This window comes from Pongo pygmaeus, chromosome 5, assembly GCF_028885625.2.
Source record: "Pongo pygmaeus isolate AG05252 chromosome 5, NHGRI_mPonPyg2-v2.0_pri, whole genome shotgun sequence".
Classification (NCBI taxonomy): domain Eukaryota; kingdom Metazoa; phylum Chordata; class Mammalia; order Primates; family Hominidae; genus Pongo; species Pongo pygmaeus.
In genome coordinates, this window is record NC_072378.2 from 1,354,749 (window position 1) to 1,422,182 (window position 67,434).

Genomic DNA, 67,434 nt, shown 5'->3' on the forward strand with positions numbered 1-67,434 from the left:
AATGCATTTTCAACTTAACGATATGTTCAACTCACAATGGGTCTATAAGGACATAACCCCATTATAAATTGAGGATCATCCATAATGAGTGGATTTTTATGGTGAGTTATTCTTCAGTAAAGCTGTTTTTTAAAAACAGGGAAAATGAATGATGAGGAAAAACTTATGAGCCATGAGCGCTGACTAATGAGTCAGCTCCTGTGAACAGCACACTGTGAGGCGTTAAGCTAGGTATGAATCACAGCAGTGATGATGAAGATGCAGGGTGTGGTGTTTACAGAAAATAAGACAAGGAACGGACTAATTTAAGGTGACCTTGACAGCTGGAGGAATTTGGGTTTGATATAAAAGACATAAAAAGCTTTCAAAAAGTTTTAATGGTTGTTAAATTCTACAAAGTTTAAAAAACTAGTGCCTCTTCTGGAAAAGGGAAAGCGATGAAGACAGAAAAAAGATCAGTGGTTGGCAGGGATCAAGAGGAGGGTGAGATGAACAGGCAGAGCACCAAGGATTTCTATGGCAGTGAGACTGCTCGGCAAGATGCTATACATCATACGTGTGTCCAAACTTACAGACGTCTAACAAGAGTGAACCCCAACATAAACTCTGAACTCTGGGTATGAACAGCGTATCGATGTAGGGTCACCCGATTGTAACAGATGTGCCACTGTCCTGGGGGATGCCTATAGTGAGGGAGGCTGTGCATGTGTGGGAACAGGCAGTGTATGGGAACTTTCTATGCCTGCCACTCAATTTTGTTGTGAACCTAAAACTGCCCTAAAAAAAAAAAAAAGGTTTATTTAAAAAATAAAATATAGGTGGAATAAATACCTAAATCTCAATGTTGTCATCCTGCTCCTGAATGGTAGTCACCAGAATTATGTGAGGTCATTGTCACGTTCTCACTTGCACAAGCAGACAGTCTTTGTGGTTATCATCTGGGATTAGTCTTCACTCTGACTTCCTCACTTAACTGCACGCAACATCAACCTAGTCCATGGGTGCACAGGGAAATCTCAAGCCTGTAGATGGTCTTGAGAACTCAAGAAGTGTCTAGGTCTACAAATAGCCCACCATTAATACATCTCCCCATATCCCTGCCCAGAATCCTTCCTTGCTCCCAGATCAGACGCTTGGTTCTCACAGATAGTGAGCTGGACTGGCCGAAGCCAGAAAAATACAGCCATTTTGGAGCCACGGTATTGAGACAGCTATCAACAAGGAAAAGTTAAATTACTCTATTTAGCTTGCTTGTTTGTTTATGAAATTACTGTGTAAAAATATGCATTCTTGAGAACAGAATTTATGTTTTGTTCTCCCAGCATTTTTATAAAATCTCCACTGCAAGCAGGTCAGCAAGACTGTGGGGAGGTTTGCATCACAGAGCCGCATGGGGTCACTCCAAGCCCATTTCTCACCTATCTTTGTGAAGGCCTACTCCAGAGACCCCTTTATTACAGGGCTGGCCTGGGACAAAGGAAGGAAGCACTTGGAAAGCCCTGTCCTTAGTGTCAGTGGCTATGCCACACCCACCAGCCAACGGGCCCATCAGGAGGGAAGACAGTGCAGCTGTCTGTCATCTGGCTGCTGGTTCGTGGTTTATCTTCCAGTGCAGGCATAGATGTTAATTGAAGTAAAAGCTAAGTTTGTTGTGAGCTAGCCAAAGCATGTTGATGAGCTGCATTCAGTGCTGGAGTTGGGTGTGTGACCTCTGGCCTGGACTTGTTGAGGAGATTGTGTGCTGTGTTCTGGGAGGGCAAGGGAGGGAGGACAAGGGGCCCAGCACTGAGAAGTGGCCAGGAACTGTGAGGTCCTCCTCATGCCGGTGTTCTGGGATGATGGCAGGCACTCAGGGGCAGCTGAATGACACGTCTGAGGAGGCCAGGCCTTGAGCACTGTCTCTCAGCCCCTGGAGAGGCGATCATGCTTTGGCAGCAATAGAATTCTTGTCCACTGAGAGTAGGACCTCAAGTGGTGACCAGAATGGCCTCCCAGGTGCTTTGGGACTCAGATCCAGTCCCCTTTGCCAAATACTTGGCATACCAATTAGGACGGTTATTATCCAAACAAAAACAGAACATAACAAGCGTGGTGAAGACGTGGGTATTGGAACCCTTGTGCAGGGCCAGTGAGAATGTAAAATGCTGCCACCACTGTGGAAAACAGTATGGCAGTTCCTGAAAAAGTTAACACTTAGAATGACCATACAACCCAGCAATTCTCCTCCAGATACATACACAGAACTCAAACAGATATTTGCACACCCATGTCCATAGCAGCATATTCAACAGATGACGGACACACAAACGTGATTGATCCCTACAATGGAATGTTACTCCGCTGTAAAAAGAAAGGGAATTCTGACACACACTACATGAATGAACCTGGATGGCAGGTGCTCAGTGAAATAAGCCAGTCACAGTTGGACAAATACTGTGTGGTTCCACTTAGGTGAGGTACCTAAAGTAGTCAAAGTCATAGAAAGTAGAATGGGTATTGCCAGGGGCTGGGGAAGCAGAGAGTGGGGAGTTAGTGTTAGATGGGTACAGAGTTTCAGTTCAGGAAGATGAAATCATTCTGGAGATGGATGGTGGTGGCGGCTGCACGACATTATGGATGTACACTTAAAAGCAGTGAAAATGGTAAACTTAATGTTATAGATATTTTACCATAATGTAAGAAATAAAAAATATAAAAATGACAACACCTTGCTCACAACCCCAAGAATGACTGAGGTGGATTTCCCACCAGCTCAGCAGCGGAAGGGCTGAGTCAGATTTGATTTGATTTGAAAGGAAGAGAGAAGAGCAGCCTTTCCTATCTGAGCTTGGGTGGTCAGGTTCACACCTGTTACAAAGCCAAGGCCCCAGTAGCCATGCCAGACCTTGCACCCTGATATGGTTTGGATTCGGGTCCCCGCCCACATTTCCTATCAAATTGTAATCCTCGGTGTTGGGGGAGGGGCCCAATGGGAGGTGATTGGATCACGCAGGTGAACTTCCCTTTTGCTGTTCTTGTGATAGTGAGTTCTCACCAGATCTGGTTGTTTAAAAGTGTGGGCTGGGTGTGGTGGCTCATGTCTGTAATCCCAGCACTTTGGGAGGCCGAGGTGGGCGGATCACCTGAGGTCAGGAGTTCAAGACCAGCCTGGCCAACATAGTGACACCCCGTCTCTACTAAAATTACAAAAATTAGCCAGGCGTGTTGGCACGCACCTGTAATCCCAGCTACTCAGGAGGCTGAGGCACGAGAATCACTTGAATCCAGAAGGCGGAGGTTGCAGTGAACCGAGATCTCACCACTGTACTCCAGCCTGGGCGACAGCCAGACTCTGTCTTGGGGAAAAAAAAAAAGCGTGTGGCACGTCCCCCTTCACTCTCTTCCTACTGCTCCAGCCATGTGGGACGTGCTGGCTCCCTGTTCACCTTCCGCCACAGTTGAAAGTTTCCTGAGCCCTCCCTAGCCATGCTTGCTGTACAGCCTACAGAAACATGAGCCAATTAAACCTCTTTCTTTATAAATTACCCAGTCTTGCGTAGTTCTTTACAGCAACGCGAGAACGGACTAACACACCCTCTTCAGCACTCCCTCGCCCCATGCCTGAGCCCCTCTCATCCTTACTCCCCAGCATTGGGGCTAGGTGGGAGGGAGGCAGGCAGGGAGAGAAGATATCTTTTTCATTCATTACATTAGAATAACTTCTTTTCCAGGCTGAAAGCTTAATGATTTGTTTTCTAGGTCACCTCAAAATCTCCCCAAGCCATTGCTGGAACTACCCAGTGAAGTCATTCTTCCTTACAAAGTAGATTCTGTTGTAGGGCTGCCATAGCAAAATGCCATGGCCTGGGTGGCTTAAACAGAATGTCATTTCCCCACAGTCCTGGGGCTGGAAGCCCAAGGTCCAGGTGTGAGCAGGGTGGTTTCCCCTGAGGCCTCTCTCCTTCGCCTGCAGATGGCTTCTTCTCCCTGTGTCCTCACAGGGCTATCCCTTTGTGTCTGTGCCCTCATCTGCTCTTCTAATAAAGACACCAGTCATACTGGGTTAGGGCCCCCCCTAATGACCTCATCTAACCTTATTTATTACCTCTTTAAAGGCGCTATCTTCCAATTCAGCCATTCGGAGGTCCTGGGGGTTGAAACTTCAAGACAGGAATTTGGAGTGAGGACACAGTTCATTCCATACACAAAGACAGGAGCAGCTTCATCCAGAACCCTGAAAGTCTGTCCCTCTACAGAAACCCAGATCTAATCGTGTCACATCCATACACAAAGACAGAAGCGGCTTCATCCAGAACCCTGAAAGTCTGTCCCTCTACAGAAACCCAGATCTAATCGTGTCACATCCATACACAAAGACAGAAGCGGCTTCATCCAGAACCCTGAAAGTCTGTCCCTCTACAGAAACCCAGATCTAATCGTGTCACATCCGACACCAGCTAGGTCCTTCTCAGTTCTTTCTCTGCTCCCCTGTTTGGGCGTTGAAGGAAGTTTGCAAAGCGTGTCTGGCCGAACGTTCTCATTGCTTGACGGACGTCATCGCAATAGAGGGACCTCTTCCAAGCTGATGGCTTATTCAAAGCAAAACTCTAGTTTTCCCAGTGAGATTTTTATGGTCGGGTGTAAGGCGGATCTTATCAAAAGGCTTTGTCAACACACAGTCTCAGGATTTACATAGGGGCCTCTTGAGAAAGCCACATGGTGTCAAGACAAGGCTGGACTGTAGCCTCTCTTTTGGTAACCAGATTGACATATAATACCCTTCCTAGTCTTGTTTTTCAACTTAAATTACATATTACCCAAGTCCCTGGCTGAATAAATAAATTGAATCAGGGGTGCGGTGTCCAACTTTGAATAACACCGCTCTGGTCTGTGAAACTCTAGATGCCTTTGTCTGGGACCTAGGACCATTGTTCTTGCTTGGCAATAATGGTTTGATTCTCACATTAAATGCATTAGTTTGATAAAGGGCCAAGAAGTGCACACTCATGAATCTGCAATGACCCCTTTCCTTACCAAGGCCCTGGCATGGCCAGTTATCTGTAGGAGATGAAAGGGGCCCAGCTTCTATTTTTGTGGTCTCCCCAAGGAGCAAACTTTTTATTTCTACTTTGATGTAGAAATAAAAAGGCATTTCTATACCAGCAATCCTTTAGCATGAGCATTTAGCATGAACATTTTGTATCTGCCCAGGAATTTCCAAACTTTGATGCCATTACAGTCTGGAAGAGTATGACTGACGCAAGTGAGCCAGGAGCACAGGCAGGAGCACCGAGCCCAGCCGCCTCCCGCACCTCCTCCATCCACCCCATCTAGAGCCCATTGCATTAGCAGCCGCCTCCTGCCCCTCTACCCACGCCATCTAGAGCCCACTGCATTAGCCCAGAGGATAAGTCATTTTGCAGCAAAGCCTCATCACTGATAGAACCAGCTCCTCAGGCACCCTCATTCCTGGAGAGGCACTTGACGGGGCAGAGCCTGAAGCAGAGTTTCCAGGAAGACAAGAAGGCCAACTTTCCTAGGAACTGCAGATGGAGGTCACGCTCATGTGTTTCTGCAAATTAAGGTGGGGCCTTGGGGAAAGAGAAGAAGAGCTCCCCAAGCTGCCTGGGCCCAGGGCGCAGGCTGAGTTAAGGGCCGTGTGCACGAGCTCCACTGGATCTCAAAAATGCGCACTCACCGTGTCCTCGTTGGGCCCGTCTTAGCCTGCCCCAGCGTGGGGCAGAAAGGGGCAGAGGGTGGTACAGTGCAGGGGAGCTGGTAAAGACTGGACAGGGAACTGAAAACCCTGCCCTCCCAGGGCCTTCCAGCCAAGTCTCAGTTTCTTTTAGGCTCCTGTCTTCCTTAGGATTAGCCTCAGCCCTCACCCACAGGCCGACCGAGGCTAATCCTCTGCCATTTCTAGCTGTGGATCCTGGGCAATATTCACTATACAGTGCTTTACTTATCTACAAAATGGGGCTCATTGCCCCTTCCTTGGGTTGTTGAATGGGTCGTATGAGTGATCAAAGAGCCCAGGACATGGGATTATTATTACTGTACTTTCTGGGACTGCAGGGTCGCCCCTCACACCATCAGCTTATCAGAGAAGAACCAAAGCCTGGCTGTCCCCAAATGGCCTACGGAGCCAGGCCAGCATGTGGGCCTCCCTGGTGGTCACACCTCACCATCCAGCACTCAGGGGCCTCTTGTCTCTTCCCACTAACAGAAAGAAATGCTGTGCGGCCACTGGCCTCTGTCTGAGCTCAGGAGACACCAAATGGGAGGGTTTTGGCAAAGGGAGAGGGAACTTGGCCCCCTTCTCACACCGGGCTCCTATCCTTTGGAATGCGGGGAGGGAGGCTGCATTCTGCATGTGGCGGCTCTGAAACTAAATGCTCCTTATTTTATGCACACCCAGCCGAAGCCAACAGGACACTCACCCACCAAAGACCAGCCTCCTCATTCTATACACGAAGGCCAGGTTTCCCAAAGTCATGCTCAGGGGACCCTAGGAAAAAAGTTTCATCTTGAATTGGCTCTAATCTCACTGAGGAGATTAATAATAAATAAATAATAATAATAAATATATTTATAATGTTTATTATATATTTATATAATATAAATAAATAAAATGAATTTATTAATTTATTAATTTTATTAATTATTAATTAATACATTAATTTTTTAGAGATGGGATCTCACTATGTTGCCCAGGCTAGAGTGCATTGGCTATTCACAGATGATCATGATGCAATCATAGTGCACCACATCCTCAAACTCCTGGACTCAAGTGATCCTCCCTCCACAACCTCCCAAGTAGCTGAGACTGCAGGTACACGCTGCTGCACCCAGCCCTGGACTATTAATTTTTATATTTTTTATATCCATAGAGTCAGGCAGCATCTGATGCATAGTAACCATGCAATAAATGTTGAATCAATAAATGTGAATGACCATACCCATACATAGACATATGCATCCATATAAATCTCAGCTTCTCATCTCATTTTCCCAAGCAATGCTGACAGCCTTGACAGCTTTTGACAAACTGATTAACAACAAAGCCTTGATTTTCCCATCCATGAAGTGGGGCTAAAATATGCCTAAATCTATGGATTGCCTTTAGAATTCAGTCTCCTTCAAAATTTCACACTAAGCGTCTCACCCCCATTAGTGCATCACGAAGTCAATTTAGTGAACTGTGACCAACATTTTTAAAAAATTAGGTAGAAAATAAAAGGACCCACCAGAAAATATGATTGGAAATATCAGAGTTGATCATGGGGAGGAAGGTAAAGTAGGTCTCTATTTTGTGAAGCTTTTGCTTTGGTTACGTATATGGGTATGTGCTGGGTTGGAAATGTCAATTGCAGTTTAAAAAAAAAAAAAAGGCTTGAAAGTCACAGCCCCCTAGTAGAGTGTCCACGGCCAGGTCTGAGGATGGGTCACGGTGCCGTGCCTCGCTTTGTGGAGCCTGGCTACACGCTGGGTTGGCAGAAGTGTTTTTCCCAGATCTGTGGAGTGGCTGCTGCTGTGTTGCAGCCCCTCTGGGATGTGTTTACTTTTTCACGGTGCAAAGCTTTCACCTAGAAAATAAGCCCTGAGTGAAAAGTCCAGACTCATGCAAGTCTGACATTTATTATTTGAAGGTAAAGAAACTACAATTAGGACTAAATTGGTCTCTTCTCAGGGGATGCATAAACACATCCCCCAGAACCTTTTTTTAAAACATTGCAGGCAGGGCTTGTAGTTCCCGTGTGAACGTCTTGGATCCAAAGGCTTATCTTTGAAGAAAAGTTGAGGCTTGGAATTATAGAATCCTGAGCCCTTGGAGTAAGAAAGGTCCTTTGGAGTCACTGACCAGCCCGGTGCACAAGTCCCCTTTGCCAGGTCACTCCCTGAGCTAGGGATTTCTGCTTCCTGCCGGTACAAAACCCTGCTTCTGTCACTTTCAATTATTGATCCTAAAAGCCAAAGAGAAAAGAACTCTGCTCCCATGTAAAGTCCCTCAATCAACTTATCCTAAAGAGTTATTGACTTTTTTTTTTTTTCTTTTTTGAGACAAGGTCTTGCTGTCACCCAGGCTGGAGCGCAGTAGTGTTGTCATGTCATGACTCACTGCAGCCTGGGACTCGAGCTTAAGCGATCCTCCCTCCTCAGCCTCCTGAGTAGCCGAGACTACAGGTGCAAGTCTCCATGCCCGGCTAATTTTTTTTTCTTTTGCAGAGACCAAGTCTCACTCTGTTGCCCAGGCTGGTCTGGAACTCCTGGGATCAAACCGTCCTCCTGCCTCAGCCCCCCAAGGTGCAGGAATTACAGGGTCACACCATGCCCACTGAGTTAAGACTTTTTGATAGCCAAGTGATTGTACAAGCCTCTGAGCTCAACCCCACTTGAATCATCTTGAGAGACTTGATCATAATTCAAGTTCTTCTTTGGCACATTTTTATCATTGGCTATGGATTTACATAAAACACAATGAGTCACAGAGTGGAGAGAGCTATTAGATTGGCAGTCCCCAACCTTTTTGGCACCAGGGACCAGTTTCGTAGAAGATGATTTTTCCACAGATGGTGGGGTGGGGGATAGTTTTGGGATAAAACCGTTCCACCACAGATGATCAGGCATTTCTTAGATTCTCATAAGGCGTGTGCAACCTATGTTCCTCACACGTGCAGTTCACAGTAGGGTTCGTGCTCCTGGGAAAATCTAATGCCACCGCTGATGTGCCTGGAGGAGAAGCTCAGGCAGGACTGGTCGATCACCTGTCGCTCACCTCCTGCTGTGTGGCCCGATTCCCAACAGGCCACGGACTGGTACCAGTCCGTGGCCTGGGGGTTAGGGACCCTTGTATGACATGAATGTAAGGAAACCAAATACCTGCAAAGAGGAACCTGACCGGTGCTACCCACATCCAGTGTCAGTCTCCCTTATGACGACCTGAACTTCCAAGGTCTAAGCAGAGAAGGGCTTCAACAAGACAGTGTGTCTCCAGGTGGACAGAGGAGCTGGTGACATGGCCCCAGACTATGTGTGTCCTCCTTCCCTGTGGGGGTCCGTGCTGACTTCTGCTGTGGAAACTTCCTCTTGTCTCCACACCCGTGTTGCTGCTCCATCAGAGCCCCCTTAAGCATGCTCAACACATTTTATCCGCGGATGCTCTGAGCACTCAGGAGCGTACTGAAATTTGCAGCAAGAGGATCACCCCTACTATGCAAGAATCAAAAAGGAAATAGACTTGAGGCATTGCTTTTGACACCATGGACTCTTAGAGTTCTCAGTCCTGCCTGGGTCCCGGCTCTCGTTCTCTCCAACATGACACCATCTGCTCAAGCCCTTCTGGAATCCTGTGCTAGAAGAGCACTTCACTTTATAGCCAAAGGTTCCATCTGGGCTTCCGGGTTTCCATCCTGGCCTGAACCACTTCTCCATTACTCACTAGCTGGATCTACCCTACAACAAACCACAGCTCCCTCTCCTACCAGCCAACAGGATCTGGATCTTATCACATGAAGTCCCCCTCGACCCACCCGCACTGTGATCCAGTAGCCTCATTGCTCCTTTTTCCACCCCACCATCACCCCCCACCCCCAACAGAAAATGAAAGAGTGCCTTCTCCAGACTTAAGGGACTCACACCCGAGTTCCTGTGCCCACTCTGATGGGCTCCATTAGGCACTCGTTATTTTTCTAAGTAGAGATAAATAAGTAAACACCACAGTGAATAGTTACATCCTCCCTTACTCAGAGACCAAACTCCCAGGCACTCAGGTGTCCCTAGAGACCTGCTCCAGTGTCCTCACCTCCCTATCCCCATCAGCCTAACAGTGGCTTGTTCATTCACCACTGCCACTTGTTCTGGGACTCTCATCTGTCCCCTGTCCTGTGCCCCACAGCTCCAGACATTCTGATGGTGGTTATGAGAATGGTTGTCATCGTTCTCACATGGGAAGCCCCCCTTCTACCTCCAAAAGCATATCAGGGCCCAGGCACATGAGCCAGCAGATCCAGAGAGAAGCAGATAGCAGAAGCTGCCCCAAATCCAGTTCTAGTCATTCAACCACAAATGCAGAGCAAAATGCATCCCTCCTTCTCAGACCCTCTCAGACACCACACCCTTGACTTCCCAGGAGATATTTGATACACTTAGACAGCATTTGAATAAGACTTTACTGGTGTACATCCATTCCTACAATCTTAGCACTGGAAACATCTCTGAGATCCTTTGATCTCTCTTATCGTTTTTACAGGGTAGAAGCTAAAGCCCAAGGGATTTGTCCAAAGCCAGTCAGCTTGTTACTGAAATGACAGGGGCTGGTATACACCGAATGCCAACATGCCCCACATGATCTCCCCAAGGTGCCACATAGGGCAGTTGGACACTAAGGTCTTTGCCTTTCTTCCTACTGAGAGGTGGGGACAATTCCCTGCACCCTTTAAAGCTGAGTGGGCTCTTGGCTCCTCTGACTAGTAGAGAATGGTGGTGGAAATGATGCTGCATTCTACTGTGAGGTCATAAATAGCCCTACATTTGCTCTTTGGAACCCTCACTCTTAGATCCCCGAGCCACCATATAAGAAGTCCAGCTACCCTGAGGCTGTGGACTGCAGCTGCACTCCAGTCTTTAAGCCCAGCTGTGTTCGGGTGTCTCACTTTCTACACCCCATCCTCAGCATCAGATATGTGAGTCTCAGACCACCCAGACTGGCCAGTCTGCCTACTGAATACCATCAAGTGATGCCAGACAATTCCACACAGAGAAGAAGAACTGCCTGGCTGAGCCCTGCCTGAAATCCTGACTCACAAAGTCATGAACTATATGTATATATATGACTGTTATTTTAAACCACTAGGTTTTGGAATAATTTGTTGTGCAGCAATGAAAAGCTAGAACACTGCCTGACCTCCTATACTAGTTTGCTAGGGCTGCCATAACAAAATATTGCAGACAGGATGGTTAAACAGAATTTTATTTCTCACCATTCTTGGGCTGGAAGTCCAAGATTTAGGTGTCTATGGGGTTGGTTTCTCCTGAGGTCTCTCTTTGGCTTGTAAGTGGTGTCTTCTCCCTGTGTCCTCACATCACCTCCCCTGTGTGTGTGTCTGTATCCTCATCTCCTCTTCTAATAATGACACCAGTCAGGTGGGATTAGGGCCCACTCTAAAGATTACATTTTTACTCCTTTGCTCCTCTAAAGATCCTATCTCCAAATAGAGTTACATTCTGAGGTACTGGGGCTTAGAACTTCAACATATAAACTTCAGGGGACATAATTCAACCCATCATACCTCCTTAAAAGGAAGACTGAACTGTCTGTAATTCACATTCCCCAATCATATGCGCTAAACTGAAATTGAAATACTATACAGGGACAAGAATGAAAGTTACGATTATGTGAACTCCTCCCTTGTGTACAATGGAAATACTAGTGCCCACCTCCCGTGATCATGAGAATAGGAAAAGCCCCAGGGGTGTGATGACAACCGGCCAAGGAGGCTGGAGTCCTAGGTCACGCCTGCGCGTGTTACCCCAGGGCCTCTTCTTCAGGGTGCTGGGGGGAGGGCCAAACCTGCCACAGTTTTTCAGGCACCAACACAGATGGCTCCCATGGTCAGGCTGTTAGGTTAGGCACGAGTCCCACCTGCTGGAAAAAAGGGACAAACAGGACACTCAGTGTTCCATTAAGGATGTTGCATTTCACTCAGCTCTGCAAGCTCCTGTCATGAATGATGTGTGTGAGGCTGGGCCAGCCGGGCAGGGCCAGTGTAGGCAGCAGATGGGCACACTGACTTTCCCTTCTGCAGAGCCCAGAGCCAGGCCCCAGCCCCCCCAGCCTGACAGCAAAGTGCGCTTGGCAAGCAGAGCCCGTGTCTGGTTTATGTAGAGCAAGGAAACCACTGGCAAGCGGCTCTCTTGGCCAGCGCTGTGAGACACAGCCCAGGCCCAGATTGCAGGGGTGTCTGGTACAAGCCAGGGGGCTCCGCAGCATCCCGCAGGGAGAGTGCCTGTCCTTGGAGTAGAAGCTCAGTTCACAGCAACAGAGCTGAATCCTTTATCTGGGAAAGCTCTTTTTCCTCTGTCAGGCCACCTCACAGCATCCTCCCTACCACGTGGTTGTTTTCAACATCCGAGCTTCCCCAGGTGTCCCCTTTGTGTCTGCACTTCAAGCTCTCCTGTGCCTGTGTTGTGCTACCAAATTCTTCAAAAAGGGAACTTGCAGGCTCTCCCCTCAGCTCCATCTGCCAGGCCCTGGCCTCAGATCCTGCTGGTCTGAGTTGGGCGTCTGTGGGATTGTGCCTTACTCACTGTTCCTGCCTCTGAAACCTTCTTATTTGAGATGGGCTGCTCTTCCTGAGGCCTGCAGGCCTGCAGCAATTTGTTAGGCACAGGGCAAGCATCCTTGGGTGTGACTGGGGGAGTCTGGGTCATAATGTGTGCTTTATCACTGGAGAGAGTCAGAGACCCAGGTCAATGGACAAGTGCACCTAAACCCCTCAAAACTACTTTCTTTAATGCGTGAGGTTATTTTCCTCCACCATAGACTCTATCTCGGAAGCAGAAAGCCATCCACGAACAAAGACCCGGGACCAAGCTGACTCATATTACTAGCGGGAAACAGCCCCGCCAGCAGCTCACACCTGCATCCTACTCTCCCATTGTCTCACTGGACCCTTGCAGTTACCTGGGACTTCAGCAGAGCAGAGCCTCATCTTACAGAGGTCAAGTGTCCCGCTGCTGCAGGGCCTTCAACCTGGGTGGGACGTGGCCAGGGTGAGGAGAGGGCAGGATGTGAGCACATAGCCCAGTACTCTTTCCCAGGCATCTGCCATCTGGGGCCAGGGGGTCACACGAGCCTCCCAGCCACACCACGGCAGCCATGTCTCATGCTCCCTCACCGTGCGGGTCTGCCCACTCCGGATGCTCCCTCCAGCCCAAAGTGTTCACAGCACCAACATGACTCAGCTTCAGCGGGAGGCAGGGATTCGGGGCAAACACAGGGATGTGTTCATGGCATGACCCAAGCCACCTGTCCATCACCTGTGCCCACTGTCAGTTTATCAACAGCTCCATATTCACCCATTCATTGTCTACCTACAAAACATAGCTGGCGCACTAAGTGTGCTTCTTTTGCCAGCTGGCAGAGCTACGCTTAGTCAGTGGAGGGCATTAGAGGAAGATTATAGGGGGAAGGGGCTTTCTGTCCTGGTTCCAGTGGGCCCTCTTGTCGAGGCTCCTGCAGGACATGGCAGCCAGCAATCCCCAGTGGCCAGGAACTCCCTTCCAGACCCCCACCTTGGGTTCAGGCCTTTGAAGATGTCTCTTGGTGAATACTTTTCTCCTGATACTAGAGGGGAGATTTCTAGCAAGTTCTGAAGGATGGATTTCCAGAAAGTCCTCCCACACACTACCAGAGCAGCTTCTCTGCCATTCAGGAAGCCATAACCATGGCTGATTAGATCTTTCTAACTAGGTCTGAACCTCAGGTTGGGGAATAGGAGCCCTTTCTTGGGAAATGTATCTCAGCCCATGGGGGGCTGGCCACTCCTTATATATATGCTATTTCTTTACTCTTGAGTCCACTTCTAACTAGCCAATCCTTCAGGACTCCAGTCCTCTGTTATGTTAATAGTTCTTTTTGTTGTTGTTGTTTTCTGTTTTGAGATGGAGTCTCGCTCTGTTGCCCAGGCTGGAGTGCAGTGACACGATCTCGGCTCACTGCAGCCTCCACCTCCCGGGTTCCAGTGATTCTCCTGCCTCAGCCTCCTGCTGTGTCTGGCTAATAATTCTTTATATTAAACTTTCCCTGTTCAAATTTCCCTGTTGGGCCCTGGCTGATGCACTGACTAAGTGGCTCCCTTTTTCCCTCTGAAAAGCAGTGTGGGTTTCCTAGATTCCAAGAAGGGAGACCAAGTCTTTGACGGAGGCAGAAATCATGCCACACTAGGGATAACTGGCTGGAATCGAGGGCAGCTGGAGGACATTCTAGCAGATGTGAGCCGCTGCCTTCAAGTTCCCGGGGAGCTGGCTTTGGAAACAGACTTGGCCTTGTTCTGTTGGATTCAGAAGTCAGATAGAGAGAGAGCCAGGAGTCCAAAGCTGTGTGGGAGGGGCCAGATTCCAACTCCACATACGTGAGGCCCTTCTCATCATTCTAGCTGTTGGAGCATGAAACACATGACTTCAGCCAGGCCTGAGCCTGCTCCAGCACACACGCCTCAGAAGGGAGGTACAGGCTGGACAATTGCCTTCAGAGGATGATATGGAGGGTTTGGGGTACGATGAAGAAGATTTCTAAGAATCAATTATGCTGAGAAATTTTGACAAATGAAATATAAGGCAGAGCATTACAATGATAAAACAATAAGAAAATGCTAAAGAGTAATGTTAGACTCCTCTAACCTAAGATCTTGGTCTCCATGTCATTCTAATAATGACATGTATTTGGCCAATGGATTAATAAAGTTGTTATTAAAAGTTTCTCTCCAGTTTTTACTATTTTGGTATAATGTATCTAGCTGGATAAAAGTAATGTATCAATAATCACACAGTTATGTTGATGCTCAAAATATACCGAACTGTATGAGCGAAATAACATTTTCAACTAAGGTAAACATTGTATTGCCAGAATTTATATATTGTATAGATCTACAATTTAATTTTCAATTTGATCATAAAATCTCATCTGCTGCTTTTTATCTTAGGAACCCAAGGGCTGTTTAACTTAGACATTTATGATGTACTAAAGTTATTGTAAGGCAATTTAAACAGTTAAGCATTAAGTACGCATGAATTTACAGTTCTATAAATGTCCTCTTGAACTATATAAGATACGGTACTCCTGGAAACCCAGCTGAGAAACCCAAACCAGTTTCACACTGCCAAATAATTCATTTTCAATTGGGAAGCAATGTTTTTATCTTCACAGATTTAAGCTCACGAGCTTGAGCAGGACACAGAAAGAGTCTGATTAATCAATCTGGTAACTTAGCAAATACCTAGTACTTGTCTGAGGCCAGGCACTCTGAATACAGCAATGAGAAAGACAAACACAGCTCCTGCCCTCATGGAGCGAAAACATCATTATTCATCTGATAAGTGACACACAGGCTGAAAGTTAACGGGGTAACTGGAGCTACGGCTGGGAGGAGGGAGGGTGTGTCGGGCACAGCCTCCATGGAGAAGGCACATGTCGGCTGAGCCCTAAAGGTTGGAGTGTCAGAGGCGAGGGGGATGTTTGCTGGGGATGGGGTCGTTGCAGGTGGAGGAAACCTCACGTCTCACCATGTGAGAACACAGCCCTTCAGACCTGGCAGCGAGAGGCCAGGAAGGGTGGTGGGGAGAGGAACGCAGTGCAGATGCACTTTACTCTTACGTTTATCTTTATCCTATGCATCTTTATTCCTTATCTGAGCTTCATGACCCATCAAAGTATGTGTGTGTGCATGTGTGTGCACTCGTGTGTGTGTGTGTGTTTGTTGGGTTTAGATGTAAGAAGTCTTCCTTACAATTGACACGAGTCAAAAACTGTGAAAAATATGGCTTTCTCCTGAGTGAACTGGGAAACTAGTGAAGGCTTTTGGGCCACAATGCTGACCAGGTTGCATTTTAAAAGTTCTATCCTGGGGCCAGGTGTGGTGGCTCATTCCTGGAATCCCAGCATTTTGGGATGCCCAGGCGGGTGGATCACCTGAGGTCAGGAGTTCAAGACCAGCCTGGCCAACATGGTGAAACACTGTCTCTACCAAAAAAAAGTAACAATTAGCCAGGTGTGGTGGTGGGCGCCTGTAATCTCAGCTACTCAGGAGGCTGTGGCAGGAGAATCGCTTGAACCTGAGAGGCAGAAGTTGCAGTGAGCCAAAATCGTGCCACTGAACTAAAGCCTGGGCGACAGAGCAAGACTCCTTCTCAAAAAAAAAAAAAAAAAAGTTCTACCCTGGTGGCAGAGAAGAGAAGGGACTGACGGGGAATGAGACTGGAAGCCAGGGAAGGGGCTGCAGTGGAGAGAGCTGGTGCTGTTCCACATCCGGGTCGTGCCAGTGGGGGTGAAGGAGACATGGATAAGTGTGAGAACTATTCAGGAAAGAGAAACACCAAGATCTGGCGGTGAATTAATATGTGAAGTGAGGACCAGAGTCAGTCTCCTAGGAAGCTGGCCTGACAATGGCTTGTACGGTGGGGCTGCTTTCTACAAAAGGGCATCCTGGGCAGGAAGCAGGCTTGGGAAATGTCAAGTGTGAAGTCCTGCAAGCTGTTAATCTGGAGATGTTGAGCAAGTCGTCAGATATGTGGTCTGGAGTTTGGAGAGACAGACAGGATTGGAACGAGGTTTACTCAGCAGGTAATTCCCAAGCCCATACCCTTTGCCAGATGCTGCACCTTAGGTTCTAGACCTCCATTAGTAAACGAACAGGTGCTAACACTGCCACCTGGAACCTAGAGCAGCTGCCATTTAAATGGAGCAGAGGTACAGGGATGGATACTTACCTAGGGTGTTTTCAGTATGTTGAAATGGGCTGCTACACCCATGACTGAAATAGAAGAATACTCAGCAGAAGGAGACCGAGACATGGAAAAACCAGCAGCATGTTCCGTCCTAAGAGCCAAGGAAACAAAGCATTGCCAAGAGGTGAGAGCGGGTGTCCAAGTCGATGCAAATATCAAATTGAAATGACAGATGTCGCCCACATGATGGAGGTACTAACATTTTTCTCGCCTACTTCCCAGGTATGCTCTGAGGATGAGTAAGGGAAGAAATATTAAAGCCCTATAAATTTCAGGATAGAAATTACATATAAAATATTTTCATTATCTTTATTATCATCATTGTAACAGTAATGTCAAAGGACAATGCCAGAAACCACAACCGTAAAAAGTTAAAGTGCCACCATCCATGATGACTTTTCTTTCAGAGATTAGAAACAGAATGGGGGGCTATATGAAAAAATAAAACATAGTGAAACTGTAAAAAGAGAAAACAGAAAAATAAATCAGATTCATATTTCCTGGCATTCCCAGTAAACGGTAGTTATTTATTTGTTGATGTGTTTATTTATTTACTATTCTCCGTATGAAGATGTGTAGAATGCAATTAGTGCTATTCTGATATTGAATAGTCTCACGAATCAAAGAACTCCCAATCTCTTGATGGCTAAGTCTCATGAACACAGAGAAGCTATCAGAGAGCTTCACGCCAGAGAAGTTAGCTCGCAGAGCTTTGACTCCTGAGATGCTGCGCTGTGAGACGGAATCCTACATCCCTAGGATGAAACCTAAGCAGTATAATCCCGTGAGATGAGGTGGAAATGTAAAGTGTAACAATTGTCATTGTTGTTACTAATGGTCTCTGTGATAATTGGAGGACACTCAGGACAGATGGCAGCTAACTGTAATATGGGACCCTGGATTGCATCCTGCAACAGAAAAAAGGACATTAATAGAAAACCAACTAAGGTCTGTACTTTACTTAATATTGGACTAATGTTAATTTCCTGATTTTGACCATTGTAATACGAATGTGTCAGATGCTAACATTAGGGAAAGCTGGATGAAGGGTATACTGAACAGGAATTCTCTCTGCTTTACCTCACATCCATGACATCAGTGTAAGTCTTCAAAATATTTTCATGCTTCAATTGGCTTTGGCTGTTTCTTCAAGTTTTTCTGCACCTCCACATAGCAACTCACCTCATTTGGACCTACTATACTAGAAGAAGCCTGGACTCCATGCACGAGCTTGTAACAACAAGTGAAATAGCGTCACTGGCTCCTAAAAATCATGAATCTATCTTTTTACATTTTATTCTTTTAAATTTACTGCCTATTACTCCAAGAATTATTTTTGTATGCTTGTTTTTAAAATATCTGTCAAAGTATTCTCTGCACTTAGTCACTTTCTGTGTACCAATCTGCAAATGGTCCAGTTTAGTGTATAAACCATCTCAACTGAGGAAGACTTTGTCAGTGCTCACACCGACACATATAACACCCATCTCCATGTGCTACTAATTCGCCTGGCAAAAACATGTTATTGAAACAATGCATGTGTGCAAAACATTGAAATTGCCTCTTTTTGTGGTGGTATCATAAACAATGAAATCTGACTGTATCATCAGGAAACACTTGCTCTCCTGTGTCAACTCACATTATTATTTGTAAATGTACTAAGTGTTATAAATGGAAGAGTTTGCCAAAATCAGCAAAGTCCATTAAAAAAAAAAAAAGCCTGCATATTTGGCTCTGAAAACCTTCTCTGGCCAGATCCTTAAGTCTTTTTTCCTGCTCAGGACTTGCATGAAAACCACAAGAGGACCTGTATTGAAGCCTATGGGCTGGGAATCCCAGTGGCAGCAGCACCAGATGGACCAGAAGAGACCCTCAGCAGCAGGGAAGCCCCTTTATCTAACCTCTCCTAATGCAAATGCATTTCGTCAGTGCATAATGCACTTCAACATCTCACTTAGACACAGAAAAATGAATTCCATGGAGGGAAGCATTATCTAGAATAACCTTGATTTAACAAGAATTATTTCATTGGGCAAGCATTGACCCATCCATCTGAAGAACAATTTGCTCAAAGAAACCACTGATCAAGAACTGCTCCAGTCAAAATGCTAACGAGGTAAGAAAGCAGCCTGCTGGTTTGGGACTGGGAGAGTGCAGAACGCTAAGACCATGCTGCCTGCCAAGAGGCCATGTCTCGCATTTGAATCCCAGCAGTGCTGCCGGAGGTGGCATTGATGGATCCGCATGTCCAAGCCAGAACTGAAGACACCTCTCGGGAGGATAGCAAGTGACCTGCATGCCAGAACATGTGGTTTTCTTTACAAGGCTTTCCACTTCTGCATTCTCCATTTTCTACTTAGCAGAAAGTGTGCATGCTACATGTTTTACAGGGCATACGGGGTGGCCTAATCCCGTCCAGTCACCAAAAACATGTAGTTTATTTTTCCCTGCAAGACTGTCTTGAACAGCATGGCATCCCTCCACATTCAGGCGAAGCACTGAAGAATGAAGCTGGGGGGAGCAAGGAGGCACCAGTGAAGCAAGTGTTACAAACTGCAAGATGGAATTCTGCTTAAGCAGAATGGAGAAGCCATTAAAGCCAATAATTCATGTTGGGATCCCTGAAAGGATTCATTTAGTTCTGCTAGCTATATAAAGATAGTCCCTCCAGAGCACAAATGTGTAGCATTTGTTAAAAACAGTATCAGTGAAACTAGATGGTCAGAAATGGAAAAATAGGGCACTGACTTCCTTGTACCCCCGCCCAGACACCCAGACTGGCCGCGTCAGGAAGAACAAGGCTATCTGGCCTCCTTGCCTCAGACTTGGGTGCAGAGAGCCCAGAAGGTCCCAGGTGGCACTGGGGCAGCCGCAGGGGGACATCGGCACACCCTGGAAGGTGGTCCTCACCTTGTAGTGATGGAGTGGAGCTCTTTGTCCCATTCTCAGCCACCCTCAAGATGCAGAAATGAGCAGACAGGGCAGAAACGTCACAGATAGCCAAGGGAGAGTTTCCTTCTGTCCAGACGCAGGCAGGGCACAAACAGGGAATACCTGGTGTCTCCCCCATCACTTTCCTTTTGCTCAGATTAAAGAAGAAAACTGGAAACCACCGTTATCTAGGACATAGCAGCTCTGCTAGCAGTAAGCCAGGGCCACACATGGACTGCATCAGAGTGGCCAGGAGCATGAGATTTGGGGACAGAGAAGGGCATTGGGACGGGGGCTGCATCCATGCATTTGCTTCAATTCCCTCTCCTGCCAGAATCCGAGAATCAGAGCTGGTTTTCTGTTGCTGCTGTTGTTGTTTTCTGTTTCTTTTTGTTGTTTTTTTTTTAAGTGGAGATGGGATCTTGAGCTTCCAGCACCTTCTTTTTTAGTGTAAATATCTCTGTCAGTCCCCACCAGCTAAAATTACATTGAATGGAATGGGACTCAAGGCCAGCACCCTTGTGTTAGAGGAGGGACCCCTCCATGAGTCCTGTCTCTTGAACCCCACATCCGACCCATGAGCAGGTCCCATAGCTCTACCTTCCAGATAGCACCGAAGGCAGCTAGCACTTGCCAGTTCCACCGCTGTGCCCTGGGCTGACCACCCTGCTCTTCTCTCACCTGTGTGCTATATGGGCTTTCTAATTGGTGTCCCTGGGTCCTTCCTTGCACCCTTCATCCTAATCTCCACATAGCAGCCAAAGCAATGCTGTTAAAATATGTGTCTGATCACACCAACCCACTGCTCAGAACTCTCCAAGGGTTGTGAGCCAAGCAAAGTCTTACATAGGTGGCGAGGCCCTGTGTAACTTGATCCTGTTATTTCTCTGGCCTCTCTGTCTATTCTTCCTGCTCGGGCCACCCCAGCCATTCTGTCCTTGTAACTCCTTGAATTTTCCAGACATGGTCGCCCAACAGGGCCTTTGCACCTGCTGCTCCCTCTGCCTATAATTTCTGAGGCTCATTTCTCATCTCTTCTCAGTCTTTACTCAAGCACGCACCCCACACCCCCCCATTCCCTTTTCCTGGCTTTATTTCATTTATTTATTATTTTGAGATGGAATCTTGCTCTGTCGCCCAGGCTGGAGTGCAGAGGCACGATCTCGGCTCACTGCAACCTCTGTCCTGGCTTTATTTTACTTCATAGCCCCCGTCACCATGTAACAAGCAATTGATTCCACTTATTTACCTTGCTTACTATCCGTTTCCCTCAACCAGGATTTGAGAATAACAAAGACAGGGATCTGTTTGCTTATTTTGTTCCACAACGTATTCTGAGAGCCCAGAACAGTGTCTGGTATACAGTTAGTGCTCAGCAAATCACTGTTACCTTCACTGGTGGGATGAATAAATATTGAAGGAAACGCACCAATCAGGCAGGATACAAGAGCACTGAAGAGCAGGCAAGAGATGCTGAGAACCCGCTGGTTCTGCAGGACAAGGCATTTCTTGATCTTTTGGTTAAGAGTGGGCAGAAGAGGCCGGTCGCGGTGGCTCACGCCTGTAATCCCAGCACTTTGGGAGGCCGAGGTGGAAGGATCACTTGAGGTCAGGAATTGGAGACCAGCCTGGCCAACATGGTGAAACCTTGTCTCTACTAAAAATACAATATTAGTCAGGCTTAGTGGTGTGCACCTGTAATCCCAGCTACTCAGGAGGCTGAGGCAGGAGAATCGCTTGAATCCAGGAGGCAGAGGTTACAGTGAGCCAAGATCATGCCACTGCACTCCAGCCTGGGCAAAAAGAGTGAAATTCCACTCAAAAAAAAAAAAAAAAAAGAGTAGGCAGAAGCACCCTCTAGCACAGCATTTCTCATCCAGCAGGCTGCCCATTAGAGGGTCCTGAGATCATTGCAATGGGCTGTGACCACCAATATAAAGAAAATTTTAAAAGAAATAGCCAGCCAGGGTGGCATGTGCCTGTAGTCCCAGCGGCTTGGGAGGCTCAAGGATTGCTTGAACCCAGGAGTTCTGCCCTGTAGTGCGCGGTGCCCATCGGGTGACACCCATCAGGTATCTGCACTAAGTTCAACATCAAGAGCAGCAGATCACCAGGCTGCCTAAGAAGGAATGAACCAGCCTGCTTTGAAAACAGAGCAGCTGAAACTCCTGTGCCGATCAGTGGTGGGATCACACCTGTGAATAGCCACTCCTGCCCGGGCAACACAGACTCTGTATCTTGCAAAATTAAAAACTTAAAAATTAAAAAAAAGAAAAGAAATACCTAAATTAATTAAATAAAAATAAAATTTTAAAAAATTTAAGGAAATAGAATTTTTTAAATTGGAGTAAATCATATATAGTAAGAATAAGTATTATTTCAAGAAATTTCTGTGTCCAATCCACACACACATATGTGTGTCAGATTGTTGCAATGTAAAATGTATTGCTTATCATAGTTCTCAGTCAATAAAGTTTGGAGGCTGGGTACGGTGGTTCACGCCTCTAATCCCACCACTTTAGGAGGCCTAAGCAGGAGGATTGCTTGAGGCCAGGAGTTCAAGGCCAGCCTGGGGAACATAATGAGATCCCATTTCTAAAAAATAATTTTTTAAATTAACCAGGCATGGTGGGTGTGCCTGTAGTCTCAGCTACTTGGGAGGCTGAGGCAGGAGGATTGCTTGAGCCCAGGAGGTTGAGGCTATATTGAGCCGTGCTTGCACCACTGCACTCCAGCCTGAGCAACAGAGTGAGAACCTGTCTCAAAAAAAAAAAAAAGGTCTCTATTCCCTGTGATCAAAAGACTTCAGGGGTTTGAAGTATTTTCTGGTTTGAGTCATGATTACAATGTTGTTATTGTATGCACCTAATGAAAACAACATAACTGTTATAAATGCCGATTTAAAAATTGTGTTATCAAATGCAAGGAGGAAATTTTAATTGGAAATGTATCACTCATGATGAATGTTCTCTCTCTCCCTCTTTTTTTTTTTTTTTTTTTTTTTTGAGTTGGGATCTCACACTGTCACCCAAGCTAGAATGCAGTAGCGTGATCGTGGTTCATTGTAGAACTCCTGGGCTCAAAGGATCCTCCTGCCTCAGTCTCCCAAGTGGCTGGGACTACAGGTGTATGTCACCACACTCACTCTATTTTTTGTAGAGATGGAGTCTTGCTGTGTTGCTCAGGCTGATCTCAAACTCCTGGGCTTAAGTGATCCTCCCAAAGTGCTGGGATTACAGGTGTGAGCTACTGCGTCCAGTTTGAATTTTCTCATTTTAAAATGTAACAGGATAAATATACCACTGCCAGAATGCAACATAGCTTGGAATTAATTCAATTAATTCTTTTCCTACTTTTTGTGCTTTGTAGATATAGCTTCTGGAAAACTCCATCACAAAATTAAGCTGATGGGAATGGAAAAGGTTTGTTATAGAAATGTCTGTCAGTTCTCCCAATTACTTCCTCATTTTATTCCCCAGATCATCCAGGTCTTCACAGGACTCCTCCCCCAGAATGATGCCTCCTTTGACAATAGGTGGAGATGTCAGAGATGAGATCATTACTCAGCACTGGAGGCAGTGGTGCGTGTCTGTGGTCCCAGCTACTCAGGAGGCAGAGACAGGGGGATCGCTTGAGCCCAGGAGGTTGAGGCTGCAGTGAACTTTAATCTGCACCACTGCACTCCAGCCCAGGTGACAGAACAAGACACTGTTTCTTAAAGAATAATAATGATAATAATAATAATAAATTTAAGTTTGGAAAATCTGTTATAGGTAATACCTCTGGAGTAGCTGAAATACTCCCATTTTAACAGTTTTGTAGAGAGAGGTCTTCCACGGCCTCTTTGGTGCTCCCATTGTGTGTGCTTACGTATGCTGAGTTTGTGTTCAACATTTCTCCAGGGCTCTGCTCATTTTTCTTTATTTTTTTCTTTCTGTTCCTCAAGCTGAATAATTTCTACCTATCCTGTATATCTACCTTCAAAGTTTGCTGATCCTTTTTATTTGAACAACTCAAATCTCCTGTTGAGCATTTCTAGCGATTTTTAAATTTTTGTCATTGTGCTTTTCAATTTCAAAATTCCCATTTGGCTCCTTTTTGTAATTCCTCTCTTTAGTGACGGTCTCTATGTATGAGTCATTGCTATCAAACCCTTTTAAAATTATTTACACGTGGTTTCCTTAGTCCTCTGAACACATTTACAATCCTACTTTGAGTATGCACCTGCTTGGTCCAACATCTGAGCCCCCTTAAAGGCAGTTTCTATTGCCTGTTGTTTTTCCTGGGTATCAGCTATTCTTTGTTTGTTTGTAAGCCTAATTTTTTGTTGAAAACTGGACATTAAATAGTACCTTGTAGTAACTCTGAATACTGACATCCTATTTGGTGGCTTGATTTTTTTTTTTTTTTTTTTTTTTTTTTTGTCATTTTGGTTGTTTACTTGATTAGTGACGTGGCTGGGCTGAATCTGTGAAGTCTTATTTTCCTTGCAGTGTGATGTCCCGGCTCAGCTATTTTCCCCTTGGGTATGTCTTTTACCCCAGCATCCTAGGGTTCACCCCGGGTCTGCATAAACCACTTATTGGTCAAAGACTGTGCTTAAGCTGCTTAGCCAATTAGATTTTCACCTTTAGCACTGCTTCTGTGTGTGGTTGCAGATTGCTTTCACTGCTCAGAGAGTTCATGATTTTGCCCTGCCTTTAGCCAGGGTCTGGTAGCTCAGTGTCTCTTTCCTAAAAAGGTGTAGCCTTGGGCGTGTGTACAGTCTTCCAAATGACCAGGAATCAGTATGATTTTATTTGTAGACCTGGCTTCCTAGGGGTCAGCCTTGGGTCAGAGTAACTGTTGTTTAGCCAATGTGTGGTCAGAGGCTGTGCTCAAGTCCCTGGAGCCAGAAAGGCTCAAGGCCCCTTAATAATGGGTCTTCTATTGCTGGGCCTGGAAGCTCCTTTCTACCAATGAGCTGGAGTGGGGCAATCGAGCTCCTGTATTCTTTGTCCTGGGCAAAACTCTCGCCTACAAATGGAGTCTATATGATGAGGGAAGCCCCAGTCCTCCATGCTGAGCCCACCAGGTAGCACTTCCATAACATAAGCCTGGAGAAGACAGGAGACGCACATGGCCCTCCCCCCACTGGTGTGAAGCTGGAGTTTGGACTGGGAGCTGAGGGTAGAGGGAGTCCCCCCCACACAGAGCTGATGAAAAGGGGTACAAGCCCTGGCTCAAATGCCATAGACTCTGGCTATTTTGATTGAGATTTCATAGGTTTTCTTGAATGACTCTTTTCCCTTTGCTGTTTGCCCTTAGAACACCTACTAGAGGCTTTAAATGGTTGTTGGTTTATGTTTTACCTTTTAATTAATTTTCTCCAGTTAAATGGTTGCTTTGCTGAGGAAGTCCTGCCCCCTGGGCCTTTTGTACATCCACATCAAGGTCTTACCGTGTGAAAGTGACTTTCTGTGTGGAACTCAAGCCTAATGTGCCGGGGCCAGCCTGCTACCTTTCAGCGGGCACCTGTTCAATGGGGCACCCCCAAACTCAAATCTCCTGGGCCTGACACAAAGAGGAGCCAGAGGAGAATGAGGAGGAATGGGACACAGAGCTCTTGCTCAGGGGTGGTAGGACCCAGACAATACATATTTACTGATGGAGTTCCCCACTTCAGACCTGATGTACTGCCTGTTTTCTTCCCCCAGACATGAGGACCAAGCAGATGAGTTTTGTTTATTCTGTCCTGTGCTGTATCCCCAGAGCCTGGAACAGTGCCTGGTACACAGTAGGGCACCCACTGACCAGGTGCAGTTCATGGCCACCACCTCTAGCTACCTGTGATTAGAGATAAGACAGTAATGAGGCCAGAATTCTTCAAGAATACTTTGAGCTTCCTAACACACAGCTGTGCAGCCTGTGCTGCGTTATTTACCATAGCCCCAGCTCCAGCCCAGGAGGGCTCCCACCCGACTCTGTGGCAAGTTGGACAGAGCACCACAGTTGCAGTCACATGTCAAGCCATAACACTGGCAGAGCTCCTTGAGAAAGCTGCCTCCTCCACCACAATGTACTCCTGCCTCAGTGCCTCATGTGTAAGAGAAGAGCCAGGCAGAGGAGACGCTTCTGCCTCCATCCCAGGAGATGGGCTTGAACTGCATGGGTCCACTTAGACATGGATTTTCTTCCATCTCTGCCACCCCCAAGACAGCAAAACCAACCCCTCCTCTTCCTCCTTCTCGGCCTACTCGATGTGAAGATGAAGAGGATGAACCCCTTTGTGATGATCCACTTTATGAACAGTAAATGTGTTTTTCCTTCCTTGTGATTTTCTTAATACCATTTTCTTTTCTCCAGCTTACTTTAAGAAAACAGTACATCATGCACATACAAAATATGTGTTAACAGACTGTTTATGTTATCAGTAAGGCATCTGGATGACAGCAAGCTATTCATAGGGGAATCAAAAGTTATACTCAGATTTTCAGCTGTGCAGGGATCAGTGCCTCTACCCCCACACTGTTCAAGGGTCACCTGTATATCCACTTTATTTTTTTAACATGTATTTTTATGTCAATATTTTTTGGGGAACAGGTGGTTTTTTGTTACATGGATAAATTATTTAGTGGTGATTCCTGAGATTTCGGTGCACCTGTCACCTGAGCAGTGTCCCTTACCCCCCTCCGACCCTTCCTTCCAAGATCCCAGAGCCCATTATATCATTCTTATGCCTTTGCATCCTCATAGTTTAGCTTCCACTTATAAGTGAGAACATACGATATTTTGTTTTCCATTCCTGAGTTACATCACTTAGGATAATGGCCTCCAGTTCCATCTAAGTTAGTGCAAAAGACATTGTTTCATTCCTTTTTATGGCTGAGTAGTATTCCATGGTGTATATATACCACATTTTCTTTATCCACTCATTGGCTGATGGGCAATTAGGTTGGTTCCATATCTTTGCAATTGCAAATTGTATATGTACTTTATTTTTATTATTTTTAAAATTTCATTTCTAAATTTCAGAAAACCTACTTGAATACACTTTGAAACAACAGTCCAACAAAATAGAACAGACTTCAAATGTTGAATATACAAACTATTATAGTTCAAATCTGAACACTGGTATTTTCCCTCATAAACTTCAACTAAAACAAAACAAAAAATAGTAAGAAAAGAAAGAAAGGAAGAAGGAAGGGAGGGACGGAGGAAAGAAAAGAAAAGGAAAAGAAAAGAAAGAAGGAAGGAAGGAAGGAGAGCGAGAAAAAGAAAGAAAAAAGAAAGAAAGAGAAAGAAAGAAGAAAGCAAGCAAGCAAGCAAGCTAGCTCGCTCCAGGTATTAGAGCTACCTAACAAAAATTCATGCTGATCCTGAACTTCCAAATGACAGTAGAACTGAAACTGATATGTCTGCACAAATGCCAGGGCTAAGCGAGTGACACAGACATGTTACAGCAAAAGGCCAGGGCCAACTGTTAATTTGTCTACAATTAAGAAACACAGACTTAGACTACCATATAAAATCTTACATGTAAACTCTATAACAATACTGTGCTAGGTACAAGATTTTAAAAATTTTTCATTTAATAAAAAAGCTTTACACAAACAAGCCATTAGTTTATTTCGAGAAAGAAAACTGAAAATTAGTCTAAGGCCTTTGTTTTTAAATCAGCTTAAGCTATATGATCTATATATATATTTTAATTGCACTAGACCTTTTTTTGCTATCTTTCTGAAGTTTTTGGATCCATTCTTTAATTCACATTCTAAAATACATATATTAGGACAGTGTTCACATAGCACCAGTTGAGTACTGTGCAAACACAGTAATGATTGCTGGTACACATATCAAATGCATCAAAAATTGCTATATGTAACAATGAGATCACCCATCCCAACCCCTCCCCACTGAAACTGAAAACTGTATAACCTCTTACAGAATGTTAGTGTTCAAAGTCTTAGTGTAACTTGGTATCTTAGTGAGCTGCTTGGTCCCTTTCAATCCTTTCTCTTAGCGACGGGTTCAGTTGTTTTCCTACTGGAAGAGGCAGTTTTCTGTCAGCATCTCAATATATAGTTTATTTCCCACTGAAACATGGGATAGGTAATTTATTTCCAGTAAGTTTGCTTGTTTTCTTATATGCATTAAACATGTTTTAAAGTCTTCTTTGACTTTTCTTGATGACTTCCCTTGCCAATGTTTACATCAGTACGGCCACTAACAGCCTGAAGTCCCTGGTGGGGCTGCTATTTTATTTCTCACATGCCACTAGTCCTTCTGTTTTCATAGTTACAGGAAGGGCAGTAGCTGAAGGCACACTGACAACCACTAGGTGGGTCACTGTCTTATTTCCATCAGCCAGTTTTTCTTCTACCAACTGCAGTTTCCACATCACGTTCTTGCTTTTTTGCCACTGCTTCTGATTTAACCTCTGGCCCCTTTATGACTACAGCGATAACTCGAGAAGGAGTCTGCCCAGATGCCTGCTGAGTAGGCACTGATAGTCTCATTACAGGTGTACCATGGGCTATTGAAACAAGGGTAACTGCTCTCACAGCCAATGGGGCTCCAACAATGTGAATGCTTCCTGATCCAGTCAGATTTCACTTTGCAGTTGACACTGTGCAAGCTGTGTAGCTGGGATGGAAATAATTTGGGGACATTGCATGGTGATTTTGTCTCCGTTTTCAGTAGAAGCTGGCATCACAGTAGGGATTACCTGAATGACTGCCTTTGGAGAGGAGGCTGTTGTTGGACTAGTGCTGATTATTAATGGTGTGCCTGCATTAAGTGACTAAACTGCCACAGCTGGAATTTTCTGGCCCAATGACATCATTATAACAGGTACTTGCATTGCCACACGAACTGGCCTTGGAGCTGCTGTTGCTGATACAGATGCAGTGATAGTAGGAGACCTGGGTGAAGCATCATGACCAGGGGAAGTGATACTCACAAATCTAGCCACACCCTTCTCTGCTCTGGAGCAGTTTATAGGGGATGAATTTCTTCCACCACGAACAGAGGATGCTGCTTTCAGGAGACTTTCTGCAGACAGTGACACTCGTTCTAATAATTTTTCATCCATAGCTCCTGCTAAATCTTCATTACAGGTTTCACTTTTGTTATCGTCTATGACCACTATGTTTTTAGGCATATCCTTGAACTGATATACAAGCCTCTGTCCTTCAGTCTTTGCAGGAATTCCCCTTTGGTAATACTATCTCAATGCTCATCCCATGGTTTCATAGTTCATGTCGGGTTTGTTTTTATGCTTTACCCAAAGCTTAGAGACAGCTTTTGAATCCACCAGCTTGAATATGCCTTTTTCTCTCTGAGGCCATTTAATATACCGGGGACAAGTATTTTTATCTTGAAGTAGATCTAAAAGAAACTCCCACAAATAGGTTGCGTTTCCTTTTCCTTCTCTCAGTTTCTTCTTTATACCTAACTCAGGAGACCCACTGGAAATTGGTGATTGCTGGGTCTTTGGTTTATGGCCAACTGTTTTCTTTTTCATTGGTTCACAGCTATCTAGTGATGTAGGAATAGGAGAGGTATCCATTGGTTCAGACTCTTCAGCTGACGCCTCCACTACAGTTTCTGTAATGACATCTGGCCTCATAGCAGCATGGATAAATTCTGGAGTTGATACACAGGAGGGACAAATACTTCCACAGGACTTCTCGAATCCCTCAAGCAGGTAGGAGATTCCATATGAAGCAGGGCTTCAGCAGCTTCGATTGTCTTATCTGTACAGTGTACACTACTGCTGTGAGCAGATGCTTCCACCCCCGAGATGGGCAGATCCAGCTGGTTCACGGGTCCCTCATGCAGAGACGTTGCCATGTTTATCCCGGGGCTGGAGCTGCTGCTTCACACTGACTTACACCGTGAGCAGCGGCGGCAGGGAAGGAGGTGGAACCCGCGGCCGGAGACACACGCCGTGCGGTCGGTCAACACACACTCACGCACTTGCACACGCTCCAGTGACCGGAAGGAAGCTGAGGCCGGCCCGCCTCCCGCTGCAGGGCTGAGGAATCCCACCACCTAACGGCAGGGGCAGGGGCCACAGCTGGCAACGCCTACTTTATTTTTAAAAATAATCACTGGGGCCTGGAGCAGTGGCTCACGCCAGCAATCCCAGCACTCTGGGAGGCCAAGGTGGGCAGATCACCTGAGGTCAGGAGTTCAAGGCCAGCCTGGCCAACGTGGTGAAACCCCGTCTCTACTAAAAATACAAAAATTAGCTGGGCCTGGTTGTGTATGCCTGTAATCTCAGGTACTCAGGAGGCTGAGGCAGGAGAATCGCTTCAACCGGAAGGCAGAGGTTGCAGTGAGTCAGGATCATGCCACCGCATTCTAGCCTGGGCAACAGAGTAAGACTGCCTAAAAAAAGAAAAAATCATGGGGGAATACATTTTGTGCCATATGTATTGGGTAAATTAAGGAAAGGCTCCTTATGTGATAGTTCATTTATGCCTCACCACCACCTCCTAAGATAAGGAATAGCAGACAATTTTCCAGAGGAAGAAATGAGGTTTAGAAGGAACGTAATTTTAAAGTCACATGACCAGCAGGTCCCAGACCCTGTATTGGAACCTGAGTATGTCTGGCTTATGTTCTTCCCACTGCATATGCTATATCTTCCAGGAAGAGAAAAGTATTTACAGTGTCCTAAAAGGTCGTCATAGTTGGAGAGGACCTTATGGATAATCCAGGCAGAAGTTTCTCCCTCTTTGCATTAAGCTATATAAAGTCTTAAACTGAACTAAGGCTCAATTATGTTAACTGAAAGACGTTATCCCGTCGTGTGATCCAAGATGACCCTAGCGGTGCTCGGAACTTGCTTTGCCCAGCAGCAGCTGTTCACCAGTCCCCTCCTTGGCCCCAAGCCCCCCGGTGATCGTCACATGGCCTCATACTTATCTCATGAGCTACACTTGTTACAGATTTTAATAATATAACATCCTTCTATGACGGATGTGCAAAAGCAGGCCTCAGAAACCATTGACATTTATTATCATTGTCTGTTACTATCACTAGGAAAGTTGGAAGCTGTCTTTTTTAATGCACATAAATCGGGTCTAAATGTCTGAACCCCCTTTGCTCAAAGCTCTGCTGAAGTGAAGCACATATTAAATAGGGTTTCTAAATGACCATTGACTTGGCATTTCCCCAATCAAAGATGGTTTTTTGTTATTTATTTTTAATTATGTCGCATCTATGAAGCACAATTTGCCAAAAGCAAGCCCTTCAGCGACCTCTGAGCACTGAGTTCTGACGGCACAGGAGGGAGCCCTGTAACAATCGTGTGTGTTTTCCATAATCCCAGAGGACTGCCCTTCAGCTCTGCAGAGAAGTCTCCTCTGCAGCACAACGGGCCCACCAGCCTCGAGGCACAGGAGAGACCAGAGCACATCTACACTCAGGTCTGGTGCTCTGGCCAGAAGCAGAGGCTGCCAATTGTACTGAGCCATACTTAATTAAGTAATAGTTTTATGAGGTGGACGGCAATACCCCAGGGGCCAACTCAAGGCCACAGGATTTATTGAGCTCTAACTGCAAACCGACAGTCCCCAGCATGCACACAACAGAGCGTGTATTACGAGAAAGTTAGTGTTGCGAGAGAATTCTTTCCCGGGAAAGTGAGGTGCCCATTCTTCATTTGCTGGCAGGTTCTCTGCTCCGTGAAGCACCAGCACTTCCAACAGGAGCCTGGGTGGACACACCATGCAGAATGAAAGATGGGGAGCAATGACCAGAAAGCATGCGTGGGGTTTGCCTGGTCCAGAGAGGCAGGAAGTGGTGGCTTCTAAAGAGGAAGCACCTTCACAAGCAATAACCAACAGCAGTGGGATTTCGGTGGGGGAACAACGGAGGACAAGACAGGTCAGGCAGGGGTGTGATAATTAACTATGGTTTCAAGAAGGAGAGGGCCAGAGCCAGTCACCTGTCCCCAAGTGTCACTGTAACTCCACCCCTCCATCAGCCAAATCAGTGCCAGGAAGCGGGAATGAGGGATGCAGGCAGCCGAAGGGGCCACTCACCCCTGGATCTCCGTATCTAGCTGTTTAGCTGTGGGGAATGTTATTGAACGTGGATTTTAAGACACACAAAATACTCCGCTGAAAATCCAAAGAAACACACTCGTAGACTTACAAGTCTACAGATTCTAGCCCATACAGGAGTCAGAAAGTCCATGAGAACCTGGAAGCACCTGCCTGTTTAGATTTTGTACTTCATCTTTTCTGCCGTCACCCTTGGGTAGCTCTCCCAGCAAAACCACTGGAAGAAAGACTGAACTTAAAGCAGTTGTTTCCTTGGAATACTTATAAAAATATGAAGGCTTTGTGTGTTCTTTTTAAAAATCTATATCATTACAACCTGATTCAAAACAAACACATAAAAAAACACAATGCTGATAGGTAAGAAAAAGACCTTAATGAGGGATCCTTAGAGATGTTCATGTATTGAAGCCAGTGGGTCAAGGCAGAGACCCTTTGAAGCCCTTGCAGGAACTGGTTAGTGCTGAGGATAGTGTCCATCCCTTCTAGCTTGCCCAGGGCAGTATCATTTTATCCTGCTGTCCCGGGGTCATCATTAACACCATCCCCTTTCAGATTGAAAGGCATCCTGTAATCACAGAACTAGTTCAAACCGATTCAACCCTGTCCATAACAAAATGTAATGAAATGTGAGCTATTTTTCAGTGCAACAGACCCCCAGATTGCAAGTCATATAATCTGAGTGTGCCAGATGAACTGAGCAAGCCCTATCCATGCTGGCCAGAACATAAAAGCCAACCACAGGTGGAACCAAAATATTCAGACTACAGAACAGAGAGCAAATTAAGAAGCAAATTAAGAAGCAAGAGGTGCCCTATTTTGTTGCAGTACAGACTTTACAGCCAAGGGCCCATCATTGCCCCTTTGCATGACCCAGGTGGATCCCACCTTGCAGCATCTTCCTGTCTCCCCCATAGTTACCCTCTGCCTATAAAACCTGCCCCCAGACTTTGGCTGGGGGAGATGGATATGAGTGTCCTCTCCAGTCTCTTTGCCAGTCCATTCACAATAAGGCTTTTTCTTTTCTCAAAAGCCCATGCCATAGCATTGGTGTCTATGTGTGTTGGGAAGCAAGCCCATTGCTCAATGACGATCCCAGTTTGGACAACAAATTCTGTAGTCATCTGGAGCTGGGAATCAGACCTGGAGCTCTGACAGCTTCTCATCCTCCAGGTGAAGGCTCCAGCAACGACCACCAGCGTGGTGCCCTCGACTGGCCTTGGTTCTAAAGCGGGCAGTGGTGATTAACAGTCCGAGGCACACCGGAGGTCCGAAGCCATGTCAGCTCCTGTGCTGGCCTGAGTAGCTGTGTCTGCCCCATGTGACAGGGAAGTCAACCACTCAGCCTCCCTGGCATCTGCCCCAGGCCCATCAGGATGGATGGCACTCCCCGCTTTGTGACCTGAAGGTCAAGACAGTGCTCTTTCCCAGCCCAGCTAAGGAGTCCTCTTTAACCTTTTAACAGCCATCAGCCTACTTGGTTGTCATGGAAACACAAACCAAAGATCCCTCTTTCTCATTAGGATCCCATCACATTCCGGCATCTTAGGGAGAAGCTTTGGGAATAGCCAGGCGTCATGGTGGTGAGCACCTGCAGTCCCAGCTGACTCAGGAGGCTGAGGCAAGAGGATCGCTTGAGGCCAGGAGTTCTAGGCTGCAGTGAGCAATGGTTGTGCCACTGCACTACAGGCTGGGCAACAAAAAGAGACCCTGTATCTAAAAAGTAAATAAATAACTAATTTAAATTTAAAAACAAACAAAGGAGTTTGTTGCTCTCTCGCATCACAGTCTAGATGAATGTTCTAGTTTGACAGGTGGTTCTGGGCCACGCAGTCATTCAGGGCCCCAGGCAGGCAGCATGTCTGCCATCTTTGGCCCATGACTTCCAGGGCAGCTGTGGTCATTGCCACTGTTGTCAGTAAGGAGGGAGCAGCGAGGATGGATGATGCACTCCCATTGTTTTATGGGCCCCAATATGGAAATGGCCCACATTATAGGAAGAATTTAGCTAAGTTGGCCCAAGTACTGCAGAGGGGACTGGGAGAGGTTGTACCTGGTTGGTATCCAGATCCCAGGTAGAATTTATATTTATGAATGAGGGGAAGAGTGGATGTTGGCTTACAACTAGCATTTTCCATCACAAAGGTGATACTTCCTTCCCCTCAGGCTGTTGCAACAAGTAGGTTACAGTAAATGTGCCCAGCACACACTGGTATTCAAGAAATGGGAACTCTTCCTCTTCCTATTTCTAACATGCTCTTGTCTGGTCTCAAGTCTGTAAATACCCTCCCTATGCTGGTCATTTCCAAAATTACATGACTCGCTCTAAATTCTCGCCTGAGCTCCAGCTCTAAATATCCAACTGACCTCTTGTCATACCCACTTGGATATGTAATAGACATCTCAAATTTAGTACGTACATATGTTGAAATTGATCAAATCATGCATTTTAAATATGTGTAGTTTATTGTGTGTCGATTATACCTCAATGAAATGGTTTTGAAATAATGGTATGGACAAAAAGGAGCACTTGCTTTTCCCCCTGAAAGAGACCCTTCCCCAGTTGCCATCATTTCAGCAAATGGCACCACACAGTTGCCCATTTCAAAACCTGAGGTTTCCTCCCTGGGTCCTGTCCCCTCCTTACTCCCACATTCAACCCGTGGCAGTCCTGTCTGTGCCATATCGCAGGCCACCTGCTTCTCCCCATTCATTGCCATGGCCCTGGCTGGGGCTGCCAGCATCTTGTGCTCAGTTCCTGCAACAGCCTGCCTGCTGGTACCCTGTCTCCACACTTGAAGCCTTCCAATCCCATCTCTGTGTGTGTATGTGGTGAGATATAAACAATATCAAATGTACTGTCTTAGCCATTCTTAAGAGTACAGTTCAGTGGCATTAAGCACATTCACTTGGTTGTCCAACCGTCACAATCATCCATCTCCAGGACTTTTTCACCTCCCCAGACTGAAACTCTGTCCCCATTAAACACCAGCTCGCCATTCCCTTCACTCCAGCCCCTGACAGCCACCACTCTACTTTCTTTCTCAATGAATTTGACTACTCTGGATACCTTGTGTGAGTGGGATCTCACAGCATTTGTCCTTTGGTGTCTGGCATATTTCAGTGAGCATGACGTTCGTGCATGTTGTAGTATGTGTCAGAATGTCCTTTTTTTTTTTTGAAGACTAATATTCCATTGTGTGGATGGACCACATTTTGTTTACTCATTCATCTGTCAATGGGCATGGGTTGTTTCCACCTCTTGGCTATCATGAATAACATTGCTATAAACATGGCAGGTAAGTAACTGTTCAAGCCCCTGCCTTCAGTTCTTTTGAGTATCCTGAGAAGTGGAATTGCTGGATCTTATGGTAGTTCTAGGCTTAATTTTTTGAGACACCACCATACAGTTTCCCAACCACAGCTACCCCATGTTACATTCCTACTAACACTGCACAAGAGTCCCAGTTACTCCACACCCTCACCAACACTTGTTTTTGTTTTTTTGAGATGGAGTCTCACTCTGTCGCCCAGGCTGGAGTGCAGTGTGGTGATCTCAGCTCACTGCAAGCTCCGCCTCCCGGATTCACATCATTCTCCTGCTTCCGCCTCCTGAGTAGCTGGGACTACAGGCGCCTGCCACCACACCTGGCTAATTTTTTGTATTTTTAGTAGAGACGGGGTTTCACTGTGTTAGCCAGGATGGTCTCGATATCCTGACCTCGTGATCTGCTCACCTCAGCCTCTCAAAGTGCTGGGATTACAGGCGTGAGCCACTGCGCCTGGCCTGTTTTTGTTTTTTTTTTTATGATAGCCATCCTGATGGGTATGAAATGGGATCTCATTATGGTTTTGCTGTGCATTTCCCTAATGATTGGTGATGTTGAGCATTTCTTCATATGTTTATTGGCCATCTGTATATCTTCTTTGGAGAAATATCTATTCAAGCCCCTTGATCATTTTTCAATTGTTTTGTTGCTGAGTTTTAGGTTTATCCTTTAAAACATAAATCAGATCTAGTCACCTCCCACTTCACCCCCTTATCACAGCTTTCCACTGCATTTAGAATGCAATCGGTCTCCTTCTCTGGTTACTAGCTACCTCCAAACCACCTCTCCGCACTTCCCTGCTGGCTTCCTGAGCAACCCCTAGGGCTCCTTTCTCTTCAGAGGCACCAAGCTCTTGCCCAGCTCTCCCTCCCAGCCCTGACCATCGTAGTGCAAAGAGGTCTTCCTTGACTGCCTGAGCTATCCGCCTTAGGAGAAGGCCTGGCATTATTCTCAGTGCATCATCTTATTTATCACAACCTTACAATCTTGGTTGCTCTTATCATTTTGCACTTTCACACCATCTCCCTCTTCACATACCTCCTCAATGCAGGTGTCTTGCCTGTCTCGCTCATGATACCTGATGTCTGCTCACAGCAGGCTGAAGTAAGTATGCGTTAAATGAATGAATTAATCTTCTATTACTCTCCTGTCACTATCACCACTACTTCTGCTCCTACTATTTCTACTATTTATTGAGAATCTCTATGTGCCAGGCACTGTGCTGGGCAACTTCACATACATTAATACCCTCAAAATCTCTGAAAATCCAGCACATTGTCCAAACTGGGATCGTCATTTTCAGTCTCTGAAAATCAGGTAAAATCTCCGAAAATATGGAATGAGCATGCCCATTCCACAGATATGTCTCAAGTTATTAAGAAACATGTCCAAGGTGGCAGAGTATAATAGCAGAAAAATCCCAATCTTTCCACCTGCAGAGCTCATAGCTTTTTTTGATGCAGGAGCTCAAAATTGGCTTTCTGCTGTTTCGTGCAAAAGGAAAACTGACTAGGGAGATAGCAGAGGTCACCTTTAAACTGTCCGTTGTGGAAACCTCTGGAAATAAATGCTTACACCTGTGAGGACAGCTTGCCGCTCTGCCTCCCTGTGTCCCCCTCCCTTACTCAACTCATCTGACCCTCTTCCTCCCAGCTCAAGCCCCGCCTCCTCCTCCAAGAAGCCCACCCAGCCCGTGGGTTCCCTCTCAGCCCACAGTGCTTCCTCCCTCCTTGGAGTCCCCTGAACCCCCAAGCCAGAGCTGCCTGGCTGGTCCCAGCATGGTCCCCATCTGCTGACCAAGCCACAGGGCCTAGCCTCAGCCTCCTTACCAGACTACAGACCTGAAAAGAGAAGAAACCCCTCCACATAAAGCCAAGCAAAGACCAGAAAGCAGAAGGAAGGGAGACCAGATTTGCCTGGAGGACCTCTCCAACAGACTTGCGCTCGGTTGAAACTTCCTCACTGGTCTGTGCACACCATGGAATGTTATTCTGCTTTAGGAAGGAAATCGGTCAAAAGTCCCGTGCTGATCAGTAGTGGGATCATGCCTGTGAACAGCCACTGTGCTCCAGCTGGGGCAATATAGCAAGACCCCATCTCATAAAAAAGGTAGGGAATCCTGTCACACATCTCAGCATGAGTGAACCTTGAGGATGTTATGCACAGATACAAGAAGACAGATACTATATCAGTCCACTCTGGGTTCCTGGAGTGGTCAAATCCACAGAAACAGAAAGTAGAATACAGCTTGCCAGGGGCTGGAGAAGGGAAGATGGCGAGTTGGGGTTTAATGGGCAGAGTTTCTGTTTGGGAAGAGGAGAAAGTCCTGATTCGGGTGGTGGTGATGGTTGCACAACCATGTGAATGTACTTAATGCCAGTGCACTGCACACTTAAAAATGGTTAAAAGGGTGTTTATGGTATATATTTTACCATACAAATAATATACGTGTGTGTATATATATATAAATTATATATATATTTTATATATTTATATATTATATATATTAATTATATTTTTTTATATATTTATATATTATATATATATTATATATTATTATACATATATTTAAACGTCATGAGTGGAGGAGGGCTCAGCTGGCAGAGGTGCACCGCCTTGCTTGGTTTCCACTCCTCTTGAAAGAAGAGGTGCTCGCATCTGCACTATTCTTAGCATCAGCACTGCTTTGCACCCCCCGGGGGCCAGCGCGGGATGCGGGTGGGGAAATAGTCACTACAGTCCGGAGTCTCCCCACTCCCTCCCCAGGCCCATTTCCCCAACGAAGTTTCACTCCATTGTTCCTGGGCATCTCCAGGGGTGTCTAGTTTGAACAAGAAAAGGAATGTTCTGGATGGCTGGTCCTGGGCGCTCACCGGGAATGAACGTGAACCACTCTTTCGCACACAGGCCGCTCTGAGTCCATCCACTCTTGGGCTGCCCTGAAGTGGTGTCCGTGGAGTACACGGGAAAGTCCAGCAGACAAACTTTATCAAGGTCAGGCATTATGTCGGCTGTATAAACCCATTTTCTCTAAGATACTTAATGTTAACTTAGGAAAAAAAACAACAACAACAACAGAAAAGCTGCTTAAAGCCAGCCAACGTTCCAAGTCTCACAGAAGCGTGTGGAAATCCCCACGCTCAGCAGCCCTCTCCCTGCACAGGCCCTGAGTCCGGGTCTCCCTCCTGTGTGAATACAGGGAAGCGGGAACGCGGTGAGGGGTCTGGTGCGAACCAGCCCCAGAGCAGCAGAGTGCAGGGCCTGAGCTCCAGAAACCCAGCCTGTGCCGGGACGGCCCTAATTCCAGCAACGCTAGAGGGCACCCGTGCCAAGCGCCCGCTCCCGGCAAGCCGCGTGCTCCCGGGTGGCTGAAACCGCGGGCTGAGGGGGCGCGGGGAGAGTAATGCAAACACGTGCCACGGCCTGGATGAACCTGCAGGGCAAAACGCTCAGTGAAACCTGCCAATCATCACAGCACAACTACTGCGTCACTCCACTGACCACCCACCTACCTGTCATTCTGTTCCGCGTTGCCATAGAAAAATACCATAGACTGTAGCTTATAAATGACAGAAATTCAATTCTCATTGTTCCGGATGCTGAGAAGTGTGAGATCAACGGACCGGCAGATGCGGTGCCTGGCGCAGGTCCTCTTCCTGGTTCTTGCAACCTCACATGGTGGGAGGGGCCGAGGATCCCTGGGGGTCTCTTTTATAAGTCCATCAATCCCATTCAGGAGGGCTCTGCCCTATCACCTGTTTGTATTGTCTCCCAAAGGCCCCACCTCCTAAGACTATCACTTTGGGGGTCAGGATGTCAGCATGTGACTTTGTGGAAAAGGGGGTGTGGCATGAACATTCAGTCCATGGCACTACAGTAGTCAGACTCGTGGAGACAGGAGGTAGAATGGTGGTGACAGGGGCTGCAGGAAGGGGGAATGGGGAGCTAGTGTTTCCTGGGGACAGAGTTTCAGTTTTGCAAGATGAAAAGTTCTGAATATGGATGGTGGTGACGGCTGTGCACCTTTGTGAGTATACTTAATGCCACACTGAACTGCACACTTAAAAATGTTTAAGGGCCGGGCGCGGTGGCTCACACCTGTAATCCCAACACTCTGGGAGGCCGGGGTGGGGCGGGGGTGGATCACTTGAGGTCAGGAGTTCGAGACCATCCTGGTCAACATGGTGAAACCCCGTCTCTACTAAAAATACAAAAATTAGCTGGGTGTGGTGGCATGAGCCTGTAATCCTGGCTACTGCAGAGGCTGAGGCACGAGAATCACTTGAACCCAGGAGGTGGAGGTTGCAATGAGGTGAGACTGCACCACAGCACTCCAGCCTGGGCAACATAATGAGACTCCATCTCAAAAAAAAAAAAAAAAAAAAAAAAAAGTTAAGATGGTAGATTTTATGTTATGTGTATTTTAACACAATAAAAAAATCAAAGGTAGCTAATTCCCATTCTGACCCAATTTCAGAGAAACACATGGGCAAAGACAGGGAGGGGTGACTGTCCGTGCTGCCCGGGCCCTGCTGCCTTCCAGATCTCTGGCACCAGGGCTCTTTCTAGCTCCCTCCCCAGAAGAGGACATCAGTGACTTGCACAGGCCCCTTCCTGGGCCTGCCTGAACTGCCGGGGGCAATGGTTGTGGAGAGAACCCAGTGCGTGGGCAGAGAGAGCAGGCAGCGTGCCCCCTTCCCATTCTGCTCCAGCATATCACTCTTGTTGCAACACAGGATGAGTGTTCCCACATTTCGTTTAATATTCACACGCTATAGAGTGCTTCCTCCAGCTCCTCAGTCTTCAGGACAGCCTGGACTCCAGGACTGGTGGTGAGAAGCAGCAGAAATAACAAGCATCTCTTGGGGACCGCTGGCCCCTGGTTGCTTTAGGGAGTCCTGTGCCTTCTCTGAACAGCAAGTCCCTCATTGAAAATGAGAGGGTTGGACAAGATGATCCCTGAGAAGCCTTAGAGTGCCAGCTTTCTGAGAACTGGCCTGGCACAACATGCCCCATTTAGTACACAGGAAGCCAAAACAGAGAGGAAGAGAGTCCCAGCAGGAGGAGTCAGTGAGCCAGCCCAGAGCACGCTTCTTAGAAAAGGACATGCTCAGGGACAAGGGCACCATGACCTTCCCAAAGGCACAAAGGGGACAGGGCTCTGCAACTCCTGTTTGTTCCCGGTAGAACATCTCGTGGTCCCGGGAGAATATATGAGGAGTGCATAAATATACAGCCCTGCACTGCTTCCTGGGCTCCTGTGTGATTCCAGGGCCTGTTCTCCAGCAGCTGTGAGCACCCACCCAGACCCCACTGGCCTGGGGACGGCCATTGAGCCAGTCCCACCTGCGAGCCCTTCAGCGATTCTCTGGCCCCCAGCGCCACCTGTCTTGTCTGTCCACTTTTCCTGGCAGACTGGTTAGGGGATAAAGCAGATGCGTGGGACACTTCACTTGCACCTTTCCGGTCCACCCCAGTTCAACCCACCAGGTTACCCTCCGGCAGCAGAGCCACGCCTGCCCAGGACGCACACTGCCTTCCATTAGGCAACAGTTTCATGAGGCATTTGCCGTCCTCAAGAGGCTGACGTGACAGCGCCTGATTCACAGAGCCTTACCTCTGACCCAGGTCTAGCTGGCTCCCCAGTGGGACACCCCAGGGCCTTTCCTGGCCCAGATCTGCCGCTCTGGGCTGTCCTGAGTGAGGAACACCTGAATAAGCCACAACATCAAGGAAAGGACTATGAGGATGGGAGCACCGGGAGCAAGCCCCTCCCTGAGCTTTGGAAACCCCGTGACTCCTATTTTCTGTGTCATTTTCTCCATCATGGAATGAACACTTAGAAAGTGGAAGCTCGTGAGCAGAATGATTCCGTCCTAGAGCCTGAAGGAATGCATCAGGGCTGGGCCCTCCCCTGCAGCATAGCTTCTAAACCAACGATTGATATCTTCATTTACCAACACGATAAAAAGGGAATTCGTTTTCTTAGAAGCTGTGCCTGTCACTCTGCTCAGAAACAGTCCAAGCAGCCGTTCCAAGTGCGGCCTTCAGCCCATGCCAAACTTAGATCAACTGCAGGCTTGGAGCTTTCTGAAGCGAGAATGGAAGTATGTGTGCTGCAGTGGTGTGTGTGGGTGTGCACTCGTGTTTGTAGGTAGCATTTACACACACTCACCATGGGCATGCACATGTGTCTCCCTGTGCCAGTATGCTGAGAGCTTCAGGACGTGGCCGGCACTCCACATGCAGGGGATGGAAAAGCCATCACATTTATTGTCTGTCCTTGTGCGGTATTTAAAATACAACTGCGAATGTGTGCAGATTTTTAAATGTTACTGGACCACTTGGGTTTTTTTTTTGAGACCGGGCTGACTCTGAGCCAGACTGCATCTGTCTGCGTTGAAAGGGACCATTCTTTCCCTCCTGCTCCCGCCCTGCCCTCTCCATACACACCCTCCTTGTGAAACCCGAGCGTTTCCTTTCCCGTAAGCCTTCTTCTAGAAGCCTGTGCTCAGCACAGGGGCCAAGCCCTGCGGCTCAGGCAGGCCCACGTGACTCTTGAACTGCAGACTCAAGTCCCAAGGTGGGAAACCGTTTGTCAACGGCCCCCAGATTTACAACCATGAGGCCAGGCTGGTCTTGGGGTGCAAAGCCATTGTTCAAACCATCAGTCATGCAAGGAGTTCCTAGGATTTTTTATTTTCCCCTCCAAAAAGCTCTCTTCAGCTTTGAAGAAATGCTGTTTCCTCCTCTGGTTACTTCTGCCCGATGAGAATTCTGATCTAAGGATCCAAGTAAAGGGTGGACCACAGAGCACCTTCTCTCTGCGTAATAGGACACCCCTGTTACTAAGCCTGAAAGTGCCTGAGTGTTTCCCAGTCCTCATCAGTGTAATCTCAAGCTAGAAGTTCCCCTTGGGCAATGCATCAGGTCTTCCACTTTTTTCCAACAGACACCATGGGCCATACTTCCTAAAATACATGTTTTTAAATCTTCTACTTTTTTTGAAAAACAATTTTGGATCATTAAAGAAATTTTTGAAAATAGCTTTCTATAACCCACAACACCTCTTTGTGAACCCCATGATTTTCATTTGTTGAAATTTTCCGATTCTGACCATGGGAATGTGTGTCTTACCAAATTTCAACCAGACATCCAGTGTTTCCACCTAACATGCTATTTAAAGCCACTTCCATATTCAATTCAGTCTACGCAATTCTAGTTCCAAACGCTCGGTTTCTGTTCCATTCAGAAAATGTGCTGAGATTTCTTTTGTCATTCCTTTAGTGCTGGACATTTAGGGGCAACAAGTGTAGACGGGTTGTTTTTTCCACTGAATTATTTCCTTCAGATGAATTTCCACAAGCGAGATGATTGGATCCACTGGTATAATCATTTTCAAGACTTGATGTATTTCAAATTACTTCCCAAAAAGCTTTTAACTACTTACAATGTCACCAAGAGCTAGCACAATTTTTTTTATTGTGAAATTGCCAGGAATTAAATTAGCCTTCCTTGACTTAGCAGATAAAAATTGACAATCTCAAAAGGTTCATTTTCATTTCTTTAATGACTGGTGAAGGTTTTATTGTTTTGCTTTTGTTCCCCACCGCCCCCCCAAACTCTGTGCATGTTTAAATGTATCCTGTGGCTACATCTTCATCCTTCCTCTCTCAAATCCTACTTGCAAAGCAAAGGATGCAGATGGGGGTTGTAGTGAAAGGGAGCTGGGATCATCAGAATGGCCTATAGGTTAACCTCCCCATACAAATTACAATGGAGACCTCCCTAGCTATGAGAACATGGGAGATTGAGCCAGGAGATAGGGTGGGAGTGTGCAAAGAAGTCATTGGCAGGGAGAGTGATGGTGGTAGCGTATTTCTTCCCTTTTCTGGGTGATGGTGGGTTTTCTGTGCTGACACCTGCTTCATCCTGGGCCTACTGCATTCCATGGCACTCTCACATCCCAGAGGCTTAGTTTCCCTTCCTAACCACAGGGATCCAGCGCTTAAGCTCACTCTATACAGCTGTTTTGTCTTCAAAGACTAGTACTTCTAATACACACTCTCCACTTTCTCTCCAATAGTGGTGTTGGCTTTGCAAAGTCTTTCTTCCTTGTGAAAGGGAGCTTCAGGGCCATGGGCCAAAGCCTCCAGGGGCTCTGCTTTGGGAATCTGATGGAAAGCAGGCATACATCCCATATCAGCCACTGCAGCCACCAGGGACTCTGCAGGGATGTTCCGTGTTGCCCTGGTGAAGACACTGATGCCTAGTCAATGCCTTGGGATGGCTCTTCTTGAGGCCCGCGAGGACTGATGTTGTCTTTTGAGGAAGTTAAGGGACAGCTTTGGTTGATAAGAAGGAGAAACCTGGTGAGAAATTAGGGGCAGGGCATCTGCCATGTTTCCCAGATGTTGAGGCGTCTAAGAAGTTTTCTACTGATGAGGATCTTAATTCCAACATTCAGGACTCTGTATTCTTATATTAAATAGCTCTTCCCAGAAAAGCTTCTCTACTGTCCTAGACAGATGATTTCCCTGTAAACCATCAAATGTGGTCCCTCGGACAATCACACTCCTGAGCTTCTTGGGGTTCCTATGCTGTGCTGTGTTTTTCCCTCTAGCGTGGCAGGAATTGCCCACATGACATGTGTCTTCTTGTGTCTGTCTCTCCCATTAGACTCTCAAGTCCGGGAAACAAGAGCATCTCCCACTTCTCCTATTCCCAGCTCGTGGCAAGCTGTGGGGGTGTTGAGTGAAGGAATGGCTTTGGGCATGAAACCAAGGGCTAATCTGATTAAGCCCATCAAATTTAACCTGCCTTGCACGCTTCTAATCACTTGCTTCTTGTCAACTTTTTAACCTATGTAGCTAAAAGTCACATAGCCAAAAGTACCTGCCTCAACTCCCTCTAGCTTCCTGATAGATAACACCTCTGACAGTGGGTCACTATAGTAACAGTCACTTAAAGTTGTTTTTTAGGAACTAGGGGGCGGGTCCTGTCCAGTTTATACCAGTTGAGACCACCAACCTTTCTACTAGGCCTGCATGAATGCCTGAGAGGTGACCTTTTGAGATCACAGGGCCAAAAACTGCCCCCTCGGGTCATGCTAACACCACCATTTTCTGAACATGCAGCCTATGAAGAGCCGGGAAGAGCCATGAAGAGCCATGAAGCTTGATTATGCACGTGCAGATGGCCAATTACCTCGCTTTTCTTCACCCTCAGTCACCTTTCCCCACATCTCAGATCACCTTGCTTCCTTATGCCATATATATCTCTAACCTGACTTTTGGGGAGGCTGATTTGAGACCTGTTCTCCTGCCTCCTTGCTTGGTGGCCTCATGGATCAACCCTTTCTTCTTTGCAAAGCCCATTATCACAGTGATTGGCTTACTGCATGCAGGCAGAAGGAGCCTGGTTTGCTATCAGGGAGACAGACCTAATACCCTCCTTGAGTAAGTGGATGACTGCAGAGCTGGGATGGAAATTGAGCTCCATCCCAGCACAGAGAAGGTAACAGCACCAAGATCTGTTCTAACCATCCACCCCAAACAGCTCCCCTGCCCAGAATCCCATGTGACCAAGGGCCCATGTGAACCCACGCAGAACCCATACAAATAAAACCCTTGACATCAGCTTCTTGGGAACCAGCCTGCCACCTCCTGAACCAACCAGCTACCAATTAAGCATTAGTCCCCACAGCAGGAAGCCTGGGCACCTGCTGCATTCTTGGTGGAACCTCATCAGCCCCTGCAGGGTAATCACGCCATCCCAGGCGGCCTCCTGGGATCAGCAATCAGCGACACTCTGATAATAAAATTACTGGGCCCTGATTGCAACAAATTTCCTTGAAGATCCTGGGCCAGTCTTTCTATCTGGGTATTGTGAGAGATAATCAGTTTCATCTGGTTTCGGTTCTTTTAAAACTCCCCCTTTGAAATATTCCGATCATTATCTGTAACCAGTGCCTTGTTTCAGCTTTATACAATTTGTGTTAGAGACTGCTATGGGTTCACCAAACCCCAGACAGCTTTTTAAAGAAATTTTATGCATATATAGTATAGGCATGTACATAGCTTCTATTTTTTTGCATGTGATAGCACAATATTACTTTCTTTTCACTTATTACTTATCATTCACTTTTCACTTATTACTAATATTATTACAATATTACTATCTTTTCACTTAGCACCATGTCTTGGAGTCCAGTCTATATCAGTACATTTAGAACTGTCTTGTTCTTTTTCATGGCTGTGTAGTATCCCCATGTGGATTTACCATAATCTGTTTAACCTGCCACCCACTGATGGGCATTTAAGTTGTTCTCAGACTTCTCCTATTATGAGCAATGTTGCACATTCTTGTGAAATTATATCTGCAAGATATAGTCTTAAAGTGGGACTGCTAGGTCAAAGGGCATGTGCATTTTTATTATGGGTAGGAATTGTCCAATTGTCCTGCACAGATATTGATGCCAGTTCTCACTTAAGTTGACCATGTGTGAATGTGCCTGTCTCTCCTTATGCCTATGATATTTTATCACCTGTTTAATCTTTGTTAATCTGATAAATGAAAAAAATCTCATTGAAGTTTTGAGTTGTATTTCTTTTTTTTTTTTTTTTTTGAGATGGAGTCTCACTCTGTCATCCAGGCTGGGGTGTGGTGGCACGATCTCCACTCACTGCAACCTCTGCCTCCCTGCTGTTCAAGCGATTCTCCTGCCTCACCCTCCCAAGTAGCTGGGACTACAGGTGTGTGCCACCACACCTGTCTAATTTTTTTGTGTTTTTAGTAGAGACTGGGTTTCACTGTGTTAGCCAGGACGGTCTCGATCTCCTAACTTCGTGATCCACCTGCGTGGGCCTCCCAAAGTGCTGGGATTACAGGCGTGAGCCACTGTGCCTGGCTGAGTTGTATTTCTTATATTTTGAGGTTGAGCATCTTTTGCTAGGCTTTAGAGGCATTGATTCTGCTTGTCTTTCAACTCTCACTTCACCCTCTTTGCCCATGTTTCTACTGGGTTCTTTCCTTAGTAATTTGTAAGAACTCTATACATCAAGAGCATTAGAACCCTGTGCAGTCCAAGTTGAAGCATTTCTTTCCCCTTTAACTCAGGTATTTGGGGTACTTTGCTGTTTTGTTTGTTTTCTGCCATGTGGAAGGTTTTTTCTTTTACATACAGTCATCCCTCTGTGGGTTCACATCTGCAGATTCAACCAACCACAAATGGAAAATATTTGGAAAAGAAACAATTAAAAATAACAACACAGCAATAAAAAAATACAAATAAAAAAACTATACAGTATAACCACTATTTACATAGCATTTACATTGTATTAGCTATCATAAGTAACCCAGAGATGATTTAAAGTATACAGGAAGATGTACATAAGTTATATGTACACACTATACCATTTTATATCAGGGACTTTAACTTCTGAAGATTTTGGTATCTGTGGGGGTCCTGGACCCAATTCCCCAGATACCAAGGATGAACTGTATTTATTTTTAGTCTTTTTGCATTTTTGTCATACTTTTAGCAAGTATACTAAATTTTAATATGTATTTGAATGTTCTTGAACTTCATAGACTGTTCCATTGAGCTTTCGCTCCACATCAGAAACTCAGTGTTTATTATTATAGCTTAATATGTGACGAATATCTGGCACAGATAGTCCCCTTCCCCTATTATTCCTTTTTTCTAGAACTTTCCTGCCTCTGCTTGCTTATTTATCTTCCCATAAGAGCCTTGGCATTAACTCCCTACATCCGAAAATATTATATTGAAATATTTAACCTATAGAAAATCGACCTGTTAATGATATCAAGCGTTATACAATAACATGGTATGTGGGTTTTTTTCTTGTTGTTCTGGGGGGTTTTGGTTTATTTGTTTGGTTGGTTGGTTGGTTGGTTTTGGTTTTGGTTTATTATTGTTATTGTTTGTTCTTGACTAAGTCCTAAGCTAATGACTACAGGGTATAAATTTTGATCCCAGCCAACTTGCTAAAATATGTTACTGTTTGTAATTCCCTGGAAAATCCAAGAAAACCTGCTAGAATAAAATAACTATCATAGAAGCTTCAAATGATGATAGTTTACCTTCACCTTTTAAATTTTTATATTTCTCATTTCTTCTAGTGTGTTATATTGACTGATCTCTAGAACAGTGTTACATGATATTTGTGAAAGTGTATATACTTGTCTTACTCCTTTCTTTAATATCAATGATTCAAGTGTTTCTACATTTTTAAGTATGATACTGTCTTTGGGATTAAAATATTCTTTTATATCATTCTAAGGATATATTTATTATTCTTTTAAGATATTTTATGCAGAATAAATAACACTAATGGATTAATGAAGCTAAATATGAACCAAAAAATTGTTGCTAACATTGCAAACAAAGAGTCAACCAGCTGTTAGGTATCTCCTGATAGAAAAGTGCACACAACCTAAAAAGTAATTTTACATAAAAATATCAAAGTTGGATCTCACCAAGCCTCTAGATCTAACTACCAACTTACAGAAATGCAGAGGACAGAACAGTCTATTTAATACACTACACACAGGGAGCACGCTGCAAAACACAGACTCTGGGAAACTCTACAGGACACACAGCCCAGGTCTTTCAACAAATGTGTTCCAAGTGGTGAAAACCAAAAGATGGAGGGAGATCCCTTTAGGTTAAAGGAAACTTAAAACACATCAACCAGCTGCAATGTGCGGCCTTACTAGGATACTGATTCAAATCAACATTATGTCAAAAAAGTATTCACGAGACAATTAGAACTTTGAACACTTACTGGATATTTGATGACATTAAGAAAGTATTGTTAATTATTTTTGGTGTGATAATGTCATTATGATTGTTTCATAAAATCTTCATCTTGAAGAGATATGTACTAAATAACTGATGGATGAAATGATATGCTGTCTAGGATTTGGTTCAGAAGAGTATACAGGGAAGCATGGGGAGGAGTACAGAGTAATGAGATTGGCCATAGTGTGAGCTGTTCGGTGGGTGCGTGGCAGTTTATTTACTATTCTGTCTACTTTTGTATTTCTTTGAAATTCTCCATTACACAAAGTTAAAAAAAAAAAGGATAATGCATTTTGATAAATGTCTTTTTAGAATCTGTGGAATAACGGAATTATTTTTCTCTTATATTCTATTACTATGTTGAATGTGATTAATATATTTCCTACTTTGAGCCAATCCTGACTTCCTGGAAAAAAAGCCACTGGGTCATGGTTCATTATTCTCCTAATGAGCTGCTAGGTTCTCTTTGCTGCTATTTTGATAAGGATTTTGAATTATTATTCTTAAATGAGATTAACGAAGACTTTCATTTCAAAGTAGATCCAAGGATAGATGCCTGAGGTCCTCACAACAGTAATAATTACGGCAACAAATACTGATTACTGGCCCTTGTGCTGAACACCGTATATCTTAGCTCAGCCTGCCCCTCATCTCACGGACCCCAAGTGCGCTGGGGCAGGAAGCAGAGGGCAGAGCAGCACACACCAGTGGGACACATACCTCTGCATGTGTCATTCCTGAAGTCAGATGCACAAGAGCTGCCAAATACCGTGCATGCTTTCCTAGTCTCAGTTGCACAGCCAAACACCCTCCCATTCCAGTGAGAGGTCATTGCCCAGAGAATGACCTAAATCAGGATAGAAGATGTTCCTTGACAGTCTTTTCCTGGGCCAATATCCTGCTTCATTCACCAATGATGCCATCTTAGGAAAGTTGGAAATAGTCGATTCGAATATCTTGAGACTCCTTGAACAATGAAATATACTTGGAAATTAAAGTTTCATGTCCCGGCACAGCAGTTGTCTCTCATGAAAATGGTATCAGATGTTTTACAGGTTTAACTTACATTAATACAGTCGGCCCTTCTTATCTGTGGTTCTGCATCCACAGATCCAACCAGCCACGGATCAAATTATTTTTAAAAATAAAATACAATAAAAACAATACAAGCCAGGCATGGTGACTCACCCCTGTAATCCCAGCACTTCGGTAGGTCAAAGCAGGGAGATGGCTTGAGCCTAGTTCAAGACTAGCCTGGGCAACATGATGAAACCCCATCTCTACAAAAAAAAAAAATATATATATATATACACATAATTATATATATAATAATATATATAAATATACTTATATATAATAATATATATACTTATATATAATATATATAATAAAAAATTATATATATACACACACAAACACACACACACAAATTAGCGAAGCGTGGTGGTGCATGCCTGTAGTCCCAGCTACTCGATCCTTGAGGTGGAAGGATCGCTTTAGCCTGGGAGGCAGAGGTTGCAGTGAGCTGAGATCATGCCATTGCAGTCCAGCTTGGGCGTCAGAGTGAGACCCCTTCTCAAAAAAGAAATTTTAAAAATAACAATACAACAATAAAAAATACAAATAACAACAGTACAGAATAACAACTATTCGCATGTTATTTTCACTGTATTTGGTCTTCAAAGTAGTCTAGAGATGATTTAAAGTATGCAGGAGAATGTGCTTAGGTTATATGCAAATCTAGCATTTCGGGACTTGAGCACCCTAGGATTTTGGTATCCTCTGGGATCTTGGAACCAGTTCCCCAGATACTGAGGGGTGCCTGTAATGACCATGGCGGGGGCGGGATTCAAGAGCAGCCAGGGAGGGTACCCGTTAACTTCCCCCATCTCAAGTGCAGCTTTTACTTCACAGCAGCCGACAGCCAGGCTGTCTCTGTAGACCCGTCTGACATTCCTCTGCAGCCGCTGTGGGACTTGCCCTGAACACAGCGATCCTCCGGGCCCCCACTCCCAAATCATGGCCAGTGCTTCCAAAATGCGCCTCTGCTAGCTGGATGTATCCCCATGTGCAGAAACAGCACACATACCCTAATGGTGTTTTGAAAACTGCACAATAGGTAGGCACGAGGACATTTGACATTCTCTGGCTGTGCTCGTAGACATAAACAGTTGGCTAAAGAGCACACCACGTTTTCAGAGACTTTGTTTTCAGAGAAACCTACTCCCTCTCCACCCTTAACAAACCCACAAGTGCAAACCATAAGGAAGGGGGCCTGCAGGCTTATTTCCTCTGTCTGCTTTTATTACCCAGCGTGGACTCTGCTCCCCAAAGACGCCTCAGATGGACAGTGGTGGCTACTGTTTCAGAAACAGTGACATGACGATCAAGGGCCCGAACCACCGTGATAACCACAAGAGTGCCCAAACTTTCAAGAACAGGGGAAACTGACCTATATAAAGCCACTTACACACCACTTAAAAATAGACACAGCAAGGTATTACAGATACTGCCAAATAAATAACCCCTTTTTAAAGAACAGCTTTCAGTGGTCTGGAAGAAATGAAGGTTTGCTTAAAAAAGGAAACAATTTGGCTCTCCTCTCAGTACCAACTGTGCCCTTTATAAAAATAAGAGACCTCAAAATTGTCCTAAGCCCATTCCTCGGGGTTGCTGAGGCAGGATTCCAGGCACTTGGGTGGTCAGCATCCCATAAAACTGAGGGAAGCAAACCAAGGGAAATTGTGGGAGGAAGTGCTTCATACAGACCAAGGAGGATTATTTGGGAACATTATTAGGAGTTATGTGGTGATAATAGGTTGCACTGACACCCGGCCACGGGAGCTCACGTATCCCTCTGAAGACACGCATGAGCTTTCAGTATGAAGTGAGTAGTATTTTTAGATCTATTTTACAGTAGAAGTAATGCATTTTCCCATTGCCTGCAAGGCACAGAGTAGGTCTGGTAGTTATCTGTTTTATTTGATTCATCTGCAGGTAGCTGCTAGACTGTTCATTTGGACAAAATCTATTTTGAGGGCTAATGGATCCAAATAGGCAGTGAATTAGGCTTAAAACAGCTGGTTGATCACTGCCATGCTTTGTTTTGTTTGTTAATGTATATGTTTGGTGGTCATGGCTTTGAGAAATTAATACTCTACTTAATAATAGAGCAAGAATTTTTAAACCAAAAATAATAGACCTTAGTGATGGCAGTTTACAAAATAAATGAACAGATGAAGACCAAACAAAAGGAGGGAGGGCTTGGAATGCACCCTGGCTCCCCACCTCACTCCAGCCCCTGCCCCAGGCCGCTGTCTCCCTTGTGTGCAGACCTGACCTCATTACGCCCTCAGCCTCCGGAGGGCAGAAGGTGCTGTAGTATAGATGTTGGTGCCTCAGATGCCAGATGAAGCACACAGTAAGGCTTAGCAGATGTGAATCGTGGACTCATTTCCTAAGATGAGTTTCCCTTTGTTGGTCAAACAGTTGGTTGGGTTGGTCTTCTCAGAGCCTCCGTGGCCCACATCCATCCCATACTCATCAATAATCTGGCCTGAAAGAAGTATCTCCCCAAATAAGGTGGGCTTAAAAACATCCTTTCCCAAACCTACTGGGTCAAGGGAATGTCTTTCTTTTCCTGATAGGAATGGCTAATTTCCCTGCAGCTGGTGTTGTGAGGAGCATGCCTTGGCAAGTGCTGTGCTCAGCTGTGTTGCAGCCTCAGATCCCCCTGCGGGCACTGGTTCTGCTGGGCCCCTCTGCTGGCTCTCCAGGCCCCTCACCCACAGCCAGCGGCTGAGCTTTGCTGGAATGCTTTCAAGTGCATGAACCAGATTCAGAGATGCTGAGGGGAAGAAAGATGGAGAAGGGACGCCTACATTACAACTATGATGACACGTGTGTGTAGGTATCAAGGCAGGTCTGGGGAAGTTCTATGCAGATATATTTAACTCTGTCCTTGTAATTTCAGGGTCCCTAGATAAAATGCTTGTAAGAGCGCAGGTCTCAGAGCCAGGGAGCTGGGAGGCCTGTGGTTCCTCTTCCAGAGCAGGCAGCTGGACTTGAACAAGGACAAGGCGTGCAGAATGTTTTTCCTTATGTGAGAACGAGAGAGTCCCTGGGAGCTCCCTGTGCCTCGCCTGGCTGGCTGACGTCCGACGCACCAGAAAGATCGCCAGAAAAGCGATCTGATGGGCCAACAGAGACAGCAGGCCCACTTTCAACGTTAGGGTTTCAATGTTGAAACCAGATGTCTCGAAGGCTCGCACATCCACAGAGCATCCAGCGATGTGTGTACACACACGGGGTGATCTCCCAAGGTGCTTCCCGTCCACTCACTCCGTGGCTGCCACAGAGGAAGAGGTAAGAGCACTTCCACAGCTGGCATATTGCAGTAGAAATCATGACTGGATGTCAAGGCCAGGGTCACTGGCAGCTCTCTTTACTGCTCTGTGACCCAAAAGACTCCACTGAACCCAAGTTCGGCCTGCACAGTGCTAAACTCTCCAGATGTTCCCAAGTATGAAGATTTAAACCATGTTGATACAGTGTACTTTCAATATCCAGATGTTCTGCTGTATTGAAAAGATCCTGTTGAAAATATAACTTATAACTTGTTTTCATGGTTTCAGGCACTATATACTGAGGACCTACTAAGTTCTGCAAACTCTACTAGGTGCTTTAAGCATTATTTCTAATCTTTACAACCACCTTTCTTTTTTTTTTTTTTTTTCTTTTTGAGACAGAGTGTCACTCTGTCATCCAGGCTGGAGTGCAGTGGCACGATCTCGGCTCACTGCAACCTCTGCCTCTAGGGTTCAAGTGATTCTCCTGCCTTAGCCTCCCAAGTAGCTGGGACTACAGGGGCACGCCACCACATCCAGCTAATTTTTGTATTTTTAGTAGAGACGGGGTTTCAGCCACCGTGCCCGGCCACAATCACCTTTCAAGGCAAATATGATTACCCCTTGTTTGGCTGTCCTTTTCCTTACCTCAGTCTTGCTGACAAGGAGAGCACCCACCACTTTATGGGGACAAACTGAAATCAGAAGGTCCCGTTGCCTCAGGTGGAGTCCAAGCACTGGCAAGAGCAGGAATGGGAACACAGGTCTGCCCAACTCCAACATCCACTCTGCCTTCCTTTGTCTGAACCTGTTTCTTCATCAAACCATGGCCATAATGCCATCTTTGTGAAGCTGTTGAGAAAATTAAATAATGCATGTATGCATGGACTAGGAGGCCACAAACTCAAGGCCTATTTAGCCAATTTAGCAACAATGTGCATAACTTAGCCAGTGCAGTACTTTGGAAAATGTGTCCATCAAAATCAACAGGCAGGGCTGAGGTCACCCGTGAAACACAAGTACACCACTCTCCAATGTCCCACCCTGCCGACTCACTAATTGACCTTACCTGATTGGTCCTTAAAATTACGTGTGTTAGGCCGGGTGCGGCGGCTCACACGTGTAATCCCAGCACTTTGGAAGGCCAAGGCGGGTGGATCACCTGAGGTCAGGAGTTTGAGACCAGCCTGGCCAACATGGTGAAACCCTGTCTCTACTAAAAATACAAAAATTAGCCGGGTGTGGTCGTGGGTGCCTGTAATCCCAGCTACTTGGGAGGCTGAGGCTGGAGAATTGCTTGAACCCCGGAGGTGGAGGTTGCAGTGAGCCGAGGCCATGCCACTACACTCCAGCCTGGGCAACAGAGCAAGACTCCGTCTAAAAATAAATAAATAAATAAATAAAAAATAAACGTGTATTGACAACCCTCCCCACCCTGCCCCTGGGTATGCAGAGCACAAGGACGAAGTCAACAACAGGCACTCTGTGCTCCCAGGATCCCAGGGATGTAAGAAACACAGGCTGATAAAGATGGCAAGAAGAAAACCCTTCCCTGATCCTCCATCTCCACAGGTGCTCTTTTCCCATGAACAAGCCAGGGATCACAGCTGCTCTCCCATCCCACAGAAGAAAGCCATCTCTTTTTTCATTTGTATTTGTATTGTGGTAAAATACACATCACATCAAATGTGCCCACTTAGCCATTTTAAGTGCACAGTTCAGTGGCATTACTGCACTCACATGTCACACAGCCATCACCATCATCCATCTCCAGAACCTTCTCATCTTCCCAAACTGAAACTCTGCACCCACTAAACACCGACTCCCAACTCCCTTTGTCCCAGCCCCTGGAAAGCCCTATTGTACTTTTTGTCCAAAAGAGTGATATCTTCCCCACCTTTCCCAAACACGGAGAGCCTTAGTTAATGATTAAACAGGCGCCAGGACACCCTGTCTGCACCTGTCTTATATCAATTCTACGAAGGGTGAGGGTGTTTTGAGAAGCTGAGTATTTTGGCCTGTGTTGGAATATTCTGTATTCAGATAAATGATACAGTGGAGTGATACGTTTTTGAAATAACTGTACCTCCTACATTCTTCAACTACTGTCGGAGAATGCATCACCCTGGAGGAAGATTCATGGGAGCGCAACTCCCAGGATAGAGCAGGACTGTGAACAGAAAGCCTGAAGTGTGAGCGGAGGAGGGAGCTGGGGGCAGGAGCCTCTCCTCCATCCCATGGGATCCAATCTATCTTTCATCATAGGGTGAAAAATTCGATATTTCTGGATCCCTTGTGAAATGATCAGAATCATCCAACTCCTTGAGTAGCAATTAGAAAACATATTGGGATTGCTTATAGTTGACTAGCAATATTACAGAGAAACAGAGGACCTGGGTGGGCACGGTGGCTCATGCCTGGAATCCCAGCACTTTCGGAGGCCAAGGCCACCACATCCAGCTATTTTTTTTTTTTTTCCTGTAGAGATGGAGGTCTCACTATGTTGCCCAGGCTGGTCTTGAACTCCTGGTCTTAAGCAATCCTCCCACCTCAGCCTCCCAAAGTGCTGGGCGTGGTGGTGCTCCTGTAGTTCCAGTTACTTGGGAGGCTAAAGTGGGAAGATCATTTGAGCCCAGGATGTCTAGGCTGCAGACAGCCTTGATCACACCACTACACTTCAGCCTAGGTGACAGAGCAAGGCCTTGTCTTGAAAGAAAGAAAGAAAAAGAGAGAGAGAGAGAGGTGGGGGGGAAGAGGGAGGAAGGAAGGAAGGAAGGAGAGAGAGGGAGAGAGGGAGGAAGAGGAGGGAGGGAGGGAAAGAGGGAGGAAGGGAGGGAAGGAAGGAAGAAAAGAAGGAAGGGAGGGAGAGAGACCTGGTCTTCCAAGGCCATGTGTTCTATGGAGCAGTAATTTCATGAAATGCTCGGGAGAAAACACTCAGATGATTTGGGAAGACATTGTTTGTGGAGAATCACAAAACACATTAGCACATTAAAGTCTTGTGAAAATTACTTTAAGATTTATTTGTCACTAGAATTGACTTTTCAAATTGCATCATTGACAGCTACTGACAGCCCATGAAACTAGGTATTGTCAGAACATACTCTGGAAACACCAGCCTACTTATGTAAATTAAATGATACATTTTAGAATTTAGAGCCAAGGTACTATTTTCTCTGCTGATAATTGAGTATGCTTTAAGATTTCTGAATACGTAACTGGTCTCAATAGTCATTTCATAGATAATGGATGGAAAAAAAAATAACATAACCAGAAGCTGTTAATTGCCTCATAATATCCTTTCTTCTCTTCTTCTTTAGTCACAGAACCCTGATTTTATTTGGGGGTGGCAACCTGGCCAACTAAAAACTACATCTCCCAATCTCCTTTACAGCAAAGTATTGCCAATAACTATATTCTGGCCAATGAGACAGTACTGGTGGGGCTTTGGGGAGGGTTTCTTAACTAGAGATAATTCAGTTGGGTAGTGAGCCCATTTTGCCCTTTCATAGCTCCTTCTTTCTGCTGTCTGGAATGCAGACGTGATGGTAGGAGCTCCATCAACTATTTTGGACCATGAGGTTACCCTGACAATGGAAGCTATGCACTAAGGATGTGGGATCGGAAAGGCAGAAGGGGCCTGGGTCTCTGCTGACATTGTGAAGCTGCCATACCAGTTCAAGAATGCCTACATTTAGACCTGATAACAAAATAAACACTTGTATGTTTAAGTCACTATAACTGGGGGTTTTCTTTTATATGTAATGAAGCCAAATCTTAGCCAAAAATAAGACAGTCACTACTTGAGAGAGTTTACTGATACCCCTGGCTCAGGAGATCTGGCCAGCTTTCCAATAAATTTCCATCTTCCCAGCTGTTGTTCCAAGTGAAACATGATCTATTACCTGATAACAAACAGCAAAATTTCCTCTCTGTCTAGGGATTCCTCCTCACCCAGAATCTTAGCCTGTGGCCCTTTCTCCTTTCTACAGGAGAGGAATTATGTTTTCCTTGCCAGATCCCTTACAGTGTTATACACATGGGTTTGCACCAATTTTTGCTTTCATGATATAAATTTCTCCTGTAAATCTTATTCTCATTTTCTTGCCGGCTTGCCCTTTTGGATGGAGACTCTCACCACAAGGTTGCCAAGTCACTCAGTTGTGATCTTTTCTCCAGGTTCCTACCCCTTTTTCTCCATCTGTCAGGAATCAAGTTTCAATAAGAGGAAGTTTATTTTTGATTCAGTAAATTGATGTAAGAAGGGAAGCAAAACTATTTTGATTAGAATATGTTTGATTAAATACCTTTTCCAGCTGTCTGACCCCAACTCAAGAGCTCCTTATTTAATTATTTCTATGTGCAAACAAAATGAAGCAAGGCCCACCTTAGAAACAAAATGTTTTCTCACAATGAGAATGTCATATTCTTCTTCCTCTCAGAAATAATGTCATCTAAGGAAAAGTTCATGATAAGTTTGCTTTCTTCTTTTAAGGTAACTTTTGCATATGATGTTAAGTAAAATATGAGTTGAATTTTGCAAAAATATGATTCAGTCACTTGCTTTGGTCTTTAGAATAAGGATGGATGAATAAATAAAGAGATAGATGGATTGATGGGTGTGTGGATGGGTGAATGGAAGGATGGGTAAATAGATGAATAAACTGATGGGTGAGTGGAAGAGTGGATGGATGAGTGGATAGGTAGATGGATGGGTGGGTCGGTGGATGGATGAGTGGATTGGTGGGTGGATGGATGGATGGATGGATGGATGGATGAGTAGATGGGTGAATGGATGGGTGGGTGGATGGGTGGGTAGATGAATGGGTGGATGGATGGATGGGTGAGTGGATGGATGGATGAGTGGATGGGTGGATGGATGAGTGGATGGGTGGATGGATGGGTGGGTGGATGGATGGATGGATGGATGCGTGGATGGATGGGTGGAAGGGTGAGTGGATTGATGAGAGAAGGAGAGGAAAAGAGTAAGAGAGAGAGAGATACTAATAGAGAAACTATTAGAATCATCAGATGATTGAGAGAAAATGTAGTTCATTTCCCTTTAGTTACTGATGAGGAAGCTGAAGCCCAAGGAGACCAAGTCCATGGTTCCCCCAGTGAGACCTAAAATCCAAGACTGCTGCCTCCCAGTCCAGAGGTCTAATATTGCTATTTTGTCTCAGTCCTAATGGAATTAGCCAGTTCAAACTAATTTATTCTGCAATAGGAACCAACAGCCAAATCTCCATGGCTCAAAACAACAATAGTTGACTTCCTGCCTACACTACATGTCCACAGCTGTTCTGCAGAAGGGTGCTCTGCTCACCTCAGCCAGTCAGAGACTTGGGCTGACAGAATTTCACCATCTGAGGTCATGGCCATCTCCCCAGAGAGTCTTCAAGTTCACTGCTGCGGGTAGAGAGAACATAGAAGTCTCCCAGCAGCTCTTCCATGCCTCCGCCCAAAAGTGACCTGTGTCCCTGCCACTCCCATCTCATTAGCCAAAGCAAGTCTCTGGGAGGTTGGAGAAATGTAATTCTCCATTATGTCCAAGAAGGGGAGAATAAAAATATTAGGGAGCTTGAGAAATGTCTTCCACACCAGCCCTGCCTGCAGTCACTATTTAATAACCCACAGGGCAACTTTGGGAATGGTCTATACCTCCCATGTTTTGCATTACGAGGGTAAGGAGAGACAAAAACAAGGCTCACTGCAACATCTTTCTCAAAATAACATAGAATTGACCTCTGACAGAAGCTTGGAAAAATCCCAACCCAAAGCCACAGGAAGCCCTGGACATCTCTAGTTCTGGCTCTTTGTCATCAAATCTGCAAATACTGAGGGTCAGATCTTAAGACCTTAAGCACATAATACAATGGCCATGAAGAAAACTCTATTTTTAGAGCATGCCATATCACTAAGCTAGATGGTTCTGGAGAATGTCAGACCTGGAAGGAACCATTTCCTCCCTTATCTCTTTTAACAGCCCCCATATAGCTGACTGATAGATATTATTATCATCAGTTACAGATGGCAAAACCGATACTCAGAGGATTAACAAGAGTGGACCAAATGCATTAGTCACAATAACCTGGGTTACCTATGGTGACAAACAATCCTAAAATCCCAGTGCCTCAACATACATGTGTGCTCTTGCTCACATGGTATCCAACATGAGTTGCACGGAATTCTGCTCTACAGCCCCGTTTGGGACCTAGGATGGAGACTCTTCCATCTTATAGCCACAGCATCAAAGCACATGGCCTTCTCATCTGGGAGGTTGGGGAACATTTGTCTCCTCCATCTCACGGTGGGAGAAAAGGAGGTGACCAGTGATCAAAGTGCTTCACCCACACAGAGCACAAGTCATCTCCACTCACTGCCTGTTGGGCAGAGTTGGCCGCGTGACTGTCCCCCAGCAGTGACTGGGAAGTACACTTCTCTCTGTGGGCAAGGCAGGAGAGAGGCTGGCGATGTCCACCAAGCCAGGGCAGGCAGCAGCAGAGCTGGGTCCAGAGCCCAAGCATATTAGTCTGTTCTCACACTGCTATAAAGAAATACCTGAGACTAGGTAATTTATAAAGAAAAGGGATTTAATTGGCTCACAGTTCTGCAGACTGTACAGGAAGCATGGTGCCAGCATCTGCTTGGCTTCTGGAGAGTCCTCAGGAAGCTTACAGACATGGTGGAAGGCAAAGGGCAAGCAGACACCTCACATGGCCAGAGCAGGAGGAAGAAGGAGGGGGAAATGCCATACACTGTTAAACAACCAGACCTCATGAGAACTCACTCACTATACAGTACCAAATGCTAAACCATGAGAAACCAGCCCTATGATCCAATCACCACCCACCAGGCCCCACCTCCAATATTGGGGATTACAATTGAACATGAGATTTGGGTGGGGACATAGATCTAAACCATATCATCAAGTCCTCTGGATTTCCTTCCAATGTTCCTATTCTGTGGCCAGAGTAAACGGCTCAAGTGAAAATTCAACTAGGCTCTAATCCAAGGACCTTGGGTTGGTCGCTTACCTACCTGAGACAACATTTGCTCACTTATAAATAGGAATAATAAAAGCTACCCCAAGGCCTATTGTGAGGATTACATGAGATAATGAATATTAAGCACTTACTATAGTATCTTGCACATAATCGGCCGTCATTAAATCCTTGTTGCTGTTGAGATTGTAGTTTTAAAGCCACCGTGGCCTTTGATGTCATGAACAGTGTCGGCTAGGTGATCGAAACATCTGCCTCTTCTCTGCAGATCTCAGACGTTGTCAAAATCACCCTCCAATGACCCAACTTTACTTCTGGCACCATCCTGGGACTGACAATTTGTCACTCAGACACAAAGAAAAACCTTCTCATGGACCCTCCAAGGAGTCTAGGTTCTTATTATGAACCCTCGCTTTATCTGTTAATTCAGTACATATTTATTAAGCACCTGTTCTGCATTTATTCCCTAGGCTGGGAATAAAATTTTAGAGAAAACAAACATAAATCAACTCATGGCATTTATGGTCTTTGTTTTTAATTTTTTATCTTATTTTTAATTAATTAATTTTTGTTTTTTTAGAGACCAAGTCTCACTCTGTGGCCCAGGCTAGAGTGTAGTGGTGCAAGCATAGCTCAAGGTAGCCTCAACCTCCTGGACTCAAGCAATCCTCCCGCATCAGCCTCCCAAGTAGCCGGGACTGCAGGTGTGCACCACCAAGCCTGGCTCATTTTTTGTTTTGTTTTTTTTTTGAGATGGAATTTCACTCTTGTTGCCCAGGCTGGAGTGCAATGGCGTGATCTCAGCTCACTGCAAACTCTACCTCCCAAGTTCAAGCAATTCTCCTGCCTCAGCTTCCCGAATAGCTGGGATTACAGGCATGCACCACCACACCCAGCTAATTTTGTATTTTTAGTAGAGACAGGGTTTCACATGTTGGTCAGGTTGCTCTCGAACTCCTGATTTAAAAAATTTAAAAAAAAAATTTTGGTAGAGACGGGTCTTGCTTGTTGCCCAGGCTGGTCTCAAACTCCTGGGCTCAAGTAATCTGCCCGCCTCAGCCTCCCAAAGTATTGGAATTAGGGAGCCACTGTGCCCGGCCCACTTTGGAGTCTTTGAAGAACCACAAAGTTACCTCGCAGAGTCTTTGGAAATAAGTAGGCATAGAACTCACCCTTTGCGAGTGAAGTGCACTGGCAAACACTGCTGTCATATTCTGTACCCACACAGAGCACCGCTTCAGGCACACTTGGCCCACGTGATCTTTGTAGGTGAACCCCGCACGCTGAGTTCCGTGGTGGCCCCTGGACCCTGCCTCCCTCCCAGGATTGCGCGCTCTCACAGCCACAGCAAGCTCAGCCAGCGTTCACTCTTCTTCTAGCCCATCCTACTTACCACAGTCACTTAACTCCGAAAAATCCTGGCACCTTCTCACTGCCTGCCAAGTTGTACTCCACTGGCAGGGTGGATGGTGTGCCTGCCTTTACACGTGGCTGGGAATCTAAACCCGACCCCGCTAAGGGCCATGGCGGGGTGTCTGATGCAGCAGCCGCAGCAACAGCTTCCCAAGTTGTCAGAGAAGAGCCTTAAGCTTCCTCGCTGCATGGGACTCCAGGAGTCCCTTAGGAAGCTCAGGCTAGAGCCTGTTTGTTCACCCTCCCCGTGATTCCATGAGCCATTTAATATCCTGAAATAAATCCCTTTCTGTTCTGCTCTGTAACTGAACCCTGACCAATACCAAGACTGGAATCAGAAGAGGTCGTAGGATTGAGTCTTAGTAATCAAAGTCTCAGCTCCCTCGGCTGGGTGGTTTTCAAACTCCTGGGCCCAAATATATACACATAATTTTAAACAAATCAATTTCCAGATCCTTACCTCCTTTATACACTCTTGCCTCATGGCAAGTGTTCAAAAGCACACTTTATAAAAGAAAGCACTTCCTCAGCCTTCCCAAACTTACTCCACGAGGGTTTCTAAACCCTCAAATGCCAAACACAGGGAAAGGCTGTCCTGATAACCAAGCAAGGCCCCACCACCCTCTGCCTTTCCAGCTTTCCCTGCCTCATGGTACTTTCTGCTAAGAAAGGGGCCTGGCTTTTGGCCCATGTTGGGATGTTCTGAATTCAGGTATATGATAGTGAGCTGGTGAGCAATGACAAGTGCTGAGTAACGACCTCATCTCTGACATATCTATCTACCATCAAAGGAGGCATCGTTCTGCAGGAGGAGTCCCGTGGGGACCTGGGTAAGGAATGCTAGGTGATTTGGGGAAGAGAAAGAGGAAAGAATTGGGAGAATTTACTGATGTTTCTATAACAAACCTTTTCCATTCCCATCAGCTTAATTTTGTGATCAGGCTTTCCAGCAATTATACCTATGAAGCACAAAAAGTAGGAAAAGAATCCAGGCAGAACCATCTAGCAGTGGTAGATTCTGGCAGTGGTAGATTCAGTCGTACATTTTTAAAATAAGAAAATTCCAGCTGGGCGTAGTAGCTCACGCCTGTAATACCAGCACTTTGGGAGCATCGCCTGAGCCCAGGAGTTTGAGACCAGCCTGGGCAACATAGGGAGGCCTCATCTTTACAAAAAAACTTTAAAAATTACCCAGACATGGTGGCACGCACCTGTAGTCCCAGCTACTCAGGAGGCTGAGGTGAGAGGATTGCTCCAGCCCAGGAGTTTGAGGCTGCAGTGAGCTGAGATTATACTACTGCACTCCAGGCTGGGCAGCAAAGTGAGATCCCAAGAGAGAGAGACAGAGAAAATTTTAAAAACTCATCACGTAAGTGAGACATTTCCAATAAAATTTCACTCTTTGAATTAACACAACTTTTTTAGCAATGTTTATAACATTTATGTTGTTTTCATTAGTTGCATGATAACAACCATTGTAATAATGACCCAGAAAATACTTTAAATTCCTAAAGTCTTTTGGTCGCAGGAAATAAAGTACACTTTACAATTTTGATTCACATACATTTTTGGTTGCAGAAAAGGGTGATTAATAAATGTTTCAAGCGTAAGTATAGGATGAACCTTGAAAAAGTTCCACTAACTGAAGGAAGCCAGTCTCAAAGGATAGCATACTGCATGATTCCATTTACATATAAATGCTCGGAGTGAGCAACTCCATAGACACAGAAAGTGGATTAACGGTGACCTAGAACTGGGTGGGGTTGAGGGAGCTGGAACAATTGCCGGGGTGATAGCTGAGGGGTGTAGGGCTTCTTTTGAAATAAAAATGTTCTAACACATATTGTGGTCATGATGTAAAAGTCTGTGAATATATTAAAATGCATTCCATTGCACACTTTACTTATGTGAATTGTACAATACACAAATTATATCTTAATAAAGCTGTTAAAAATATACATTAGGCTGGGCACAGTGGCTCACACCTATAATCACAGCACTTTGGGAGGCTGAGATGGGAGGATTGCTTGAGACCAGGAGTTCCAGACCAGCCTGGGAAACACAGTGAGACCCTCTATCTCTACAAAAGAAACGAAAAAGCAGTTAGCTGGGTGTGGTGGCACACGTCTGTAACCCCAGCTTGTCAGAAGGCTGAGGTGGGAGGATGGCGTAAGCCCAGAAGTTCAAAGCTGCAGTGAGCTATGATTGCACTACGTACTTCAGCCGGAGCAACAGAGTGAGACCCTATCTAAAAATATATATATACATATATATACACACACACACACACACATATATACATATATATGTACATACATATGTGTATATACGTATATATACATATGTATATATGTGTGTATACATATGTGTATATATGTATATACACATATGTATATATGTGTATATATACACGTATATATACACATATATACACATATACATACATATGTATATATACATATATACACATATATACATATATACATACATATGTATATATACACATATATACATATATACATACGTATGTATATATACGTATATATACATATATACATATATACATACGTATGTATATATACGTATATACATATATACATACGTATGTATATATACGTATATACATATATACATACGTATGTATATATACGTATATACATATATACATATATACATATATACATACATATATACATATGTATACATACAAATATACATATATACATACATATATACATATATACATACATATATACATATGTATATATACATATATACATACATACATATATACATATATACATACATACATACATATATACATATATACATACATATATACATATATACATATGTGTATATATACATATGTATATATACATATATGTATATATACATATGTATGTGTATATATGTATATATACATATGTATGTGTATATATGTATGTATGTGTATATACGTATATGTGTATATACGTATGTATGTGTATATATACATACGTATATACATATATACACATATATACAGATATATACATATATGTATATAAATACATGTATATATGTGTATATATGTGTATATATGTATGTATATATGTGTGTATATATACACACACACACACACACACACACACATACATTACATTATGAAGGAATCCTGAGAAGAAAGTAAAATGGAACTTTATATGTTCAAGAGTAAAAAGACAAATTTTCAAAATTTTGAAAAATTTCAAAAATTAAAGAGATTGTTCAAATATTTTAAAGTAAATGATGATGGATAGCATGTCATTATAGTGTTTAGGCTCCATGGATACTTTTTACAAAGTTACATGACATTTTTATCATAATGTCCCTATCAACAGTACAGAGGTAGATTCACCCTGAAGCAAACAGACCCCAATCTTCAGAGGCTTTCACTAGCACAGGCCACCTCCAAGGCCTAGAAATGGCTCTTCTGGGTCACATATTTTAGTAAAATTTGCAAGAGTAAGACCTTTCAACCTTAAGGATTAAGACCTCTTTTTACACTCCCCTTTGTCTTTCTTCTCCTCGTGTGGTAGCATTGCAGTGGCCATGGGTGCTTTTGAAAGTCCACTAATTGAATTGGGATAAATAAGTTAGTTGGGGTTTCAGAGGATGTATTTACTGGTGCAGTAACTTCCACATATGGTTATGTTATTGCTAGCCCCTCTGGTGTAAAAATGATTCTAGAAATACTCCCTCTGCCCATGGTCCTGAGGGTCAGAGGTCATGCTGTGATATTCATTTTCTGTGGTGACCAGCACCATGAATATGTGGACAGTGGAGAAGAAATAAGGTTGGAAATGTACACAACCAGAAGCCAGTCTATGCAAAAACATCATAGAGATGAATCAGGCAGATCTTCAATAAAAACATCTCTTTCTTAGGTTTTGTCATGTTAGCTTTTTTTAAACTTCTAATGTTCTGTGATCCATTTCAACTATTTACACTTATCAGGAAAAGGTGAGCTGTCAAGTTAAAAAGTGGGTGAAGGCGAGGTCAGGAGATCGAGATCATCCTGGCCAACATGGTGAAACCCTATCTCTACTAAAAATACAAAAATTAGCCAGGCATGTTGGCGGGCGCCTGTAGTCCCAGCTATTTGGGAGGCTGAGGCAGGAGAATTGCTTGAACCCAGGAGGCAGAGGTTGCAGTGAGCCAAGATCGTACCACTGCACTCCATCTTGGCAACAGAGCGAGACTCTGTCTCAGAAAAAAAAAAAAGTGGGTGAAGGGTACATTATTTTTCTAAATTGTCTTCAGGAGTGTATGTAGAAAAAAATTTGAAGACCACTAAGTTATCTGACTTGGCTGGGCTTGAAGCACAGGAGGTCTCATTCACATCAAAAGGTGGGACCCTGGTGCTCTGTAGCAAGAGGTGACACAACAGTTGTTTGAACTCTGCTTTCAGAGTTGGGGTTATAGGAGTCAAGTAATAAGTGGAGTTTTGGCTCACGTGCTTCTCATGATGTACCTTGTAGGTCTATAAACTTATCCTGTAGCATTTCCTGGGTTTCTGAATGCAGAGCATTTTCTGTGCAGAATCTCCGTGAATGCATGCAGAAACACCCCAGCTACAGAATCCCCACACTCATCCCTGGCCCAGGAAGTGAGGGCTATTTAGGTAAGAAGGATCAAGTGGAAAACCCTGGAACCACTTCTTCCTAACAAGAGTTATCAAAAGCAACATCACATCCCTGAATGAACTGCCAAAGACTTGAAAGACGTAGAGATGGCCAGGTGTGGTGGCTCATGCCTATAATCCCAGCACTTTGGGAGGCCGAGGCGGGTGGATCACAAGGTCAGGAGATCAAGACCATCCTGGCTAACACAGTGAAACCCTGTCTCTACTAAAAATACAAACAATTAGCCAGGCATGGTGGCAGGCACTTGTAGTTCCAGCTACTTGGGAGGCTGAGGAGGAGAATGGCGTGAACCCGGATAGCAAAGCTTGCAGTGAGCCAAGATCATGCCACTGCACTCCAGCCTGGGCAACAGAGCGAGACTCCATCTCAAAAAAAAAAAAAAAAGAAAAGAAAAGAAAAATGTAGAGATGATATTTCCTGTTATGGCCACTTAAGTCCCCTGCTTCACCTATGTAGAACACATATGGCTGTTGGAGGATAATGAGGGTTCACTGTTAATTTAGTCAACAGATGGCTTCAGTTGCAGCTCTTGTTCTAGACATAGTTTTATGACTGTAGCAAATCAACACAGCCCCCAGCACCCAATATGCAGCTATCAGTTTGGTAAATGTGTTGTCTCTTTCCCAATAAAACCACCAGAAGCAATATTATTTTACCTGGTAGGGACAGCAATACACCTCCACAGTCTCACCCTGTGTCAGGACTCCTCCTTCTCTCCCAATTACATCTGCAGGGAACTGTGTTCATGTGACCATTCCAGAGGACACCACATTAGTAATATCATTTTTATTGCACCTAGTGAGCAGGAACAAGTACATTATGTGCCTAGATGTGTGCCAAAGAGTGGAATGTTGTGTCACAAGAATTCAAGAACCTGCTCTCTCAGCAGAATTGCTGTGCCCAGTGATCTGGTGAGCGATGGGATATCTGTCTGAATCTTGCACCCCCTACTGCTAATAAAGAGCGATAGCACTTGATACAACTCTGGATTGGGGAACCAATATATACTATGTGTGTGTGTGTGTGTGTGTGTGTGTGTGTGCAGCTCTGACCCATATTCTGAATAACCCATTAGTCTGCCAGCTTTGAGAAAATCCCAAGGCAGGCCAGGCATGGTAGCTCATGCCTATAATCCCAGCACTTTGTGAGGGCCAAGGCAGTAGGATCACTTGAACCCAGAAGTTCAAGACAAGCCTGGGCAAAAAAAATCATGACTCTGTCTCAAAAAAAATTTTTTTTAATTAGCTGGGTACATGGTGGCATACACCTATAGTCCTAGCTTCTCAGGATGCTGAGGCAAGAGGATTTCTCGAGCCCCAGGAGTTCAAGGCTGCAGTGAGCTATGGTTGCATCACTGTGCCACTCCAGCCTGGGTGACAGAGAGAGACTCTGTCTTAAAAAACAAAAACAAAAATTTCAGGCCATGTGCAAGCAGCTTTACCACCGCTTGAATCCGTAACAGATCTAATAGTGCTGGAAGTGTCCATAGCCAGTCAGGATACGATGGTGTCTTATTTTAAAATGTTAGGTCTTATTTTAAAAATGTAAGACTGAACATACCACTGCCAGAATATACCACTGCAGAACCCCTCAAGGAAAATCACAGGCAAAGCTGTATGTCCAATCACAGAGTTGGTGGAAGACTACAGCATCTCAATACAAGAAAGACCACACAGAAATAGGACCTCTCACTCCACTAGGTAAAGAGCACTAACCAGCAGAGGCGCCGGATATGGTGAAAGGAAATACATGCTAGGATAAAGCAAGGATGCTCAACAATCCAACCTCAGGCTCACAAGCCTTGGAAAAATGAGGACTGTAATAGCATTATTTTCCTTCTTTTCTCTATCCTAGTCAATTTATATTTGTCCTCCCCGTTTCCCTTAACATTTTATATTGGATGTGTTTTATATAAGATATGACTTTATAATTAGGTCTACGGGTTATAAGATATCAAGGTAGGATTATGACTGAACTCGAATGAACACCAGGACAGAATCTAGAACACAGAACCTGCCTGAGAGCAGGATGCAGTGGCTCATGGCACTTCTCCCTTTTGGGAAGAAAGTGAGTTCCATGTTTTACTGCATGGGGAATCATTGCCATTTGGAAGTGTACGAGGAGTGCATGGCAGTTGAGTAACCAGGTGGAGGACTGTGATGGGAACTGCGGATTGAGTCACCAGCAACCATGCTGACATCATCCTAGCATGCCTTCATGTATTGTAGGAATTGGGATGCTAGCGTTTTTACTATATTTCCCCAACTCCCTTGCATCTAGGGTTCTACAGTGATTTAGATTCCACTATTCAGGAGAATTAGTGCGAGATTAGAAAGGCATGTTTCTAATATTCTGCTGGCAAGCACCATTGTGAAGGTACCTG

At 45.2% G+C, this 67,434-nt stretch overlaps 1 pseudogene; it reads right to left on the reverse strand.

Annotated features, from left to right (window-relative positions):
* Window positions 1-27,652: 27,652 nt before the first annotated feature.
* Window positions 27,653-29,247, reverse strand: LOC129038666 (ETS-related transcription factor Elf-2-like; annotated as a pseudogene).
* Between the last annotated feature and the right edge of the window lie 38,187 nt (window positions 29,248-67,434).